Source organism: Brachyistius frenatus, unplaced genomic scaffold (genome assembly GCF_029030835.1).
Source record: "Brachyistius frenatus isolate BFR_SWC_R1_liver_20210118 unplaced genomic scaffold, ASM2903083v1 Contig_272, whole genome shotgun sequence".
Classification (NCBI taxonomy): Eukaryota; Metazoa; Chordata; class Actinopteri; family Embiotocidae; genus Brachyistius; species Brachyistius frenatus.
In genome coordinates, this window is record NW_027210871.1 from 232,959 (window position 1) to 305,047 (window position 72,089).

The window sequence follows — 72,089 nt, forward strand, 5'->3', positions numbered from 1 at the left end:
TTTAAATTTGGCCGTTCTATTTTGGGGCAGGAGTATATCTAATCACAGAGTTCATCATACCCCGGCCTTAAACTCAACCATCTCCACTTGTTGTATAGCTTTTAATAGCATTTTTCTCTTCTTCCATTCCTTCTTCTCATTTCCCTCGTTTTCCTCATCGGTCAGGTTGGAAAAGATGAGATCAATATGTACTTTGCCCTGAAAACAAATGACTGGTCTCCTCTCCTCTCCTCTCCTCCAGCCTATCTGTCTCTGAGAGAGCATCACAGCAAGACGTATAGCGTCATCAACCCCTGACTCTCCTCTCTTCCTTCTTCTCTGTCTGTATTCCACTTTACTTCCTCCTCCTTCCCTTCCTCTGCCATGCTCCGCGATGCATCCTCGCACATCTATAAATAGAGGGCATGCAGAGAGGGCATTCAGAATAGGAGCCCTGTTAACAGGAGGCAGAGACACGTGATTGGCTCCTTGATACTCCTGCTGGCAACCAATCAACTCAAGCAGGAGGCGGAGTCGCTGTGATGATTGACAGGAGACTGTCAGGATGGTCAAACCTATGACCATGTGACAAATCCGTGAATAGGTAAGTAGTACTCAATAAGTTGTACTGAGTAAAGTGTGAATTTATATATATATATTAAAAAAAAGAGTATGCACGTAAAGAAGATGCACAAAGATTTGAGCTCAGAGCTGCAACGTGATAACAATTATAGTCCAACAGCGCCGCCTGGTGGCTGCTGAACATTGTGACCTTCTCGCCAACAAATTGTATAATTGCATGAACCTCAAAGGTGACTGAAGCATGATATCACATTTTTGACGACACAACTAAAGTCTGTAACAATGCACAAACAACAGATAACAGACTTTGATTTGATAGTAACAACAGGCTAAGAAAAATTAAGTGAAAGAGCGGTGAACCCACAATGGAACTACTTTTAGTAAGTTTTCAACAGTTTTATTGAAATAAAGTCCAAAGATATTTTACTTGAGTAAAAGTAGCAACAGTTTAGAAACACTATTGCATTCAAAATAATACCCTGGAAGAGTATTATCATGAAAAATGAAAATAGTAAAGCTGTAGTGGCTTAGGTGCAGGTGTAATGCCATTAATGGCCACATGGGAGCGGTGTGGGACGTTTGTTAACACCGGAGTGGTGCAGACGGTCCGGTTTCTTTTAACAGGCTATAGTGTAAATACTGAGGGAACCAGCTGTGGATCTGTGGCATAAGTCTTTCAATCAAGGACAAAATGGACTGTAAAAACTCTGAGAGTCTCTTTTAAAGATACACCAACCAAAACTAAATTTAAAAAAAAATCTATCCACCTTGTGTAAAGCTGATCATTGCTGTGAGTCAGGAATAACCCAGAAAATGTAATATATTAAAATTCTTTATATTATTCAAGAAAGTGAACACAAAGGGTTATTTACTATTTCCTGATGACAGTGACTGATAATGGGTCGATTAATCTAAATTATAAAGAACAGCCTACAGTATTTTTTTATTTAGTTTCTTCAGGCCCTTAAAAAACATGATCAAATTTGGGCCCAATTATTGAAATATAATTGCTTGTTTATAGCATCACAACTGTGATTTGCTTTGTTTGATCAGATATAATTTTATTTATTTAATTAATCTCAATGCAGACAGTTTTGCTACTCTGGAGATTTTTTTGTATTCACCCCAAAACAATGGAAGTCAATGGAGTTTTGTTTGTTTTGCTCAGTGCAGGATTTAAAAGTTAAATAAATGAAATATCAGTAGAGAGATCCCTGAGTAGGAGCAATATACCTGTTACTATAGATGATGTAGAGAAGACATGCTCCTACCACCACTTTCTGCATAGTCCCACAAAAATCTTCTTAAACTGAGTTCTCTGGATTATCTTGAAAATTTGGGCCATTGTTTCCGGATAGAGACTTGCGTTAAATTCACCTTTAAAGGGCTGGGACAGAGGCACTTTCAAAACCTGAGCAAATTAAAATGAAAGAATCTGCATGTTGTAACACCTTTGAATTTCTATCAAGTCAAAATCCCCGCTGATAAAAAGCCCTACAGTATTTGTCATACATGACCGATTCATGCTTAGACTGATTCACTGTATCATAATGGTGCATTGCTTGTCTTTGTGCCTTGCTCATGGGTAGCTGATGCCGTAACCTTCCCTCTAGTCCCCTCCAGCCTCTCCATGAACTCTACTTCACACCCACAGTTTATGTCACACTCCCATTACCAAATTCATGGCAGCATTTCAGCCTGACTGCAGCGACCAAAGATCAGTCTGCCAATGACCTCAGATCAGTCCCGAGAACCATGTTTACCTCTCATAAGGATACATCCTGCGGTGTGACTTCAGAGGGGCAGCTGGTGCCAGATATGTGCTCTGTGGGAAAATGAGCCGGGCTCTGGTCAAGTGCTCGACTGAGTTAGCCAAGGTCACTTCCTGAAATCCATCCACACGTCGATACGCAGCCATCCAGGGGGTCGATATGTTCCCATTGCACAGCATCCCAGCCAGTCTAGCGCAGTCCGCCCTGCATGATGCCTAATCCGAGAGATAAAGTCAGTGAACGCAATGAAAACAACTGTACTCCATTTAACACGATCATCGTCAAGTTTGTTATGTTCAGTTAAGACTGACATAAACTGTTGTTTAACCTTGACCTTGTTTGTGGTGTATTATAAAGTGTTTAGGAGGGAGAGGGAAATATTGCATTTTACAATACACTTGCAATGAATTATAGGATCAAGGAGCCAGCATTCACCACTAACTCCACTACATCTGAACTGGAATTGAAACTGTTAATTACATGTATCCAAATATCAGCAACAACAAAGGTCTGTAATAGATAGATAAAAATGAGACATCACACGCCTCACAAAGTAGGTATTGTTTCATGTCTGCTGTAGCAGGCTGTATTGCACTGCACAGCTGTGGCCTTTCCTTCACTGTGTGCACCCGCTGCAGCTTCTTGAAGAGGGTGTCTGTTCAAAATACCTGTCTTGATCACAGCAGAGGAGATGATTTGATTTTTTTTGTTGTTGTTGTAATTATAACAGTCTTATATAATAGTAACTTTACTGACAGAACAGTAGGTGGTGAAATCACTCAGAAGAAGCACCAAAATCACATTTGTTTAAAAAAAAAAAAAAAAAAAAGACAAAAAGAAGACCTGAGGCCTTTTCTTTCTCTAAATCTTTTAAAGTATTTTTGGATCAGAAAAAGACTAGCCATAATGTGAAAACCAAACTCACCACATACCTATAGATCAGTTTAGTGCTGCAGGGTGAGTGAAGCGTTGGCTGCGCCATGACTGATATGATTTATTCATATCTGGCAGCGGTAACTCAAAAAGCCATTAGGAGGCATTAAAACGGAGACACCTCACATTACTCTTGCATGAATAATATATGTTTAATAGATGCAATGAGGAGTGTGTGCAGATGTGTGTGTTTACATAAATTACACAGACATTGTTTTTGTAGCTCAGGTAGAACATTGTTTTTCTCACATATGTTTTGATTAGAAATCATTGATTCTGAAACTTTATCAATATTATATTCAATATTAGGACACAAATACATGCAGTAAGTGTGTGTGTGTGTGTGTGTGTGTGTGTGTGTGTGTGTGTGTGTGTGTGTGTGTGTGTGTGTGTGTGTGTGTGTGTGTGTGTGTGTGTGTGTGTGTTTGTGTCAAAGACATGTTTACTGTCAGATGTCTGATCTCATCACCGATGGATTAATTTCCAGTTTCTCAATAGTGATCACATCATATAAGGTGATGATAATGGCCACTTGCACGACCGGGTTTCAGATGTTCGGCACCGCCAAGTCTGTCTGCCTGTGTGTCGACTCATTATATGATGTGTGTGTGTGTGTGTGTGTGTTTGTTTGTGTCATTGCTGGCTCCACACTGACGGCTGATGTCGTGGTGTGTGAGTCAGCCTGAGCCACATTACTCATGTCTGCAGACCTACCTGGCTCCACAGCTCCAACAGAAAGAAGGACAGACGTGGAGGAAAGCATGATGATGGAGATGAATCTAAACTGGTTGTTGTTGTGATTTGAAAACAAAGGGAGTGAAGTGAAAGCAGAAGGATTGCTTGACCAAAGACAATGAAAACCACCTGGGATTTTTATTAAAAAGGGAAGCTGGGAGACGAGGCGCAGCACTTGCACAGTCTTGCCTCCGGTATATCAAAACCCCAAACCAGCCAGTCTACAGAATATTCAACGCATGCTGTTTTAATGCAGTCAATTTTCCATGAACACTGTGATGCCCCACCCCCCCACCCCCCGCACACCCTTTCTGTTTCAAGCAAATCAGACATGAAGTCATTTTCAGCCAGAAGCAACTCCACAGAAATAGTTTGCATGTGGCTCTGAGGTCATGGGCAGAGAGAGGAGAAATGATAACAGAGCAGCAAGCCACAAACACTGTGTGTCAGCAGCAAGCAGTCTGCAGGGTGAGAGATTCAGCCTTTGTCTCAGCAGCATACAAGTCATAGTGTCTCTGTGACTGTGGAACCAGCCCGGCCCAAACAACAGGCACAATGATGGATGTAGTGTTAGGGTGGGAATGGATTTTTGTTTTCCAAATGTGTCTGCTTTTAGCCATATAAATTAAAATGACGCCTAAATACAGAGTGGACACATATTGTTGTCATCATTTTTTTCACGCTGTGCTAAGTAGTCAAAAAAAAGGATCTTTATCGTTAATAAAACTATCATTTTTCATATTAGAGTGAAACGTTGAAATTTGCGTGATTGCTATACACAGAATAAACATTACTTCAAAATTGTTTTGTAGATAAGGTTTCAAACTGAAACACGTTGCTGGTGTTTTACGACATCTAATTCAATCTTTTGTGGTCTGTTATTATGGGACTGTCTGTAAAAATAGATTTTTAGATCATCTAGAATTACTGGCTCTATGCCTACCAGTCAAGTTGCAGCTTCCATTCATGTTTGTCCTGATTCATATATACACTGAAGATTTTGAAAGGATCCTTTTGTTTTTCACATGCTGGGCTAAGACAGCTGATTCAGACAGTAGACAAAACTTCAAATAGGGATGTTGCTGCATAGAAGCTACAAATTCTTAAATGTGGAGGCTTCTCAGACACGGTCAGCTCAGAATATCTATACAATCACCAAGTTTCAAAGTGAACACCCAGGATTAGTGCCACTAATTCAGTAACTGAAAAATGCAAAATTTGGTCTCAATCTCTCCTTCTGTTTTCAGAGTTATGGCATCTTGTTCACACTGCAAGGAAAATCGAATAAATTATCAGTGAATATTTGTGAAAAAAAAAAAAAAAAAAATCCCTCAAGGTGTTCCTGGGATATCATATTCACGAGAATGGAATGATTTGTGGTCGCAGTGACCTTCACCTTTGACTCTCAAAATCAAATCCCTTTATGCTTGGGACCAAGTGAACGTTTGTGCCAAATTTAAAGAAATTGCCCGAATGGATTTTTCAGAGACCTCATTCACAAGAATCAGACAGTTAAACTGAAATGGTGGCAAAATTAAAAAGTCATAATATTAAGAAGCTGTTTCATTCTATTCACACCAGTTGTAAATAAAGTCCCTTTGACCTCAGGTCCTGTGTGTCTGTACATCTTCCGCCGCAAACTAAAAACACACCTCTTCCGACTTTACCTTGAACAGTAGAACTTTAGTAGCGCTTAAAATGGCACTTACTGATAGCACTTTGTAGTTTGGCTTTCTTGAAGAAATAGTATTTTCTTGATTCCTGTTGTTCTGGGTTTTGTACCCTCATGGTTGAAATGCACTTATTGTAAGTTGCTTTGGGTAAAAGCGTCAGCTAAATGAAATGTGTTGTCAGAAGCCAACCGTGATCAAAAATGAAGGCTGAGTTTTACCCCTGATCTATAAAACTGCATGTAAAAATCTACAGACAAAAAAATAGGTGTCATATGATATTTAAATTACATTCATTACGAGTGTGACCAGAGGAAGTTTTAAATAGTTCACAACTCCAGTGGATGACGTTCAGTTAAAGGCTTTAACACAAGAGAGCAGTAAGAGGAGCAAAACACAACAGTTATACATCAGTGGAAAGACTCTAAAAAGAAAATGATGATGCTCTTGATCTTTAAACAGCTGGTTCAAAAACCTCCTGAACTCTTTGTACCCAAGTTATCCCGGCTTTTCAGAGAGATGATGCCGTGTCTGAACTTGTGTCAGTGCTACCGCGTCCACCTGAAGCACAGTCTTCTTCTTCTTCGGTGGTGGTCCAGGATGTGGTTTCTGGAGGTGCAGATGCTGAGATATGGGATATGTGCTGCTGTGTGCTGCTGTGTTGCTGACTGCAGTAGCAGGAACAGTGTGTGTCTGTGTGTGTGTGTGTGTGTGTGTGTGTGTGTGTGTGTTGACATGCTGATGGGGTTTGGACCTGGACACAGAGTGCTGATGGGGCTGATGCGGTGAAAGAGAGAGAGAGAGTTGCAGTTTGTTCCACCATTAGAAAGACAGAGACAGATGTCAGCACCAGCAGCTGCTTTAGTCAGCACTTTGAACACACACACACACACACACACACACACACACACACACACACACACACACACACACACACACACACACACACACACACACACACACACACACACACACACACACACACACACACACAGTGACGAGGGGCTGCCGCGCTCTTCCATACAGGACACTGAGGGGAAATGAAGATACACTCTCGCTTTCTGTCTCATTGTCGTTTCGTTTCATTCCTGAAAAGAGAAGCTAAGCGAAACCTGAGGACTGCGCGCTGATGTACATTCAATCTGCTGCTGGTTTCACGGGTGGAACAAAAGTATTGATCGCCTCTCACCTTCCTGTCAGGGGACAAACTGGAGCTGCCGAGTTTGAGTGGGAGCCAGCAGTAGGTGGCAGCAGTCAGTCACACAACACCTGCCTGAGTAACCTGAATGAGTGTCTGTCTGCTTTCTGGTGCTGCTCTAAATCAAACCCTCATCATCCAAACACACTGCAGCTCCTCTATAGATGGAAATTGCATCAAACCTGTGTTTGTGATGTATGAAAATCAACCAGGTGGGCTGTTCTTACCACTTATTTCTCTGAGCGCTCTCGTTGCACGCTCCAGACAGCACAGCGTGACCCTCGCAGCTTTTCTTTGTTTTCCAATGATTTGGCAGTCTAGACACCCCCCTCTTGTCTTGCTGTAACTCTGCGGTGTGCAACACACAGGTGGCCATGACAACGCTAACTGCATTAAGGTGGATTACCTGAGGCCTGCTGAGCCCCAGAGCCAGCCAGGGATTCCTCCTCACCGCAGGCCTCACTTACACACACACACACACACACACACACACACACACACACACACACACACACACACACACACACACACACACACACACACACACACACACACACACACACACACACACACGCGCGCGCGCTTGTTGCTTCAGAAAATGCACTAATGATCTCCCCGTGTTCATTTATTTAGCTCATTTCCCTGTAATGAGTTGTAATTCATACAGAAAGTAAGATGGACTCATGAATGTGCTCATGAGTGCACGAGGGCAGCAGCAGGAAGAACATATTGGATGTTGGTACCAAGGCTCTCGCTGGCCTGGCAGAGAGCAGAGGATGAACTACCACAGTCGGCCGGGCCTCCCAGCCCACAGAACTCCATTTTTCGCCGGCTTGCGTGAGAGATGGATAGGGATGAGAGAGAGGTTAGAGAGAGGGAGGCAGACAGAGAGAAATACTAGGAGGAGCAGGCTGCCAGAATACAGGGTTATATAAGGGCAAGAGTTTTCCATGGGAAAAAAAGGGCAAGAAATGCTGTTTGGAGTTAGTCATCCTCAGTGACGCGTGGAAAAGTGTGGAATGCTGTGCTGACGCAACTTTCGAGCAGTGGACGCGTGTAATGAGACTAAAAGTGTGCAAAAAAGCGGCATCTCAAATGAAGACGGAGATGAAGAGGAAGCGGGCACGATCGGTGAAAATATCCACAATAAAAGCCCACTTTGGATGTGTGCCAGTGGAAAAGAGGAGAAAGAGCGCCGTAGCTTGCTGACGTAACGGTTCCTAACTGTTTCCATATAGAGGGCCTGGGACCAGGCGCCAGGCAGGAACCTCAGCATACGTCTGGTACCCATCAGTCACTGTGAGAGGGGGGGGATACTCGCACATACATGCATGCTTACACATTGATGCACATGTACAGACGTCCAGTTCAAGTTGCTCGAGCTTCATCGATATATAAATTTCGTCAATAATGTAGAACACAAGCATGCACATGCACGCGGTCTTAAAGACAAGAATACGCAAACAAATACAAATGCTTCCTTAAGGGCCACGAGGGGTCACTGGATGATTTTGTGTGTGAAAGTAGTGCGAATGTACATTATGACCTTCAAAGCCATCAGGTCTCAACCCAAAACGAACAAGTGATGGAGATTTTAGGAGAGTCGAGCAGTGCTCTCCTCTGTGAGGTCATCTTAAACTCAACACACACAAGAACAATGTGGGATATTGTCGGCAACCAAACAGAAGACCGTTTGCACCTCCTCAATCGACCAGAGCGTGGTTTTGCTGGGTGACATTCATCAAATAGTTCTGTGGATCAGTTTCTATTGTATTTAACAATGGCGAGTTTTTTCTGGATGTCTTGTAGCTCTTTCGCGATGATTCTCTCTGACCAATCAGTGGTCTGCAGCATTCTCACTTCACCTTTTAGTACTGCCTTGGCTCACTGGAACCTCGACGGAGCTGATACCTAAAATAGTACCAGGTACTTTCTACAACTCTTGCCCAATGGAAAACCTAAAAAAGCAAGTAAAGTCAAGTGGAGCCGAGCTGGCAGTGGAAAGGGACCTAAAACAATCAGTGTTCATGTGCACTAATATCCCAGTTACGTTTGGGTTGTGAGAACATTCCAGTTATGGTATCTGCTGCACACATCAACTTAATAACCTGATTTCAGAAACCTGGAGTTCCTCGTCAGAGAAATCTGATAGAAACCACACTACTGGATCACCTGATCCACATTTCTGATCATTCTCTGCTTTGTGGGAAGCATCTGACTGTGGTCATGCAGAGCATCAACTGCCAAGCACCTAATTTTTCACCAAACAGGCAGTATGAGTAACCGCATATAACTTGCAGAATCTAAGCCAAGACAGCCTGTCTGTTTTCCCTCATCATCTGTAGGCCATGGTAGATGCATCGCACGTAACACACTTAACCATCTCCTTTGTATGCATAAATAAATACACATGCAAACACTGTATGTCATCAATGAATGCATTGGCATGTATCCCACACACACACACACACACACACACACACACTCTTACTTTGTATCCACATGTACGTATTTGCATTCTTTCCTACTGGCTGTCTGACCTTGCCCCCCCCCTCCACCCCCCTCCCCCCCAATATTTGTCTTCCTAAACAAACAACACTTAAGCAGTTAAGATATGAATGCAAACTTGAATGGAAAAAAACCATCATCAGAGAGCTCTGTCAGGGCGCTGAACATTGGCAACAGGATACCTACGTAGAAGTGCAGACTGCAGCAGAACGATGGAAAGACTGTAGACGAGGCAGGTTACCCGAGATGCAGATCCATATAATACGAGCTGAGGGCACCTTGAAAAACAAAGGCACACATGCAGGGGAAGCATATTGTGAAAGGATTATCTGTTATGATCCAGGTGATAAATACACACAAACATCGCAGGCAGGATGGTAAGGGGAATGAAAGTGAGAAAGTGGGATTTAGTATGGATTTCATAGCCGTGGTGGTCCTGTCAAGGGGAATTCCCATGGTGGCCATAAAATAAGACACACACACACACACACACATGGAAATCAGAGGGACTCAGCTGGAGATGGTGGTAATGCCATTACATCTGCCTGTCTCCTATTGGACTCGGTGAAACGCTCATTAAGACAGCATTGAGCTCACTGAAAAAGGCTGAGGGCCATCTAGTTTTGCATGTTGTTTGTGTGTGTTGAAAGGATTTGCTTCATCTTCTCTGCTCCTCTTCACCTCACTCGTCGGCCCCAGAACAACACCCCGGTTGTTCGTGGCTGGATTGAACCAAACGGCGGGGCTTTTGGGAGTCGATGCTTTGTTCGCCGAGAGATGTTGTTTGATTGCACGAGGTGAAATTCCACCATGACATCATGAAACCAAAACTGCCTTTGTAGTCGAGCCCCCATTGAGGGGACGCTGTGAATTGGCCCCCCGCTGGATTTGGACGCCGTTTTTTTTTTTTTTTTTTTTTTTTTTTTTTTGCAACATTGGTGTACACTTTATCCTCTGGGGGCAAATACCTCTTTGTCTTTCTCTCACAAACACTCACACACACACACACACACACACACACACACACACACACACACACACACACACAACTACCTCATCTCATTCTCTCCTCCCCTGGAGGTAAGCACTGTTCAAACACATCACATCATTGGCAAACACCGCACCCTCACCAGCCGGCCTCCCTCTCCGGTGCCCACAGACGCAGTCGGATAAGGAAGGTGGAGCAGGACGAAGACCTAAAAAAAAAAAACCTGCGACGTGTGTGTACGTGTGTGTGTGTGTGTGTGTGTGTGTGTGTGTGCGTGTTGGTGGTGAGAAGAGGAAGCACATGGATAACACCAGACAATGAGTCAACCTGGGAGAAAACCGAGAACAACAAGGTGACGTTGTTTAGAGGTGTGGCTAACGGGCGCCTTCCCTTTTCTCTCAGACGCACACTCACCGGGCACTTTGTTAGGAACACCTGTGCAATCAAGTGCAATTCAACACATGCCATAAAGTCTACAAAGCTTATACAGCCTCAGTGTGCGGGGAGAATATTAGGAACACTTTCACGCTGTGCAGTTCAGCTGTAGTCACACGGGGGTCGCCTTTCCGACAATCACAACCAAAACTAAAACTAAGGTTTGTAAAAGTAAATTTACAGCGGAGCTTTTGTGTTATATTGTGCAGGTGTTTCCAATAAAAGCTGACTGAGTGTGTATGATAAAGGGAAGGAGCGCCATGGGTTTCTCTAACTTAGAAACAGGGAAACAGACTGGCTCCATTCAGCTCCCCTAAAATCTTAACTGTTCTTTTATTACACTACGTTTTTTTATTTTTTTTTACTGATCATTTTTTTTTATTTAAAAAAATGTTTAATTGGTGAGCTTTAGGTGTGCTGTGTAGTGGATTTGGTTTTCAGGCTGTTTTTGTTTTCTGTCTTTCAGCTAAGTTAAGCTTCTCCGGCCGTAGCGTCATGTAGCTGACGATACTTTTGTACTTTCTAATTAAGGATTTTGAATGGAAGGGACTGTATTGCCACTTTTACATTACTATAATAAATGACTTATTAGGGGCCGAGCACCAATGGTGCGAAAGCCCTAATATTCTTCAAGGAATTATTATTCTTCCACTTTTTTTCTTACTAAAGAGTTGCCTTTTTGGAGGCTTTATCGTACTCAAAAAGTTTGGGCACGCGTCACTTCAGGCGAAAAATTACGTATTTTACATGACATATTTCATAGTATATATACTATAGTATGACTTTTATGTCATATTTTGGACAACATTAAATATTTGAATTTAATAAAATAAAATAATTACATTGAATTAAATTAAATAATGACATTGAATTACATTAAATAAAATAATAAAATATTTAAATTATTAAATTGAATAAAATAAAAATAATTAAATTGAATTAAATTAAATAATTAAATTTAATTAAATAATTACATTAAATTTTAAAAAAATCTCTTGGCATCATGACCTCAACTCAACAGAAAGTCCGCCATTTTGAATTTAGTTGCCATTTTTAGCGTTTCGCATGTGTTGTACTTTAATGAACTCCTAGGGATTTTGTCAGATCGACTTGAAATTTTGTCAATGCAATCTTAACATGTTTGGGATTAAAAGTTATCAAAAGAATTTGTTTTCGTCTATCGGTGTGCCGGTGGCGTGGCGGCCATTTTGAGTGTCTCACCATGAAACTACAAATAGCTATAAATCTTATGTACATGGACTGACATTCTCCAAACTGATAACATCTGTATGGTAATAGTCATAGCGCCACCTGCTGGCAATTGAAAATGACCCTTTTCATACTTTCACATGCTACGTCGAGCTGGTTGATCACATGAATGTAAATTCGGATCAGAAAAGCCTAAACACATTGATGATAATATATTGAGAAGTTTGTTGGACTTCGTCAAAGGGCGTCACCATGGCGATGCGGCAAAGTTTGACGTTTCGCTGTGACACAGGAAGTTGATGTTTAAGGTCAAAGGATGCTTGAAACCTCATGAAACGTGGCACATACATCCGGCGTGGTGAGACAATACATCTGATACGTGTTTTGCGAGCGGGCATGGCCAAACGGCTCGCTAGCGCCCCTTAACTGCAGCCCCGGCACCTAGTTTCCCCTACACGCACGTCGGGGGAGCCCGCGGCCCCGACATGCTGGATCCCCGACGTGCACCGTGCGAGGGCCCGCATATCACTGCTTGCAGTTTTAATTTAATTTTCCTATTATATTTTTAACAGGGTAACTCGTAATCTTTAACCTATTACATTTCAAGAGTGACATTCTCAACACTGAAGATGGGCATGTTTTTATAGAAAGCAATTTTGAACGCATCTTCTCATAAATAATTCACCATCCCACCAGTATCTGGAACCATGTGGCTCTGCCTGAGAGAGACAGAGGAGGAAAAAAAAAAAAAAAAAAAAATCAATGAAGCCGTGTTTTGTGGTCAGAGCGGAGTTTGTTAAACACAAAATCAATAACACGACTCCAGGACTCTGGATGTCGTAATGTGTTGTCGGTCTATTTGGAGGAATCCCCTTCCCCGGCCGTCTTTGGACCCCATGCAAGCACACACGGAGGAAGAAGAAGATGAAGAAGAAGAAGAAATAGAAGAGGAAGCAGAGAGGAGTTTGTATTTTGTCATGTCTGTATTTTTGTGTCATTTTCACAAAACATGTACAGGGGAAGGAAAAGCCTTTCAATAGAACCTGAGGTATTTTTGCATCAAGCAGCCTAAGGTATCAGGATTTTCTTTTAAAAACTCATCTAAATTCATCAGTGTCCTTAGATGCGTTGCTATTTACACAACATAATAATAATAATAATAATAATAATTCAATAACAACAATTTTAGCAAATGGGACAGCCTGCATCATCCTTGTTACATGTCATAAATAATTCTAACAACATTTCTTAAAAATATAGGGAGCAGGGTGAGGGACAGGAGAGGTTGCTTGAGACTCGGTGGGGGGAACATAGTTATCTATCTGAACTTACTGTAGCTGCAGCAGCATAAGGTCAAAGGTCAGAAATCGCCAGAGAGTAAAGCTAATCAAGGGTCAAAGGAAAAATGAACACATTTTACATCATAAATAAATAACCATCTCGCACCAGGAGAGCAACGTTTTCATTTCTTTCACCTCAGGATATGAAGATCCTCTTTTTTTTCTTCCCATTTTGTTATGCTGTTTTTATCAAAGCTTTGGAAAATAAGAAATAAGAGAAAAAAAAAAAAAAAAAAAAAAGACAAAGAGAGCGAGGGAGCTTCATGGACATGCATTGTGCTGATGTACCAGCAGCTGTGTACCCTGTGTTGGGTTTGGCTCACTGAAAGATCCCCTGAGAATGAACAAAAGGGTATGTGTAGGGCCTATGCTTTCCATGTGTGAATATAAGTGTAAGTGCATACAGTATGTGTGTGTGTGTGTGTGTGTGTGTGTGTGTGTGTGTGTGTGTGTGTGTGTGTGTGTGTGTGTGTGTGTGTGTGTGTGTTGGTTTCAGCTTTGGTGGGACACGCTCTAATGATGACCGATGAACTGGCGCTGGCTCGGAGAGGACACTCGGTTAAATCTTGTGAAAGAGTGTGCGTCGGTTTGCATATAGTTGTTGTCATGCAAGCCCTCATGAAACTGGAGGAAAATGTGTGTGGCTACTCGGTCTTCCTCCGCACACAGTCAAACAAAACAGTCTTTTTAGTCAACGCGGGAGCCCTCAATTGTGATAAATCCATGAATTCACACTGCAGTTGAGGCAAAACAGAGATCCTGTTCTTGGAAATCTCGCTAGTGGGGCGTCTGTGCCATCTTCTAAATACAAAACAGAGGCAAAACTTGGCTTTCGAAGTATCATGTGATCGCTAATTGGACTTTTGTTTGTTACCAGAAAGCAGAAAAGTGCATTTCAAAGTCATACATCACTCTCTCCAAAGAAGGAACAGCACATATTGCTTGCTTGAATTTGTTGAATGTGTGTATTTTTGTATGAGTGTGTGTTCATAAATACCATACAGCAAATAATAATAATAATTCAACAAAAAGAAATAAATCCACAAAACATTATATTATTTCTCATTACCAGAATGAACCAATACAATAAATTAAAAACTATAACTGAACAGAAGTCCATTAAAATTGCTATATATATTCATATTGTATATATAGTATTTGTCTGTCTGTAGTCAGCCTTTCAGGTGCATGCTCAGTGGTGACCATAGGTGGGAAGAGTGGGAGGGGGCTTGGAGGGGGTCTACGAAGGGGGCTGAGGGGTCATTAAAGCGAACCCTCATCAGCGTCCTGCAACCTCAGTCCCATCACGCTGTTAACACTGGAAACAAGGGAGCCAAAGTCAGGAACGACACACTGTGCTTTAGGTGTGGGGGGATGGGGGAGGGGGGCACTGCCCTTCGCTCAGAGTCTCCAACTCAAAGTCTTTTCATCAACAAAATGCTGAGGATCCTTCATTATTTGGATGCATTACCGCCTTTATATGAAGTCTGTAGGCATCTCTCTGCCTTGTGCTGTGGTGATGTGAGGAGACGGTGCAGTAAAGGAGTCCATTACTGTTGTTGATGTTGTTATGCAGAGTCTGTAGCAGGCAGAGCCGCACCGGAAAGGGAGGGAGTGGGGGTGGGGGGTGGGGGGGTGAGGCAGACAGAGCCGTGCGAGGTTCTGATACTTTCTGACACCGGGGTGAAGCTTTGGGTAGGAAACATCGGGGCTTGGTTCAAATCACAAGCTATACACCCACTGAAGCACACTACATTTGACCACAGGCAAGCAGGTTGTGTCTGAACTCTTGTCAAAATAAGGGAATTCTATATATTAGGGATGCGACATGACATTTGCCCTGTGTGGTTTCTTTTTTTTTTTTTTTTTTTTTTTTTTTAATCGGTGACAGAGCTCATAAACATCAAAAGTTTCAGTACCTACAGTGGACCCCCCCTCCCCCTCCCCCAGACCTTTCTTCCAATTTGTGTAAGAGTTCAGGATGGTCTGCTCAGCACCACATCTGAGGCTCTGTCTGTCCAGGTGCGAATGCTCGTTCGCTCGCTAACCTTTTCACATTAACTCTCAGCTTGTATTTGTCCTTCTCTCAGTTGGAGTCTTTAACACTGTCTGTGAGGAGAGAACAATAAAACAACACATCTTCTGCTCCACCTCATATGTCCTCTTCTCGCATTCCCTCTAACCAGGTCCATTTATGTCCCCAGGGGACGGCTCTGGTCATGTCCATTATCTGTCAGGATACCTCGATGATCTCCATGCTCCCCGAGAAGCTTGACTGCTTGCCGATCTTCCCCAGTTCTTCTCGGGACCTCGTCTCGGCGATGCCCTCCTCAAACTCCATCTGACAGCTGCGCCGCTTGAACTGCTTCTCTGATGCAGGTCCGCTGTTGGTTGAGCCGGCGGACATGGTCACCGTTGATGACGACGTGGAGTCCCGGTGGTCTCTCTGTGTCTGTGGCGCCGAGGGCTTCTCCCTCTGGGATTTGTCTCGTAACCGCACGCCTTCGCTGCACCCAAACGCCACGTACGCCGAGCTGCTCCCGAACCTCACTGACGACTCCTCTCCCCGTCCATCCCCTCCTCCTCCCAGCTCCATCTCTCCCTTACCACCTTCCTCTGCCCCAAAGTGCCAAGGAACATCTGTGGTTGGGGTGACCGGAGTGACGGGAGTGGTGGCCTGGACAGTGTCTCTGTGTTTGGTCCACATGGCCCCAGACCCCACGGTGGGCAGGGAGGGTAGCGAGAGGAGCAGGGAGCCCTTTAGGTTTTCGTCCAGACTGGGGCTCTTGTGGTCCAGCGACAAGCTGAGGGACTGCGGAGGTTGCTGTGGTTGGGAGTGGACCGGGGAACTGCCGCAGCTGTGCTTGGTTTTTCTCCTGGGCCTGGATGAGGAAGAGCCAGGCCGATGGACTCCTTCACTTCCTCCGAGCCCCAAACCTCCTATGCTGCCCCCACTGCCGGGTGAGGGGAACGGGGAATCGGAGGAGCTGGGGCTGTCTAGGACGGGAGAGCAGACACCATTGGAGGTGCCTGTTCCTGGGCTGTCAAGCTTGCAGAGCTTGGGGACGTCTTCAGAGTGCGTGGGTGCCAGGCCGAGGCAGAGGGGACTGTTAGGGGAGTAGACAGACTTGATGTCCAGGGAGAAGGAGCGTTTGAGCCGGTTAGTGTCCATGATCCTCTCTGCCGAGAGGTGCAGGCCGTTGAAGCCTTGCTGGAGGGAGGTGGGTGACGGCAGCTTGGGTTCTGGTGCGATGTGTGGATCTGCCACAGACGAGTCAAAGTTGCTGTGATGACCATTCATCTCGAAACCTGTGGTGACCCCATTAACCTCCGAGCTTTGCTTAGTGTTGTTTTCGGAGATCTTGTCATCAGAGGTTAAAGCTTGGAGTAATCGCAGGCCCTTCTCAAACTCCAGCAACTGACCAAGGAAGTTAAAGTTGGGGGATATGGACGGTCTTCTGTCCTTTACGAACCTGTCGGGAGAAAAAAAGTGAAACACAAAAAAAATAAGACACAGGAAAGCCATTTAAAAACATGTCATGTAATGCTGGGAGTACTATCTAGGGACAAGGTATTACAGTAAATCCTGTCTGAACTCACGAGACATACTTTTTCAAGGTCAGGACTAACCTAAGTGGAAACAGTTTTACTGTCCCAATGTTGTCCTGACAGGGCAAAGCAAAGTAAAGCCTTTTGTACAAACTCTGCAACCTGGCAGCCGTCTAACAATTTCTTTTCACACAACCGGGGGAGGGGGTCGTCTAACATTTCTGAGTTGTCTTTTTACCGGGGCTGACACCTTAGCTCAGCTGGTGGTGGATGGGAGGAGCGAGCGTACCTGTAGGCATCATCTGATGACAAGCCCATTGTCTTCATGATGTATGCGATGGCGATGGTTGCTGAACGCGAGATTCCAGCCAGGCAGTGCACAATGACTCTGCAGTTTGACACCTTAGCTTTGTCTGTTAGGGGGGGGGGTGGAAATTAACAAGTATGAACACACAAACACTAAACACAACACTGCAGATCCCTGACGGGTCTCTTCTTTAGCAGAAAGTCTCTGGAGGCAATCAGTGCCCATTGTCAGCAAGCTGACATTCCCCGGAAGAGCACAGGGAATCACACCTGCCGCTATTGTAAGCTGCATATGATTAACTTTGATAATGTGCGGATATGTTGCCTTGAATATCACACATAACTTGAGATGTATTCACTTCCTTATAAAGACACTTCCCTCGGTGGCTATTGTGCTTTGCACTTCTAATCTTACACCTTCAATCCAAACACAGTATGGCTCGTTTTTAATGTTTATCCCCGCTTCTTACCTATGAATTCATTAGTTTTGTCCAGCCAGGGAAGCAGTTTCTCACAGTAGTTGTCGTTTACTGGGATGCGCATGAAATGGCTCTCGCTGATAAAGTCTGGCTTGGGGCAGGTGTTGCTGGCATTCAGCACATAGGTGATACCATTCTGGGCCATCAGATCCTACAGAGACAGAGATAAAAGGGGTTTAAGGTCATGTTTGGTTGCCAGGTAACCGTAACGAGTCTTTCATTTGTGGTGATAACATGAGCGCAAAGATAAATCATACCTTGTTGAGGACGTCTTTCTGTGATCCCAGGTAGAGGTGTGGCAGGATGCGAGTGGGCCCGACATTAGCCACAGGCAAACAGGGCTGGGACAAGCTCATAGGCAGAGCAGTGGCAGGCTTCCCTTCACACAGGCCGGGGAAACAGGAGGAGAAAGCTGCAAAGCCTCCTGCAGGGAAAATAAAGAAGGGAGAAAACCGGTTAGGTACACTAATGATTTTCCACATAACAGTCACACAACACACATGGGAACTCTGCAAAGACTGCCATGAACTCATCAAGAACATTCCAGCACCATTAGCAGGGCAGGCAGACACTCAATAGACTTTCAGAGGGGAATCTGGGCTACCATGTCTGGGTCCCGTTTAGGGCAACAGAAGCAAAAAAAAAAAAAAAAAAAAAAAGAGGCTCTCTGTGCTTCTGTGTGCCTGTTAGGTTAACTGCCGGGTGGCCAGGAATGTGTGTCTGGCCCTTTAAGAGGCAGGCGGCTCCACTTTTGGCATATGTGTCTGTGAGTGTGTGTGTGTGTGTGTGTGTGTGTGTGTGTGTGTGTGTGTGTGTGTGTGTGTGTGTGTGTGTGTGGCTCTGTTTCCTGCATGAGCTCATGTCCTGTAGCAGGGCATTGCGTCAGGCTGGGGGAATGAGAGAGGCCACAGGTGCAGGGCCAGGACAGAGGCCCAGTAACATCCCCCTGACAAACTCACTGCACACACACACACACACACACACACACACACACACACACACACACACACACACACACACACACACACACACGCGCGCGCGCGCGCGTGGACATGCACGGACATACACATGCACACACTCAAATTTTAACAAGATGAAGACATGATCACATAATCTTGCAGTCAACATATGCTTAATATTCACTCTCACTGTCTTTAGTTCTCTCCCCACCCAGTGCACAAACACAAATACCCACAGTCATCATTACTCTGCAGTGCCGCGATTGTATAACTACAGGGTGGCGGATGATGAGAGGAGCTGGGGGCGAGGTGTGTATGTGTTGAGGAGTGGGTAATGACCTTGCGGAGGAGTGTGGAGAAGGGTGGGGAGTACTTCAAGGAAACCCTGAGTACCAGAAAGGAGATTAGAACCTAATCTAGGTTCAGCCCTGCCTGACCCAATCTGGGTCGGAGCGCACGGGCGCGAGTGTGTTTAGGTGTGCCAGTGTGTGTCACTCACACACACACACACACACACACACACACACACACACACACACACACACACACACACACACACACACACACACACACACACACACACAGAACACACACACTCACATTCACAGAATACACACACACACATTCACAGAGTGAGAGTGAGTGAGACATGACATCACTGGTCTAAAGTAGCACACACAGCATAGTGCAGGCAGGACATTGCCTTCCGCTGTAACACACACCCAGCTGCACGACTCATGTAGCAACCACGGGCCAACACACACACGCACGCACACGCACACACACACACACACATACACACGCAGTGTCAGCAGTGAGTACTGTGTCCGCAACAGATAAAAAATAAAAAAAATAAAAAAAAAAAAAGTTTTGCAAATGCTCCTGCTCCTGAGGAGTGAGGAGGCCGGGTGCCTGCTCATGACCCAGTACTATTCTGGGTGCACTGTCCCTTTAAGAGCACAGTGAAGAAGGCCTGTCTGTTTCCAGCTATTAATGGCAACCCGGCGGAGCGATGACATCAGTGCTCCACATGGGGGGTGGAGTGAAGAGAAGGGTAGATGGATATATGCAGTAAGGAGCGATCAGATAACTTCGGCGATACGGGAGGGAAAGCTTAATGCAAAGAAGAAGAGGTCGAGGGAGTGCTGCTGGGCAAGCACCACTCTCTGAGCTCACCTTTTTGGCCTCTATAGCACAGACTAAGCCAACATCTGTAGTTCACACTCGGCTATAGCGTGCGCTGGCACTGTACAATTTCCACCGGAGCCTCTCTTGAGTGATCCTATGGGCAATGCTACAGCGTCACTAATTGATATAACAGAGGGAGGAAGGGTTCTTTGAAGGATTTCTTCCTGGTTTCTCTGTTCCCAGGCTGCTGGTGTTGGAGAACACACAAACACAAACACACACACACACAACACACACACACACACACACACACACACACACACACACACACACACACACACACACACACACACACACACACACACACACACACACACACACACACACAAGGGCAAAAAAATAAATAAAAAAAATAATGGTGCCACATATAGTGTATACTGTATCTGTGTGAGGAAGCGATTTGTTCCAGGAGACAGTTAAATCAACAGGAAAAGCCTCACGTCACATAGCAACCATTTCCCTTTCTATGTGAGGACATTGTTAGAGAGTTGTTAGAAGACAGGACGTTCCACAGTGTGTGTGTGTGTGTGTGTGTGTGTGTGTATAGCACTGAGGAGAAAGTGTGTTTGTATGAATGAAGGGAAGTGAACACATGGATGAAATCGCTCGTCTAAAAATAAACCCTTTTACACTTTGATCTTGTGCATATGCCTGGATGAATAATTAAATCCATGATGACTGTAGCTGACCTCATCTCTTGTTAAATAAACATTAAAGAGCAGGAAGACGGGCTGGCCAGTGTGTGATTGGGAGGGGGGGGTTAGTGGCATGACGGGAGACTGAAGTCAGAGATAAGAGAGCAGGTCTGAGTGTGTCTGCCTGCTTTCTTTTAAGAGCGATTACATTACAGTGACATTACGTCAACACAATCACAAACACCTTCCTTGTAGTCAAAAGCTTTACATGGTCGGCGCTAATGGACGTTAGTCACACACAGGAGATAGCACGTTATTGTCACTTCGTCACCTGATTCCACTCTACTTGAGGTTGCCGTGACAACGAGGAAGGGCATAGATGTTCATGACAGTTGGCTAAACGTGTGTTTCCCCCCCCCACCGCTCCCTTAGTGTTGTCAAGATGGAACAAGACACACACACACACACATAGACATAGAGGGCACACAAAGACACTGACACACACACACACACACACACACACACACACACACACACACACACACACACACACACACACACACACACACACACACACACACACACACACAGCCCATGGAGACATGGCCTCACATTCTCCACAAGAAAACCATGACACATCTGTCCATTCCAATCTAAGCACACGATGCGCACTCACAAGCACACTGTACACTCACCCTGAGGTCACCGAAAATACCCCGTGACACACACCAGCCCAGCTGTCCATGTAGATGACATCAGAAAGTCAAATGGGAGAGACGAGTTCACCTTTAGTGCAGCAGAAACCAAAACGCCGCTGCGTTAAACTCAAGAGATAAACGTGATTCAATATTTGTGTTGTCATTTTCAGTCACACACTGAAATCAGGAAATTGTACTTGGACACGATGCCACTAACCCAATTCTCAAAAACACACTCCTAAAAAAAAAAAAAAAAAAAGAGAAAAATGTTCCAGCAGAAGGAAAACACACAACCGGGAAAGAGGGCACTGTGTCGCCATCGGCAACGCTAGCCAGCGCTGACTTCCTTTTTCCGTTTTTCTCTGCCCACTTCATCATTTATGCAACTGCTTATTTTCCTCTCTTGCCCCGTCAGAGCCGAGCACTCAGGCCTTCTTTGTTCGCTGGTAGTGAGCGGAGGTCCCTTTCCTCATCAGTCATTTCCTACATCTAGCGCACTTCAATTTGAGGGTGAAGGTTATTCGCCCACAGGCATGAAAAATGTGTGTGTGTGTTTAGCAGAAGATATCGGAAACAAATTCAGAAGTTTTTTTTTTGGGGGGGGGTGTGCTGCTGCAGAGAGCTAAAAGATGAATGGTGGTGGAGTCCCGGAGATATCGACCGGATGAACAGACACACCAAACACCTGCTCGGCCAGTTATGGTTAATGGGCGCTCTGCTGTTACATCACTGCTGTTGGTACAATTGACTGCCTTGTCGATACAAGCCCCCCCCCCCCCCCTGCCTCCCCGTCCCCCATCTGTGTGTGTGTGTGTGTGTATGTGTGTGCGCTTCAGCCACTCTGTAGGGCAGCTTTTCAGTTGCCCTCTTTAACTCGTCTGTTAATGGAGAGGGACGCACATCACACACACACACACACACACACACACACACACACACACACACACACACACACACACACACACACACACACACACACACACACACACAGCCTGGGGGCATTGATTTGACTGAATGACTACCCCGCACCCCTCCATCGCTCTCCTCTCTGTGGTTCATATCAGGGGAGACATGACGCCATCCTCTGTGCCCCTCCAGCTGTCCCCCTCCACTATGAGGGGACATTAGCATCTCAATGTGACCCCCCTCCCCTCCACACATCCCTCCCAACATGACATCATTGCACACATGTCCCACTCAGCTCCACAAAGGCTGTGCTGGAGCCTGAAGAAGCAATGAGAGAGTGTGTGTGTGTGTGCGAGTGTGTGCGCGCGTGTGTGAGTGTGTGCGCTTTTTTTGTGGGTAGACTGGAGCCACGTCTGTTAGAAATGTGTAGATTGACAGAACCTGAATGAGACAGTGGGATGATGTCATCGCTTTTCATGCAGGGCATCAGCTTAATGACGGCCGGGTATGACGGCATCATCAACACGTCATCTTGGCTGATGGTTAAACTGTCTATTGTTCCTTTATCTTACTGGACAGATAGCTGGAGCGTGTCACTTTGATCAATTGCTGTTTCAGCAGTACTGTGCTACTGCAATATAGGACTATAAACCCTCCTGTAATTCAGTCTGCGTTCACAAGTCTATTTCCACAGAGACGTGTTAAAGTGCCTCTCAGTACCTGTGACATACTCTTCTATTTTCATCTGCTGAGGGAAAATGTCCTGTGATTTTCTTACCAGCTTTCTCTGAGCTCATAAATTTGTCGCTTCCAGCAGCAGAAACCTGGTAGTGTAGAGATAAAGTGTACATGTGCACGAACAGTGTGAAGAGTGGCAGGTGTGGAGAGCTACTGTGCTAACAGCGTTACAGTTTCAGACCAGCGCTTGGATGTGCTTCGAAGTGTCTGCATTTACAAACAAACTCCACATTAATATTCTCCTAAGTTTATACGCAAAATGTTCCAATCATGACACTAGAAAATGATTTGTAATTGTTGAATAGCTGAATGGATATTTTGTGCAACATGCATGAGGCTGTGCTGTTGTACGAAAAGGATTTTTCCACCGTGCCATTGCTCTGCATTGCCTCATCGCTCTGTGTGAAAAGGTGTTATGTTAAACACCTGCAGTGCACGCTGCACACATATTGATAACATAATCTCCACAAGACACCATTCTGCAGAGAGAAAGAGCGAGCAGGGGCGAGAGAGAAAAGCCAAGAGCAGAGGGGAAGAAAGAGAAAGAGAAAGAGCCTTTGTGATAGTTTTACATCTCAATGACCACAGGCTGAGGGAGCATGAGCACTATGTCATACCTCGGGTCACGGCTCTCACCCCCCCCCCTCGACCCCCCTCTCCCCCCAGCCCTTTTTCTCTCCTCTCTTTCCTCTTCATCGCTTCTTGTCTTCATGATGTCATCCTCTTAATCCCCCTTCTCTCCTATTCTGTCTCTGGAAACAAATTAACTGCATAAACAAAAAAGGTGGGAAAACAATTAGCAGGTTCGGCTCGGCCCCCGCGACGTATTCTTTTTAGCCTGTTGTGGTGGTAAATCGCGCTACAGAGCCTTAAAATTCACTTCACATCTATCTTTCATTTGCGGCAAGCCCGAACTGGAATACATCAATACCTGAGAGTCAATTGTGCCTTTGTACTCATCTGCAGGGTACAAACCCTTACCAGGGGCTTTCCCTTTGCACACCTGTATTCAATGATTTAATAACCATTCAACGTTTTACAGCCATGCCTCCAGCAAGTACACTTCGAAGTGTTTACATCCCCAACTTCCACACCGTAAACTACGCTCCATGCTCCATGTATTCAATGCATCTTATACACCATACACACAGGCCTTCATCCTCAACATGTTGCCCACCACAGAGGGATGTTCTAATCTCATTAACTTGCACACACACAAGCACACTCGTCCCTTCTCCTCCAGGTGGGTACACACCTCGAAGCTCTCTCCCCTCCTTCATCCGGCGGACCCTGATCTTCAGCCTCATGTCTGTGTCCTGCAGGTCCGGCCAAAAACAGTCCTCTGCTGGGGCAATCACCACATCCAGAGGCATCCCCCAGGACACACTCTGTCTCGCACACACACTCACACCCACGGATGGAAATGTTCTGCTGCTCCTTCTTCTTTCTGGGATGGAGCGACCCCTCTCCACACAAAACTGAGTCAGAACAAACAAACAGAAGGGTTCTCCTTAGACGGGTGGTCGGCGTGAGCCCAGTCTGTAGTGTGAAAATCCAAAGTCCACAAAACTCCACTCTGGTTTAAGTTCGCTGCTGCAGTGTCCAGGTGGCAACCCTCCGAAAATGGACCCTTTACAACAAATACAAGTCCAAAATGTCTGTGGACACGTTCCTCAAGTCAACATATGGCCAAAATCCAATTCAATGACCACAAAAATTCAGAAAATGCTCCTGCTTCAATATTTGGTAAATTCTGTGGTTTCCTGAAGAATGGTCGCCAGAGAGAGCGAGAGGGGAAAAACAAAAGTGAGTGGCCTGTAAACGCCTGTATGTAAAGGCCAGCTGTAATCTGCCTGCAGCTGGTTTACAGAGCGTCTGTGTGTGTTTCTCTGAGCGCTCTCTCTGTCTCTGAGTCCACAGCCAGAAGAGCAGCCCACTATTGTTGTGCTGCTCCACTCTCCCTGTCTCTCATTCGCCCAGTCATTGGCTTACACTCCTCCCTCTCCCTCCCTCCTCTCTGCCTCTCTCTCTGTCTCTCTCTCTCTCTGCAAAAAAAACGGATGACGGAGCTGCACTCTATCCTCAGGCTCTGGGGGTGAATGAGCTCACTTGCTGTGAGCTCAGACTCTACCCAACCTCCCTCCTTCCCTTCCTCCTCCTCCTCTGCTGCTGCTACCTCCCTCTCTTGTGGAGCCAGCTCTCCGTCATAGCTAATGTCTAAGGCATGTAACCACATTCCTTACTCACCCAACAAATATGTGGCCACCTCAGGGGCCTAGCTACGAAGCAGGGCTCTATCAGGGCAGGACAGAGGCAAAGACAGAGCTATCAAGCTCTTCACAAGTCCACACACACTGCTGCAAGACTGATTAGTGCCTCTGTTGTTAATTACAGAGAATCAGACTGATGCTTATGGCTTAAGCATAAAAAAAATGCTTCTGTTCTTGTGTGCTTCTTAATATGAAAGATAATGTTTGCATGTTAAACTTGACTGTTTAAAAGTCATAATTAATACATTAGAAGCAAAATTATGCTTTTTAAATGAACTGTTTTCTTCAAAACCATCTGTTACCAGTCCTCCAAATATACTGTAAATGTACTGTACATACCTGCATTATGTCGATTGCCTTAAATGTACTGTTGCTTTGAAGCACATTACACTTACTGCTGGGTGGATTAAGACCCTGCTGGCGTTTTGACAGCTGATTTATCTCTAAAGGTGATGGAATGTGTGTGACTTCACCACGTTTCCTGCCCTGGTTCATGTCGAATGTGTCTGTGTTTGGACACTCTGAGAATTGTTCAGGTGGTGGAGGAGAGAGGAGAGGAGAGAGGAGAGGAGAGGTGAGAGAAAAGGAAAGAAAATAAAGTCAGGGAAAAAAAATAAAGCAAAAAGCAGACAGAAGAGGAAGGGAAGGACTAGAGGTGATGAGAAGACCAAACAAGCTCATGGTCAGCAGCCATCATCCATTTTGACAGCCCACAGACTCCTAGTACTTTACTATGGAATGACAAACATGTAGGCCACAAGTCCAGCGATGGAAACGAAACCGCACAGGACTACTGCAGCAGACTGAATGTTCACTAATTATGGCTTTGATTTTGTATTTTGGTTTGTATAGTTCATCTAGTTTTGTGAACAATAAGTATATGCAAAAGGCCCCAATTGAAAATTTAACGATTTTTATGTCGTAGAAACAAAAAAAAAAATTCAAAAAATACCGCCTGCTATGAGCAGGCCAGTCAAATGTCCTGTCTGTGTGTTCGGTCTCATGTTGAGACATCACGGTACACTGCTTCCATTCAAACCAGGTCAGATGGACTTCAAATGCATTAAGTCACTGCACAGCTAAAAAAAAAAAAAAAAAAAAAAAAAAAAAAGGGGCAAATAAGCTTACACAAGATGTCTAGTTAGAGGGCCAGCTGCATGCTGACTGACCTCATCTCATCACTGTCGACCCCAGAGTGATCACACTGGTGAAAACAGCCTTACGTCACTCCCTGTTCAACTGTGGGAGGAAATGGGTCACTTTGCTGGTGATAAGCTTTGCGAAAAATTCTGACATTGATTTTGGGAGGATGTCAAACCATGAAAAAAAAACACGCGCGCACGTGCGCACACACACACACACACACACACACACACACACACACACACACACACACACACACACACACACACACACACACACACACACACACACACACACACACATTGTTCTCCCTCTGCAGCTGGTTGGAACAGGTGTGGCACTCCTCAGTGGTCAACTGGGGTCACTACACTTCAAACACACCGATCATCACCCCGGTTTGTATCCACACCTCGGCTCAGTTGTTCTGGCAGTGTGGCTTGAGGCCATAAAGCGGCCTTGAAACACACGACTTCCGACCACCTGCAGCAGTGGAGGCCAACCGCAACAAAACAAAGTAGCTGCTGGCTGATGTTTTAATGATCAAGACCCTTTTGAGTTCCCAAAGCAAACATCGTGCCCTTGCTCTCTTTATACCCCTCTCCTCCTCCTCCTCCTCCTCTCCTCCGAAGCAGGGAAACAAGGCTCAGAATAGTAGGTGTGTTAATTAGAGGATGACAGCCAAGATGCTATAAATGACAGCCAGGCCTTTTTTATTGACTGCACATGTGCGCCCTGCTGTGACAGGAATAGGTGGGACGGTCACTCCGGGCGTCCCCCTAATCTGAGACCCTCTCTTAGATTTAGAGCATGCTTTTATGGTCCAGGTCTTGTTACTGGGACAACGTACAGTTTACACACACATACACAAAAATAGAGACCAGCCAAAACAGACAGGGAGAGAGGTGGGAGATGAGCATGAGATAGTGGAGAGAAGGTGAGTAAAGGCCAAAGGGGCCTTGGAGACCAGAAGTAGTGGAGACAGCAAGTGCAAACCTGAAGCCCCGAGGGATGTGGATGTTGGGTTGATTAAGAAGGAGTAAGACTTTATAAAAAGTGTTAATCTCTGTATCAGACTATTTTAGAGAGCAGGGAATGACACCATTGCATGTTACCTGAAAGTCTCATTACAGATAATATTAATATTATATATATTTATATTAATAAACTGAGCCAATAATTCTGGAAAACTTTTACAGTACATTTGTTTTGAAAAAACTCTGACAGGTAAGTTTGGCACTGACATGCGGATATAAATAAAAACAAATTCTTTCATGTCATTGATTTTGTTAGAGCCCGTCTTCCCTCCCCGCTGAGACAGGCAGCAACAGGAGCGACATCCTACACCATGGATCATCTGTCAAGATGTCACAGGAAAGTGAGACGTCATCTTCTGGATAGGGCAGGTTAGGGTGATGAAGACTGTGACTTAATGTGCGAATTAGTTTAGCCTTATTTGTGTGTGTGTGTGTGTGTGTGTGTGTGTGTGTGTGTGTGTGTGTGTGTGTGTAATCCCATGTGCGAGGAGGTTGAATGATGCAAAGGTGAGAGGAAGACAGAGAGGACATTGCTGCAGGGGTTAGGGATGTGGTACAGTTATTTGCTCCAGTGTGCGTAAATACAAACATATGTGCCTGTGCACAAGTGTGTGTGTGTGTGTGTGTGTGTGTGTGTGTGTGTGTGTGTGTGTGTGTGTGTGTGTGTGTGTTGATAGTGCCGGTTGTCAGGGGATCAGTAACAAGGCTGCTCTTGCAGTGATGTAATGCCTACAGGAGAACACAGCTGCCATGCCTGGGGGGTGAGGTAGTCACCAAGGGAGGGAGAGGGGAGGATGGATGGAGGGATGGAGCAATCGAGGGTGGGGGAGGTGCAGGAGGAGAGAAGAGGAGGGGGAGATATGGTGGGGGTGTGCTGGGGGGGGGGGTACTGGAGAAGAGAGGGGGTGTTTGGATCAATAGGGATATAGCTAAAATGATGCGGTCATATCACCAGGGGACCTTTGAGGTGTCTTGGGAAACGTTGTGCCACCGCAAATGTGCACATAGCATTAAGTATCAAACAGTATGTACTGAAATTAGACTTCTATTGCAAATTATTAAGCTTGTTTATTTATTATCTGATCAGATACTTCCTGTTTTAAAATATAAAATCTTTCTGTATGCGTGTCAAAATTCTCCCCTAATCTTGGTGTCTTCTCACCCACCTTTAACGGAAACCTCAACATCTCCTCGCAGCCTTTTTTTTTCTTCTAACATGTAAAAGGAACTTTGATCAGAGAAGAAAACATTCAAAAGAAAGGTTCAGGAGGTGAAAACGAGGAAAAATGGAGGGAAGTGCTTCTTAGATGCAAAGATCAGGCGGGAGGAGGGCGCAGGGGATCAGGGGGAGCACTGACGCACTAGTTGGTCGTGTGTGTGCTCATGCATGAGGTAGTTTCATCTCTATCTGTGCAGCCTGGAGGGAGGCCTGCTCGCATCAGTCATGCAGCAGACCCCCTGCCCTCCAAACAACTTAACCCCCTGGAGGTGCTCTGCACCCGGGGCTACTGCACCAGTAAATCTGTCTCACTGGCAAGAAATTAGTTTACTCTTACACACACACACACACACACACCACACACACACACACACACACACACACACACACACACACACACACACACATACACATATATATATATATATATATAGATACACACACTCACTCAAGCACATATACAAAGGCACACACACACACACACACACACACACACACTGACACACAAAGCAGGGAAAGAGGGTAAGCTATCAAACACACCGAGGGGGGCTTTCAGGACCAGACGGGCCAGCATAAACCAGATGAACTACTTAAAAATCCCAGTTGGAGGTGTTCAGTGGTGTGTGTGGACGTGTGTGGAGACAAAGGGGGGCTGTTAAGCTTCGATATGAGACGTTGCTGGCCACCACAGGCATGTGCTTGCAGTATGTTTGCATGCATATAAAGCCTGTGCTTTTACTTTGTGCGCACGAATAAAGTGGATGTCAACTTTAGCAGAGTGTAAGACGGCTAACAGCTGTTTTCTGAGGTTCTACGTACACGAGTAATGCATGTGTGTTTCTGTGCAGTGAAGGCAAAACATGTGCAGAAACCATGCATATCAGTCTGCAGTTATGAAAACATGAAGAATGTGTGTGTGTGTGTGTGTGTGTGTGTGTGTGTGTGTGTGTGTGTGTGTGTGTGTGTGTGTGTGTGTGTGTGTAAAAAGAGCGCACACTTCTGCCTCCGCTGATTTCCCCAGAGGTAAGTTTGTCTACACAGGTTCAATTGAGCAGAATGGATGGTTATTTCATTCTAAATGCTAATGGCCTGAGCTCCGGGGTTTCCTTGGGGCACTTAGAAGAAATAACGCTCTGAAAACACACCTCAGCTCTCTCGCATGCATGTGGGACAGTCTTGACACGCGTGGTGGCAGCGGAATAACTGCATTGTGTTTCTGACAGAGGAGCTGACGGTGAATCAGTTTGGTTTAAAATAAGCTGGTGCCGCAGCGACATGCAGACGGACCGGCAGATCTCAGATCAGTTCATTGTTAATTAGCTTCTATCGGTGCAGCGTGTAGGCTGATAGACACACTGTCCAGACAACAGCGCTGGAAGCAACGCCATCTGCTCCTTTGTTACTTCACTTTACTCCCAGCATCGTGTCTACCTGCCTTACAATTAGCTCAGACAGCCTCAGACTGTGCCAGCGTGTCTGTCTGCACCTTCCACTGAGTGGTATGATCAGTGTCTAATATTCTTTAACACAGCGACTCCAATTATCTCATTGGCTTGACTGCGAGTCACAGCTTTGCTTTGACCTCAAATACATGTCATTGTTTGAGGAGGCAATCTTTTCAAGTCTTTTCAAAAAAGAAGTGGAAATATAATATTTCACCTGATGTTCCAGTGAGGAGTTTGTGCACGCACTTGTAAGGTATGTTTAATAAATACATTTCTAAGTTATATTTTTAAAGCTCATTGCTAGAGTTTTGTATTTCTCTGTAATCTAGCCAAGTGCTAGATCGTTACTTAATGCATCGTTTGTCTTCCTTGGAACTGAAACAAATTCTGACGCACCAGAAATATATATATGAAGATAAATAAATTAATATAAACATGCGACGACCTTCCGATCTTCCAAGTCAACTGGCACTCAACTAGGATAATCTCTCCCACACAGATGTGCTGCAGAAGTAAGGCGTTACACCCTGGAGACTGGATTTGGGCGTAGGGGACATGGTGACAGCGGCAATCGCAACACCCGCGGTCAAGTTCGGCTTTCCTACCATTACATGCCATGGAGACTCTCTCTCTCTCTCTGTGTGTGTGTGTGTGTGTGTGTGTGTGTGTGTGTGTGTGTGTGTGCGTGTGCGTGCGTGCGTGCGTGTGTCACATCCACAACGCGGCAGTGACATCACTCCGTCAGCCACAGAAGAACAATAGAGAAGGAATGACGCGATGCCATGAGAGGAACTGGGCAAGCTGTTCCTGTGTGCACCCCGCCAACGCCTACATCATGCTGTTAAATGTTGTTTTTTTTTTAAACTGGTGGTAGGACTTCTAAGTTTCCTTTTTTCGTGGTCTAAAAAAAACATTTAAAATACACAAACACATGCTCAACATACTTATTTGCGTACGTACATGCTGAGTTCCCTAGGCGTCTCCCTCTTTCACTCTGGGGAGCCCTGATGTCACTTTATCAGAAACAGGAAATAGTTTCAGAAAAGGGGAAATGGCCTCTCTGCGCTGACCTGCCTTCATCTGCGCACGTGTGTATTTGCTTGTGTGCGAGGGACTGTTAGTGTGTTTACGTATGTGCCTAGAGGGAGATATGAGGAGGACCGGTAATGATCACAAACTGCTGCATTCCTCAGTCTGAAGCCTTGAACTTGCCTGGAACTCCACAATTAGCCTGTTGCTGTGGCGATGGAAAATCGCCTTTATCAGGAAACAGCCGCTGAGGTTCAACCCAAATGTTTCTGTGTGGTCAGCATGTATTTACGGTAATAAGACCAGTGTTACATGCTTGTATACATACCAGGAAAAGTGTTAAACCACTGAGGATCTAAACTATCTGCTCTGCTACAGGCAACTAGTCGAAGCCTCTGCTAAAAAGCCTGGAAAAGAAAATCCCTTTGCCTTTTTTTTGGAAAATAATTAGCAGACTGCATGTTTAAAATAGATCTTCTCATACTGTAACACAATTCAAATGGCTGCTAAGAAATACAATCTCAACCACATGGCAAAGCTGCAGTGTAAATCTGATTAAAAAGCTGAAAAAACAACAACATGGCATCCAAATAGGTAAATAAGGAAGCAGCGCTGCGGCATGTCAGAGATAAAGTAAATCAAAGACGGCATGGTGATAAACAGGAATCCACCATTGTTCCAGGGAATGACGCTATGACAGGAGCAGCAGTGGGCAGTCCGAGCATGACTGGAATTTGGTGGATGCATGCCAGGGCTGAGTAGGATAAACTAGCATAATTGTAAGCTACTCCTTTTCCTTTTCTTCTGCCTTTGGAAATTTCCACTCCACATGTGTGTCAGAGCCATCAGCATAAAAGCTGCAGCAGTAAACTGATGGCACAGCAACCGAACTACATAGCGCTTGGCCCAAATTCATGATGAGGTTCGAGTTATGAGGTGCAGATGGCGGTGAACCGGGGGCCTGGGTTAGCGCGCTGTTCAGCCTCAGCTCCTGTTGACCTGATGTGTTGACACAGCCTAGGTAACAGTTTCAACAAACTATTTTTACACCATGCCGGATGAATGCACGACAGGGGCGGGTTGGGGCGTTCAAAAGGCCCCCAGATAGATTTCAAACGCAGCAGGAGCCAGAAGGTACGTGCTGTGAACGAACTGTATACACAAACCAGCTTAAACACTACGGTCGAAGTATTTAGGGCACTGTGGTACAACTAGTGTTGGGAAGGTTACTCTGGAAATGTAGCAGGTTACAGATTACTAGTTACCCTGTTAGAAATGTAATAAGTAATGCGAACATTTTAATTAGGTTACTTCATCAAAGGAATGTAACTAATTACATTTGAGTACTGTTCTAACTACTCAACAGTGACTACTGTCAAACTTTTATCAAAGGTTCTTCAATATAACTTGAATAAAATTGAAATATTTTCATTTTAAACCACAACCATCAAAACAAATCACAAGTATGTAGATCACAACTGACTGCAGGAGAGGAAAAATGTTCACATAACCTCAAAGTCTACACTCAAGTCATGCTGAGTGATGATGTAACTATCAACAAGGCTGATATTTAGACACTGGCTCCCGAATGACTAAATATCTCTTCATCTAATCAATCAACATAGCAAACCACCTCCCTGCGTTTGCTTCAAGTAAAGCACATTGATTTAATTGGCAGACGAGAGGCGGGGCAATAAATCCAAAACAAGGTTTAAAATGTGATCTCATCCTTCCAAATGAATGGAGCCTGTAGACGTAGACAGAAGGCAACAGAGTGAGTATAATATTTCACATATAACCTTTTCACCCAAAAAAACATACATTCAGATGTTACCCCTTTGTAATCACCAACATTTTGAATAGTAACTGCACTTTAATGAGTGTTTTTTTTTTCTTCTCAGTAACTGTAAGAGATTACATTTATTTTGTAATTTCATTATATAACAAGTCCACAACACTGGATACAAGCACAGTCACAGGATTTCTCAACAACCTCACTCATCATAATTCACCTTTTTATGAGTCACAGCAATCATCACCACAGTAAGAAATGAACATAAATGGCAGTCACTTTGCTTTCAAGTAGTTCTAAGCATAAATATCATGTGTGGGTCTGGTTCATGTGTCTCTGTGTGTGTGTGTGTGTGTGTGCTTATACTGACATCTTGAGCTCTTTATCTGCACTACTTGGAATTTATACACATCTTTCCTATAGTGTGGATGTGGGAGAAAATGTCATTCTCCTCCTTTGCATACTAAAGTGTATATGTATGAGTGTGTTTTTGTGTGTGTGTGTGTGTGTGTGTGTGTGTGTGTGTGTGTGTGTGTGTGTGTGTGTGTGTGTGTGTGTGTGTGTGTGTGTGTGTGTGTGTGTGTGTGTGGCCCCTCTGCGCCGGCAAAGGACTCTTGAGTGATGGAGGAGAACGGGAAGAAGAGCAGAAGGCAAGCAGAGCAGTGAGATCACGTCATCGTGGAAACATTTGGCAACGGCTCACATAAACACACACACACACACACACACACACACACACACACAGACGCCTAAACACCCACACGTACACAAACCATACTGTGCACACACATAAACACACACTCCCTGGCCTGTTTTTGTTCTCTGGTTTTGAGGGAAAGAAGGGGAAAATGACATCAAGCTCATCATGTGAGGCCAATGAGACGGACGAGGGAGGGGGGTGAGAACACTGGCAGAAACAGAACATTGTTACATAAAACTCAACTCGGTACAGACCTCCTCTGGGCCCTGTTACCATATGATGTGTGTGTGTGCGAGAGGGAGTCTGTCTATATGTGGGTGCATCTGCAGGCACGCTGGAGTGTGTGTGCAAGCTAAGAACGAAGGTGTGAGACTAAAAAAGGAGCTCAATATGAACCTGCAGAGTGACTGTTTGCAGAAAACAGAGCATTAAGTCACTGTGCAGCTCTGAGGCTTCTCAAAGTCTGTAACACTTTTCAGAGCAGGGAGGTGATGTCATAGATATTTTGTAGCCCATATTGTTTGACCTTTGTGCTCCCTTTGTTGTGTGTGTGTGTGTGTGTGTGTGTGTGTGTGTGTGTGTGTGTGTGTGTGTGTGTGTGTGTGTGTGTGTGTGTGCATTTGTGTATCTATAGGCCAGGGTGAGAGCACAGAGGCCACTGGCGCCAGATGTGACAACCGCAGGCGTCTGGGGCTAAAAATAGAGCTCTGTTCTCAGCACCGTGAAACAGAAGAGAGGAAAGGAGGAAGAGGTGGAGGGGATGGGTAAAGTAGGAGGGGGAAGAAGGGGGTAAAGGGGCTGAAGGAGAGATGGAAGGAGGGATGGTGAGGAAGGCGAGGTCATTGAGAATAATGTGTCAAATCTCCTTGGGGAAGGTGAGCTCACCTCCTAATGGCACCACTGGCTCCTTCTCAATGAAATGAGTGTGTGTTGATATGCTGGCGCTCCCCGTGGCGTAATGGAGAGGGGTCAGATGGAGGAAGAGGAGGCAGAGGGGAGAGAAAGGGGCAGGTTAGGAGGTTAAGAGACACAGGAGAGAGGGTAACAGAGGAGTCAGAAAGAGGAAAAGATGGAGGAAGGTAAAAAAATGGACCTCAGGCACACAACCGTGATTAGTCTGGAGCCCCCGACCTGCACTGTGGCCAGTGACAACACACCTGGAGGCACAGAGTCGTGAGCAGACAACACTGAAAGATTGTTTACACAGCGTGATTGATCTGATCAATCTTCTCTTCGTCACACAGGTAAATGCGGCAGTTTATGCTCCTGTCCAAGCCTAGAAGGACTTCAAGCTGTGGGCTTGAACACATTTGCACTTCACCACTGCAGGTGTGCATGTATGTATATGTGTGTGTGTATGTGTGTGTGTGTTTGAGATTCTTTCTGCTTCAGAAGATGGAGAGACCTCCTGCTGGGCTCCACAAGGAGAAGAAACTTTAAAAGAAAGACTTTCAGCTCTGCAGAGGCCAAAAAAAATCATGTTTCTCTGGCAACACACACTCTGACTGACACACACACACACACACACACACACACACACACACACACACACACACACACACACACACACACACACACACACACACACACACACACACACACACACACACACACACACACACGTATGCATTCAGGTTGAAATTAGGAGTATTACCTCATCTCTTCAATTGCTCTTGTCCCTCTGTTTTGTCTTTTTCTTCATGCACTCTCAAACATTGGCTCACGTACATGCACGCACTACTTCATATGCACATATTCATGCAGACAAGCACAGTGATACACAAAAACACGCGCACACACACACACACACACACACACACACACACACACACACACACACACACACACACACACACACACACACACACACACACAAACAGACCTCCTTATGTAGCTCATTGGAATGTCTCTGTGAATGGCTGCATTGTGAGATTTGGCCTCCCATGATTACCTCACCTCTTCAGCTTCTCTCTGATGCACATACACACACACACACACACACACGCACACACATGCACACACGCACACACACAGAAGCCACCACCACGTTGTATAACAAGCGCAGCAGAATGACACATAACTGAATTGACCTTTGTACCTCTAGCCTGTGCAGTCACACCCTAACCTGATCTCATCAAAGCCCCAGGGTTGCACAAGCAGCTCCTGTGTGTGTTTTTAGTGTGTGTGTGTGTGTGTGTGTGTGTGCGAAAAAGAGAGAGCGAAAGAAAAGTGAGAGACAGGCATCTTTCATCTGCTAATACCTCTCATCAGTATGTCACCACCATGTCTCATCTTGGGTGCTTTTGCATTGAGCTGGCAGGCTGACAGAATGGGAGTCAGTTGCTAACCTATAGAAACCAAAGCTGTGTCCCAGTTACATATGTCGTATATATCATTACAGTAAACAGTGTAAGAAATCAAACTGAGACTCAAATTGAAAGTGCTTTTTTTTTTTTTCAACCCTTTTCATAGACTTTGTATTCTTTCCAGCTTTGAACTTTAGACAAAAAAAAAATCTCCATCAACTGTACACTCTCAACGTCTCAACTTTTGTTATCTTTGTAGTGTGAATGCACAACATGTGGAAAACCTGGTTTTACTTGGTTGGTATGTGTTGTGAAATGTGAAGCGGTTCAAAACTCACCGAGCCTGTTTATCGTATGCACGGCAGGTTGGAGGTCATACAGTAGGTCAGACGCATACTGTAGCACATACCTGCCTATCTGGATTAAACCTCATGGATATATGATTTGACTGGTAGTTCTGCAACTAAAAATTATTTTCACCATCAATTATTGTGCAGATGATTAATCACACAATGTATGTATCAAAACATAATGGAAGTTGTTCTGGGCACTTTCTCAGGGCTCATGGTGACATCTTCATTTTAATCTGAGAAACAGTCCTAAACCCAAAGATCTTCCATTTACAATGACGTACAGGAGAGGAAACAGAAAATCCTCACATTTAAGCAACTAAACTAGCTAATCTTTCGAATTCATGCTCAATAAATTACTTAATTTCATTTTCTGTTGCTCAAGTAATTGTTTTGATCAGTGGTAATTATGGGCCGCATGCTCCTCAGATGTCAGGTACATGCTGCCCTCCAAGTCGCCCCGCTGTAGATAATCTCGACAAGCGCCTTGCTTCCTCATCTCTGTCTCATTTACTCCTGTGTCGCTTTTCTTTCCTTTATCTCTTTGACCTGGTGTGACGCTTTAGTAATCCTGCAAAAAACACTGGCAGATGGCGCTAGGAAAGATTAGGAGCAATCTTGCACATCTGCAAACTCCACACACACACACACACACACACACACACACACACACACACACACACACACACACACACACACACACACACACACACACTGTGCATGCACATCTGCATGTGCCTTCACCCTCACTTCCTCTCTCATGACCCAACAGTCTTGTCAAGCCCTTTTAGTGTTATTTTTTTGCATGTGATATTTAATTTCTAGTTGTCAGTTTTTCAGCGCTTCATCAAAATGTGCGCTCTGAATAAAATGCATTGTTATTTTTACTTCTACCTCTCTCCCTCTTGATATCCATTATCCAACTCTCTTTTCATCTGCAGAGTGCCTTTTCTTCTATTTTCTATTTTTTCCCCTCTCATTCCGTTTTTCTAAAATCCCTTTCTACTCCGTCTGTGCAGCTACTTCTGCTAAAACTAGAACAGGCGGTTCAGATGCCAACAGCAAAACGTTTCACACTGGCAGGCCTACATCAGAGCCGCTGTGACGCGGCTACGCAGCTGGCATCAGCTAGCACGCCACCTAGCTGCACGCTAGCAGGCATCGCTCAGTGTTGTCTTTGGTTTGGCCATGTGCTCGCAGATTGGTGGGAAACATGCAAACTTTAGACCCACTGGGGAGGCAGCTGGCTCCAAACAAGTGGTGTTCTCCTCCTCTCTACACGCACACGCGCACGCACACACACACACACACACACACACACACACACACACACACACACACACACACACACACACACACACAGAAAATCAAATCTCTGAAAAAGGCAAGATGCATCAGCCTGAGCTCCAACTGGATGAGATCACCACTGTGGTAAAAATATGGCTGTCCTGAGAGAGACATGTTTCTCACTAAGACTTTCACACAATCAATAAAGTATGCAACGGTACGCTTATTGCAACTCACATGGATTCACAAGCATTATGGGGAAACATTTTCTGACTGCCAAAGCCAGCACATCCTGTATGGATACTTATTTAAAACTAAATACAGGCTGAAAGTCAGGTGGTAGCTGGATTACTCGTCTCATTCACAAAAACAATAGATCTATTGGGACATGGCTCGCTCCATGACATCACCCACTTGTAGGAAGTGGCGTGGTTTCTGAATCCGAGTTATTGATTATTTAGCGAATGGACAGAAACCTAAGAGCCGTCAACGATTGTTTTTGGATCAATACGTTCCCAGTACATGCACTTGGGTTGTGCAACATGTCATTCAAGCAGTTTATCTGTCATCTCCCATCTTCCTGCAATTAATTTCACGAGTTTAGAAAAATATTTTGAAATATGACAAACATAAACCCACTTCAGAAATATGTGTCCCTGCAAGACTGTGTGCTAATCTTCCACTGGCAAGCTTCTGCATAAGTAACAGTTAAGGCAGAAAATCCTCTTCCCCTCAGACAGCAAGCTTAGCAGTAACTCTTTTATTCACCCTGTCCATCCCATTTATGGATTCTTTTCATTTCATCTCTCCATCTGACCCTCCCTCCTTTCCCCCTCCCACCCACATTACCCCCCACTTGATTTGCAGCAGTGTTACAGTGTGTACAGTGTGAGTTTGTGTGTGTGTGTGTGTGTGTGTGTGTGTGTGTGTGTGTGTGTGTGTGTGTGTGTGTGTGTGTGTGTGTGTGTGTGTGTGTGTGTGTGTGTGTGTGTGTGTGTGTGTGGTCGGCACATGTGAGGCTGAAAATAAGTCGTCAGTCAGATATGAAGTCATCGCAGGAATTATTAGTATCATAAATCAGAGGTTCAGTGGAGGGGATGTGGAAAAGTTGGCGATGGGGGGGATAAAGAGGGGAAACACAGTGAATGGGGGAGTAAAAAGAGAGAGAAGAGGTTTGTTGCTGGCAAGTTTTACCATGAATTTTTAAGAGAGTGAAAGGGCAGTAATGTCAATTAAAGGCAAGAATGAGGAGACAGAAAAAAGGTTATGTTAAGTTATGCAATTCATTAACTGTTTCCTATTTCAGTTTTTGATTATGACCGTAAAACTACCTTCTTTGGTTCATTTCAAAAGTACTATCCTTGCACTCTTGCTGTCTTTGCTGTGTGAAGAGCCTCAGATCCAAGATGGCACAACATGACCTCTGACCTGTATTCAGTTTGTACACATCACACTTTGTACCCCCGCAGGTTTACAAGTTGTAGCCAAAACAGAAAGACAGGCCTCCTTTAGAGCAGACTACTTGCTGCTGTTGATTGTATGAAATTACAAAGAAGGAAACACATGATTTAAGTAGTCTTAATAATTAAAGCAATTTAACAACCTCTTTTCAAAAGCCTGACAACCATTTCCTATTCACATCTTTCACGCCTTCTTTCTCACGAAATCTCTGCAGCTTACTTAGACACACAGGCAGATCCCATAGCTCTCTTTCCCGTGATGTCATAATGTAAAAATGCATGCATGCACACTCAACGGCCTCCATCCCCTCACCCACGCACATGCTATTGCCTACACATATAAACATTGCGTATGCACAGACACTGGCTGCTAGCTCCACTGACCCCAATAATACAACCACCCAAACAACTCAGCCGACGCCATTGGCTGAGTCCTTCTGGGGAATATTCTCTGCCACTGTTGTCGTGGAAACAGCAGAAAAGCGGGGACAGAAATGGAAGAGGTGTGATTCCTCTGTTTTTTTTTTTCCTCCTGAAGAGAGACAGCGAGAGTGAGCTGTGGAGAGTGATAAAGAGGAAGAGGAGGGAACTGCTGATAGGGGGTCTTTCATTAATAACAATATGATGTCTGATCAGAAAAGCTGAGGAGGAAAATCCTGGCTTGTAGAGACAATCAGAGAGTGTCTGTGTGTGTGTGTGTGTGTGTGTGTGTGTGTGTGTGTGTGTGTGTGTGTGTGTGTGTGTGTGTGTGTGTGTGTGTGTGTGTGACATCAAACATGTGTGTGCATACAGTATGTATGTGTGTGCCCATCCCAAGCATGTGTCCAGTACATCTCTGTAACTGTGACTAATTGTGGAGCCCGGGTGCTTTGAGGCAATCCTCAGCAACCATGAATGACTCATGAAAAAGCACTAATCTCCCTGCAGAGGCAGAGAACTGAGAGGAGCAGAAGATTGGGGAAGAGAGCAGAGATTTGCCCGAGCAGCATGCCTCTGCTGTCTCATTTCCAATCCTGACTGAGGCAGATTACGTTCTCCTTTCGGCACTGACACATTTGGGACGGATTCATAAGCCTCCGCGGGAGGGTGTGTGTGTGTAATGCCGTCCCTTAAAAAGCTGCAACCACCACAATCAATGTGTTATTAACTCAACGAGGCTATTAACGGTCTTGCCAGGGCTCAATTATAAGTCTTAGAGTGCTTAGTGGACACTATGACAGGATAATAACTGTGGTAAATAAGGCCAGAGGATTGGAAGTTAAGCTTCAGCATTACTGTATGATGCAGGGTAAGAAAATGACTCCTAAAGCTTAAACATCAAAGAGTCATCACAGGGACTTTGTATCCAGGGAACATGCTTCTTTACTTCCTCCTCTACCTCCTATCTTCACATATACCTTTGAACCTGACACAAAGTCAGAATACAACTATTAGTGTTAGGAAATGAGGAAGAACTGCTCGAATATGACTGAACACTTATGGTGCTCATCAGTGACATCTTCTGACCAAACTGTGCAATGACAACAGTGCACCTGCTGGCTGTCCAAATAAAGGGATGATGCATCTACAAAGTTTGAGCCTTCTACAAAGATTGAGGCTTTTAGATATAAAAAGTCCATTCTGTATCGAGGAGGGAGACTTTTGATCACACCACCATCATCACACACATGCTTATACATTTAGCACCCACTCATAAGGACACACACACACACACACACACACACACACACACACACACACACACACACACACACACACACACACACACACACACACACACACACACACACACACACACACACACACACGTACCAGTGAGCAGGGAGACTTTGTAGAAGGTGCCCTCTAACTTTCCCATGAGAATGTGCACAAAGCCATCTTTGGACAGATGCCCCGCCTCTTTGGAGCTCTGGTCGTAAACCACCACTTCCTGCTTCCTGCCCAGCTCCACCTGCACAAAAGATAAACAACAAGGAAGAGAGGAGAGTTAATTCGAAAACTGCTCTGAAAAATAAAAACAAGGATCCACCACCAACAAGGATGAGAGTGTCAGCTCATATGATTGGAATTCCAACCAGCACAACTGGCACAGTGGGAACTGTAATTGGGAATTAATTAATTTGGGGCACACACACATGCAGCACATGAACTTACTTGTAACTCCCCCCTGGCAGGTCTACCTGCTAATGCCATTCGTCCTCTGCAGCTCATCCAGAACGCAGCAGCTCGACTAGTCTTTAACCTCCCTAAATTCACTCGCACTACTCCGCTCCTCTGCTCCCTTCACTGGCTACCAGTAGCCGCCCACATCCGTTTCAAAACATTGGTGCTGCGAACAGATCGGGTCCAGTCTACATCCAGGACATGGTCCAACCTTACATCCCCGCCCGTTCACTCCGCTCTGCAGCTACCAATCGGCTTGTTGCTCCCTCACTGCGAGCTAAACACTCTACAAAATCACGTCTGTTTGCTGTCTTGGCTCCTAAATGGTGGAATGAGCTCCCCAACGACATCAGAACAGCAGAAAGTCTGTACATCTTCCGCCGCAAACTAAAAACACACCTTCCGACTTTACCTTGAATAGTAGCACTTAAAATGGCACTTACTTATAGCACTTTGAAGTTTGGCTATCTTGAAGAAAATTGTGCTTTCTTGATTGTTGTTGTTCTGAATTTGTACCCTCACGGTTGAAATGTACTTATTGTAAGTTGCTTTGGATAAAAGCGTCAGCGAAATGAAAATGATAAATGAGCTGCAGCATGTACCGAACCCGTGACTATCTGACCCTGAGATAATTTCCTCACACACTCGACCACTCTGCTGCTCTCATTTTGAGCAGGAAGCAGCGTCAAAGAAAATAAAATAAACTGACACACACACACACACACTGCTGGGAGCTGTGACAATAAACATGGGCCGGTAACCGCAACAGTAAGCAGGATGAACTCCAGGTGATTCAAGAGTAAGTTATGAAGCTGAAGCACAGGACAATAAATAATGCATGAGGGCCAAGTGTTGCATCGTGCAACTGTGACGGTAATATTTATTGCGCAGATACTGCTGAGAGGGTTGTTTGTTGTAATGGTGGGTAATATAAAGGCCACATAGTGAAGGGTACTGGCATCCAGTGCATCCAAGTGACGCTGTTTACGTCAGATTGGGAGAAAGACGAGAGGATGTGAGCATGCGCTGATGTGACAAAGTGTTTCTGTGTGTGCGTTTGCACGAGGGAGTGTGAGCATGTGCATGTGGCTGCGCACACACACTAGCCAGGCTGTGTTGTTCCCCATGTTGTCAGGCAGGGTTTGGTCATGTGACCATCAAGCGGCACCTACTGCAGCTATGAATCACTGCATCACTGAACAGCCACTGGACAGGAGAAGGGAGAGGGAGGGGGAAGGAGGGCTAGCTCAAGGGAGGAAGGGATGGAGAGGGTGGGAACGGTGGGGCAGCGAACGATGGAGGAGAGATGGAGAAAGATGCAAGCTGAAAATCAAGAGAAGGAAAGGGAAGGTGAGGAAAAAAGGAGGAGGTGTAGGAGGGGACACAGACGATGGAGGGGGACGAGGATGAGACGTTTCTTTGTTTACTTCAATAAACAAAAAGAACACCATCCTCATCTACAACGTGTCGTTGAATTAGCCGCTAGCTTCCAGGTAAATCCCACTTTTTCCAAGTGCGTCCCAGCCGCCTCTTCACTCTCCGGGCGTGCTAAAACGCACACTGGTGATCGCTGGTGGTATACACAGCTCCACGGTGCGCATGGAGTGTGCGCCTGATAATGTTTCTGCTTACAGAGCAGCTGTAGCAGAAAGGCTTGGAAGACAGCCAGGCAGGCAGGCGATTTAGACAGGACAAGGTCAGGCGGTGAAGTCTGGTGAGAAGTCACTCTGCCTGCCTGCATCCAACACCAATACTGACATTAAAGCAAACCTGAACTGTATAGCATCAGTCATGAGAAACTTGCTTTCTTATCATCAGGCTATTGAGACACCACAAAGAGGCTTACTCTTTAAATTATTGTTTATTGAAGCACCCGGGTGGCCAACGAATGTGAAGCGACGGTCCCTGGTTAAGAGTCTAGCAGCAGACCTTGGTTTCTGGTCATTCCCCTCATTTACTGTCATTCTTCTAATGTCAGCTTTATAATAAAGGCATAAAATACCCCCCATAATAATTTGGTTATTAACTGCATAAAACACAGATGACCTGCTCAGTATATTTTGACATAAAACATATCAAGCGATATGAAAAGATAAAATAGCACTAGTTAGTAGAGAGGGCCTGCGGGTAGTCAGGATGACGTTGTCAGAAACACATCACTGTAATGCTACAAATTGAAAATACACTGCATCTATGTTTTCTTACTTCTGCCTTTACCTGTCCATGGCACACAGTTATTTTTATTTTTTTCCCCCCGGATGCACATTCGTCTTCACGTTTCTTTTTCTTTGTTTTAAATCCCTTGCTCCCTCCATTTTTAGTAACCCTGGGTAATTATGGCTAATGATCCTAATGGGATCAGATCTAATTTGGGAGCCCGATCTCAATGCCTGGGGATTACAGGCCTTTAACTGCATGTACGTGCACAACACACTCCGTTTATCAGCTACACAGTGCAGTAAGTTTCTTTTTCAGGTTGTGCAGCAGTAAAAACTGTTTATCAGTCCGTTACGGTCGAAAAAGCATCCGTTCATATTTTATAAAACAAGTTATATCTGATTAGCAATTTTACTTACTGTACATGCAATAAACTGTATGTCTTCATGTGCAAAACTATTGGGGCTACTATTTGAAATCCTTCGTGCTCACCAGCTTAGGAAGTGTTCCCTGTGAGTTGAAAATATACAGCCTCTATATTAAATAGTATGTATGAATAGTGAGTGGATGAATGACAGTACAGATAGTAGAATATGGGCTATGCTTTACATTTTGCCTGAATGACTGAAACCACATGTCCTGCTAACACGGTGATATGCACAGAGTTTGCTGCAGTGTTAGAGGTCAATGACCCAGGACTCGGGTTGGCTGTTAAGACTGCAGCAACAGCACAGTTCCCACATCCCTCTGCAGTGCTACAGCATCACTACTATTACAGTGCTGGCACGGGCTCCCTGACGCATGCATACTGCAGGTAAACAAGGAATGCCACTGGAAGGGAAGGAAAACAGGGGAAGAAAGGAAGGAAGAGGAAGCGAGGAAAGGATCAGAGGGAGAGTTGAGGGAGGAGGGAGAGAAATAAGAGGGACAGAAGGTGGCACTGGCAGACCAAATGCTTAAATCCTGCTGCACCCACACTTTCTCTTAAGGATCTGGAGGCTGGCATCACAGCAGGACATGAACAAGGAGTGGTCACAGAGAAGAGTTATTTTTCTCCTGTCCTTTGCAGAGGAAGACGGCAAGAAGGCGATACATAAATAGAAGAGGAAGCAAGAGACAGAGAGAATCCTTTGTGTGAGATATGTGACTTTAGAAAAAAAGAGAAATGGAGACTGTGAAAGACAAGAAATGAAGGTGTTAAGCAAAAGGGACAGAAGTCTGTGCGTGTTTCTAACTGACCTTGTGTTATATGTATACGTAAGGAGTGGGAGAAAAACAAGGCCTGAGACAAGACTGAGAGTCAAGGCCTGGCCTTACTGTCAATGTTCCTCTGTAGGGACAGTCTGTGTACACACACACACACACACACACACACACACACACACACACACACACACACACACACACACACACACACACACACACACACACACACACACACACACACACACACACACACACACACAGGGCGCACCATGAAACATAGATGACAAGTAGTTTGCAACAAAAAGATATTGTGGAACGGTGGAAACACGGCCCTGGCGTACGGTAAGCTCTTGTGCAAGAAACACAACATGGAAACATGGTTTCCTCGTGACCTCAGTAGTGCTGCTGACCAGCGACAAGGTCAGTGCTGAGTGGGGCAGTGTGAGTGTTTGTGTGTGAACTGGTCTGTGACAAAACATCAGCATAAACAGTCTAAAAATGGACCCACATTCCTGAAGCGCAGTCTGGGTCCTCTCAGTGTGTCCACTGCACAGAAAACAAGATGACTGCAGTATGAACCCTCCTCAGTTAACAGTGGTTTCATCTTAAGTTGTAAATTCTGAGCTCTAAAGGAACTCAAGGGACACAGGAATTAAAACACAGTGTGCATTGCGATGCAAACCTTTTTTTTTTTTTTTTTTAAATGAGATCTGTGCACATGAGTCAGATCTTCTCCCCTCATATCAAATGCAGACAAATAAAATGATTAATGCATAATCCAATTCACTTCATATTTTGATAGATTTATAAGCACATTTCTCACATTTTTATAATGACTGAGCACTCTGCAAACATACAACACCTGACACAACACTACATACAGTACATTACATATGGATAGAGGACCTGCTGCGAGGCGGTGACCTCTCCTCACAGCGTACCTGTCAAGTTTAAGACTCCGCCACACAGAGTGCAACATGTATCGCTCTCCACTGTAAAGCTATCACCCAGGGGACAGATGATGTCATTGACTGGCACTGGCAGCTGCCACTTCCATGTACGCTTCAGCAGGTGTGATGTGTGTGTCATGGAGGTCTTGTGCTTCTATCCTTGTGAGGACCAAGTGTGCTCATAAAAAGCGAGAGAGGGATATAAAGTATTGTGAAGTTAACCCTGGGTTTATGGACATGAATTTGGATTATATTGAAAATGATGATAAAGTTTATGAGATGGGGAATTAATGTCATTGCTGGAAAGTCCTTGAAAGGACAGTATTGCACTGTATGTGTGTGTGTGTGTGTGTGTGTGTGTGTGTGTGTGTGTGTGTGTGTGTGTGTGTGTGTGTGTGTGTGTGTGTGTGTGTGTGTGTGTGTGTGTGTGTGTTTTAGACAAGGATGTGAATATGTGGCAGGGTGGTGAAAGTTCCTGATGCCTCTGTGCATGTGCAGTGTGAGGTCATTTCTGACCATTTCAGAGATCTGGTCACCTGATCTGGTCACACCTTCACACCCCTGAATGTCAGGGAACATTTAACACACACACACACACACACACACACACACACACACACACACACACACACACACACACACACACACACACACACACACACACACACACACACACACACACACACACACACACACACACAAACCAGGCCTGACACAGGTTACACGTTCAGATGCAAGTAATGCCTGCGTCCTTTTATATACAAGTATACAGTTTTTCTCTCTCTCTCTCTCTTTCTCTCACACTCAGACTGAACTGTTGTATATAAAGACAACATGCATGCTGCTGATCAGTTGTACCGTACCTTCTTCCTTATGTTTGATATAATGGAAACAACATTTCACATTCTCAAATCAACTCTGAAGCATTCCCTAACCTAGGAAATAAAAACAAAATGTATGTTACATAAATGTTAATTTTACTTTGGGATGCTGTTGTGCAAGTTTAAACCCATACAGAAGAATGTGAGTGTCTGTCTTTAAAGCAAACAGTGATTCATGACATGACCTCATCAAAGCCAACACATGACATATTCGTCTCTGTAGAAAAAACACCGCCGGCTGTGGCGTCTTTATTCCAGGAAAAATGTGAATGAAACGTACTGAAAACTTCCAGATTTGCCCTCGTGGTCATCTGGGAAACAATCGGCGCGGTGAGTCATCAACTAAGTTCTCAGTTCTGCTGCTACTGTCAAGGCTGATGACACACAAAACACTCGTGTGTTCTCCTTCGTTTTGAAATACTGTACTGTGGCTCCTGGAAACTTCTGTATCCGTGGTTATTTCCAGAGATCAATGTCTTTGCCCTGCGTCTAACATTGAAATAACAGTCTCATTTCCTTTGTTTATTTTATCATAAAATCTCAGGAATACTCGTCCCTTGAATCTCCAAATCATCCTTGGACTTCCCATCATGTGCCATTACGGCCCCTCCCCTTAGCGGGGAGGATAAACACGGCATATGGTGCGTCATCAGTGGAATTGATGGAGATCTTATTCATTGCATAAATGCATTAGTTGGTCACGTGCAGTCTCTCCCTGTGCAGCTGGGCACTCAGCCAATCCTACCAATTAAGATCACAGACATGATCACAGACCCACTGCTTGGCTTGCTTTATTCCTACGTGGCCATTACACCAAACAATAATAATTGGGCTACTGTTCATTATCATGTCTAATATTTTGGGTATCACAACAGTTGAAGAAATACTAGAATGAAATTGCAAGTGTTGGACTGACCTTCGAATGACATACTCGCATGGCTGCAACCAGGGATTATTTAAATTATTGATTGATCTGATGAATCCAGAAATCTGTTAAAAATGCATGAGTTTATGAATTCCCTGAGTGTTAACATTTTCAAAATGCTTGTTTAATCTGATTAATAGTGCAGAAATCACACACAGAAAAACACCATTCTTCAATTATTTTTTTTTTTTTTTTTTATCAATTATCTTAATGATTATTTGCCTTTTCAAACTTGCTAATTCATTTTCTGTCAATTGTCTTATTGATGCACTGACCAAATGTTTCAAAGCTACATCAGTGAAATTGATTTACAATGTTAGTTAATTTCTTTAGCCATAAATATCCAACCCAAATCCCCTGCAAAGAAACTGGCCTGCAACAATCCAATTTTTCCTTTTCCAGTGCTGATTCCAGCATTTGTCTGATTCTGGACTCTCTTTTTTTCTCTTCTATTTAAAATCTGCGTGGAGATCAATGTGTTCAGATTTTGTTAGCGGAAACTTCTACGTATTACAAGGACACTGAGAAAAAATGTTTTGAATGTGGATCGGTCACATCTGGCTGATACCTGATCCACTCATCGAGGTCAGTGTGCCGATCCACCCAATTTCCGCGTTCCATCAAAAATGGAAAATCGCAGAATTTCTGGCTCTATTTGTGTCCTCTGACACAAAAACCTAACACTGGAAACACTTGTGGTTATAAATATTTAAAGTTCCACCACATTCCAGCATGTGACAACTTGTAAGAGAGGTGTGTGTCTCTATGAGTGGCTGCTGTGTTCTCCCAGCTACTCTGGGTCCCATTCATAAGAGTTGTGGCTCCGCTGCCTACATACAGGAGCATGGGTGCTTCCCCAGGCTGGTTGCTGGTAGTGAAAACCTCTGGTCCATCTGTCAGGCCTGCCTGGCCGGCTGTCCCTGTCACAGCAGCAGGGATTAGCCAGGCTTAAGCCAAGAAACCAGCCGCCTGCCCTCCAGCCTGTCAGAAAAGGCACGAGGAAGCACCATTCCCAACTAAGCCTGTGCCATCACTCTCCCAGCAGAGGTCCTCCACCACGTAACCTACTGTATCCAGCTCTCTCTGACCTACATCAATAGAGAGCATTAATAAAGAGGTTATGAAGAGATGGGATGTGAAAGGCGGAAGAAAGAAGACACCATTTTGATTGCTGCTGTGCTGGTCAGAGTTGTTCATTCAGCTCAGTTAACCAAAGCTTTGGGAGCTCCTATGAAAGACGGTGAGTGCAGCGCCTTGGGGGATGCAGGCTATTAGTTCTCAATGGGATGTGAGGCGGGAGGCAGCCGGGGAGGAGGCGGAGGCAGCAGCCCATCCATGAATACCCTCAATGCTGCTCTCCCGCTTCCTGCATTCACTTCCCCAACAAAGAGCCACAATGGTGTCCTTTGCTGTCTTGGCTGGCTGAGGCAGCTCCTGGCGATGCTCAGAGCCATGTGGGGGGTATAAGGATGGTGTGTGTGTGTGTGTGTGTGTGTGTGTGTGTGTGTGTGTGTGTGTGTGTGTGTGTGTGTGTGTGTGTGTGTGTGTGTGTGTGTGTGTGTGAAGGGTTAGTTAGGAGCTGGCTTTAACACCACACAACCAGTCTGCACGTGCCCAGCCCGCGGCCTGCCAGTGGCCACACAAAAGGGATGATGTCATGCTTAGCCAATAACAAAAGAGTCTGGGTCTGTCAGGCCCTCCTCTCTCACCCGGCTAGTTCCAGCTTTATCCAGCCTAGCATTAATCACCAGCCTTATCCTCTTTACTGGGGGTGGGGAATGGATAATAACAAACCAGCCATGGGGCAACACTAGACAGGGAGAAGAAAATTGAATAAACGATGAAGGAACAGGCTGGTGGTAAGAGGCTGCAGGCTATGGTTACGCCAGACAGACAGACAGACAGACAGGCAGGGCTGTCATGAGACTGAAAGTGAGAGAAATCAGGGAGGAAGCATGGCTCTGTGGGGTGCCACAGTGTGAGATCTGCAAGGCACAGGGCCCCACGCAGAGAGAACCCAATAGACCCAGCATAGAAACACATTCGAGTTTGCTGCACTGACAAAAGTAATGAAACTCAAACTGACTCAATCCAATTCTTCAACGCCCTCAGCTCCTCTTGTTGTTTTCTCTTTGTTGTTGCTTTTCTGTCTAAATCTGTAGTTTGTAAGAGTAGGTCATACATCATCGCAACCCAAAATAACACCATTATTGAGCTGAGCAAAATCGGGTCTTTCAGTCGGGATGAGTCAAACACTCCGAGATGCAGGATCTTCCGTGAGGACTTCAGGCCACAGGCTAACCCTAACTCAGTCTGGCAGAGTGCACGAACACAAGAGGTGTTATACAAGATCCTTGTTCAGTTAATAATGGTAAATTTTGGGTGAGAAGAAAGGCATATGGTTGTGACTGCCTGAAGCCTTTCCAATAAAGAGTGGCTGTGAAACACCTGGCACACAGGCCAAAGTACCAGATGCTATTAGCTGAACTGTAGGTCATTTTACTTGAGAAAGTAACAATAATTCACCGTTCTCCATTTTACCATGTAACTAGAAAGGAAGTGTCAGTCACCTACAAGTGTTAAAGTGTAATCTACAGCAATAATGTGTAATTATTTGCCATTTTGTTGGCAGGGTGTGTTTTTGGTGATTTAAGTTTTTCGTCATCTGACTGAAATAGAGAGTCAGTTACAACTCCAGGACAGACGCGGTGTCTACACAGCATAAAATGGGAGCAGGTCATAAATTACTCTCATAAACAGGTCTCAGGATGAGATAGCCAACAGGTCCAACACTCTGACCTGTTCCAGGCAACCAGGAAAAAAAACAACAAAAAAACAACAATAACCCTTTAAGAAGTGCCATTCTGTGTCACACCTCACAAAAAAATCTCTATCACCTGATAAGTGCCATCGGCAATGAGAGTGAATCATTGTTATATTGCGTTGGGTGTAACGTGGTTAAAAGTGAAATGCCTAAAAATAACATTTGGAGCCAGGAAGAGAAACGTCGCCCGTCATTTCCTCCACGGCCTTGTTGTTGCCTTTATTCAATCATGTAAAACTGTTGGGTGATGCATGCACACACCAACTACCTGTACATGAGGACACAAAACACATCCCACATATAAAACACACCAACTTCACCCTGCTTAGGTTTCCCCTCTCAGAGTTCCTTCAGTTTCACACAGAGACTAAAAATATAGGAGTCAGCATGCCACGGGTGGACAGGCCATGGAAAATAGGTTGTCATATTCGGAGGAGAAGTCATGGAAAGCTGGAGGATCCGATTTCATGGCCACTGATAAGCAACAAATCTACAGTACGCCCGCATGCCCGCCAAATATAGCACCCACTGATGCGGTGCAGGCCTGGGCTAGCACAGAAGATGCCAATCCAGAACCACAGCGGTCCATGGGTCAGGTTGTTGGTGGTAATCGGACAAACCTACAGAGTCAGTATTTTGCTCAAGGACACTTCAACAGAGTGACGACTTGCTGACATGGGAACTTGAATCTGACGCCACTGGTTCAAGGAAAGTGTTAATACTCCCACTTAGTGCACCGGGCTGCACAATGCATGCATGATACAAGCAGCTGCAAACTACTGAAGTAAGGAATACCTCCTAAATGTGACCCTTGACCTTTGAGCAACAGACCCAAAGCAACATATTTTATGTGGGTCTATTTTCATTTAAAACTGACATTTCCTCAACAATGTATATATTGTCACAGCAGTCACAGTTCTATTCATGTTTTGCATTCCTGCGCTACCGCTGCAGAAACGAGCACGATTATGTCGACTCGTCCGGACACACTCAGTTATAAATGTACCAGTTTTTCTTTGCATGTCAGAGGTATTTCCCTGAAGTCTACTTGGCACTGGCACTTTGTTTTATTAGTCTGTCGAGGGGCAAATCACGAAACACATAGGGCCAGATTTAGTAAGATCTCAAATAACGGGTACTAAATTGCATGTTCCTTCCAAAAGTTAGCACTTTTTTTTTTTGAACCCGTTCTGCAGGTGATTTACTATGAGTAATTGCATCATTGAAATCAGGTGTAAATCGCTGTATTTAAATGAGGGGTTTGCGTGTGTTAAAGTGATTCCAGCAATGGAAAACAGCGTCTGCAAAAGGAAAAGGAAATCTGATCCCATTGAAATTAAGAAATATAAACATAACAAGAGCAAACCACTATGTAGCAGATTATCAGGCAGGAAGTCAATACTGTGGGAAAAACCTTTGGGGGAAAAAAAAATGGCGAAAAAAAGGATTAATAATAAAAATGTCGGCAAATGAAAGAGGAGAGACAGTGGATGAGATCCTCTAAGAAACACCGATCAGCAGGTCCACATCTTTCTGCGATGAGCAGGTGAATTCGTCTCATTCAGGAGCTCGCGAGTGCTCGTGAACCTTATGAAGTCACCTGTGAATTCTGCAGAACACATTCAGCACCTCTGACAGAGCACCTGAATAACAGGACTGGGCGGGATATCCAAGCAGCGATACGCTGGAACGACGCAGAGGCAGGACAATGCTGAGTCGTAAGAAGTTTTTTTTTAAATTTCACGGCTCCTCCTTGTTGTTGGCTGTCAATCACCATTCAGTTCATTCAATAACTCAGAAATGTCATCGCTGGGCAAACCATATGTCTGAATAATTTTGCCCTCTGACATCTCAAAAATGTTTCCACGGGTGTAAAACCACGTTCTTCTCACCACAATAAGTGTCGTCTCTCCAGATTTGCACATGTGATTAATATGTTCCTTTCAGTCGTACTAAAATACACGCAATCACTTCTCCTATTTCTACTTTCAGGTTTAGTAAATATCGTTGCGGGTGCTAAATTGTTCTATTTGCATGCCCCCTTCCGGTATTTTGCACCTTCAAGCAGAAACACCGAATATTACATATGCATGCAGGCAAACACGCGAAATGGACAACTTGTGTTAAATTGCACATTTGAAAGACGCGATCCTCACTGCACGTCATCAGTAGATCTGCTTGGACATTTTTTTGCGGGTGGTGTGGAGTTTGCCCGTGATTTTATACACGCAAACCTTTAGTAAATCAGGCCCATAAAGTACTGCGTTAAAGAAATGGCAAACATCAAATCATGCCTTTAGTGATGAAATCCTTGACTGCTTGAGAATATTAATCCAGTGCTGTATAGTAAACATGTAGCAGCCAGTTAGCTTAGCACAAAGACTAGAAGGAGGGGATACAGCCAGTCCGGCTCTGCCCAGAGGTAACAAAAGCGACCTACCAGCTCCTCTGAAGCCCATTAAATAAAATGTTATATCTCGTTTTATGTAAGAAGTGTATGCGAGACTATAATTCACCATTTTACAGGGGTTATGTTTCAGATTATTAACATGGTGGGACTGACGTGTCTCATTCTTATCAGCAAGGTGGAAGCTTGCCACTCAAACAGTCTGCACTTAAGAGGAAAGGCTCTCTAATCAGTGGCATCACATCCTACCACCAGAAAGGAATCAACTGTCAGGTATCTTTAACTGAGCTTTAACTCACCTTCACCTTGCCGTTGAGCTGCAGCAGCTCGGTGACAGAAACCTTGTCCTGCTGCAGTCGCCTCTTCACCAACTTTGAGCAGCAAACATTGACTGCACCTTGCACGTGTGACGCGTTGTACTCAGAAAACGTCCTGCTGTCAATCACCAGCAAGCGGCCCGTCCCTCTCTGGATCAGGCTGGCCAGGCGCTTGATGTCCATGGCGCTTCGCTTATTGGGCCCTTTCTCCCCTGCCATGATGTAGGAAGGGCTGAGAGGTAACCCGAGGTCACAGACGTGGGGGTAATAAGGGATGGGGTTTGAAGAAAGAGGGGTAGATGAGAGAGGGAAAGGTGGAGGAAGAGATGGGGAGGAAGAGGAGGCGAGGTCAGCGGAGGAGGGCTACCACTGGAGCAGGCGCTAAGAGATCCATGGTGCCTAAAGAAAGAGAAGAAAATGTTACAGTTAGAAAAGAATCAGAGAGGTGTCAGTAAGCGTGGCATTCAATGATTTATCTCAACGCTATTATTGGCTAACAGTTGACATTGAAGACTGCCACTTTCACTTCTGAGATGCTGATGACGAGACAGCTGATGATCAGAAAAGGCACGTTGCCAGGGCAACAAATAAAAACCTTCAGACCCAACTGCTGCAAAGTGACAATGACAGATCCATTACTTATAAATTTCCAAAGCCGAGTCTGATACTTGAAATATTGTTATGTTTTTGTATTGTCTTTGAGCACCTCGCATATTAAAATAACCACAATGCTAAACATGAATATGAAAGTTATTTACAGACTTAAAAGCCAACTGGATGATCCAGATTTATCAGTCCTGAGATCTGAAGGAATATCACACTCCCATACACAAAGCCAAAGACTTAAATTAGACACGAACAACAATAAAGCACAGGTGTGTGTGCGTGTCAGTGTAAATGTGTGTGAAGGTTGGTGGCTGCTGATCGAGGGTCTCTTGTGTAATAGCTCATGAAACAGGAAACTGAGGGCGTGAGATAAATTAAGCCCGGGGAATTCAGAGAGCAGGTCTGGACACAGGCGAAGGGCCTGTGTGACATCCTGTGTGTGTGTGAGTGTGTGAGTGTGTGTGTGTGCGTGCGTGTGTGCGCGTGCTACAGAAAATTGTCCATAAACGTGAACTGCCTCCTCCTATCTATCACTTCTAATCGCTTCCATCTCCTCCGTGCTCACATTCACAGCACTTGTACATTTAACATGAAATGCACACACACACGCACACACACACACACACACACACACACACACACACACACACACACACACACACACACACACACACACACACACACACACACGCACACGTGCGATCATTTATCAGCGCTGAAAGACCAATGACTGCAAGTGTGTGTGAGAAGTGAACCGGTGCCTGTGTTTGTGCGTGCACGCAAGACTGCACATAACCATGATAAAACCGCAGAACCCTTTGTATGAGATAACATACCAATAGAAAACCTATGCAGGTTGAGGACCGCTTCTTTGGTCAACCAGGTGTCATGCGACAAGTGAGAAGGTCAGAATGTGAATGCCGCCATGTTGTTTTATTCATCCACAGGCACGCGGTGTCATGAAAAATGAATGGGCCCCCTCTCATTTACCCCAATGCCTAAATGGAGGTTTAAACCACGGCTGAAAAGGGAGAGTATGAGCGATAGAGGTGTAGAAATAGATAGCGGAGGGAGGAAAAGTAGACAAAGATAAACACTTTTGCATAATTTAACAGCAGAAACATGCTATCAAATCAATCAACATGTCCACTTAAATTAAAGAGGGGGAATTACAAACAGAAAAAAATGTGTCGTGAGGATAAGAAGACTTTATGTTCTTTTGCGATATGACAAATAAGCAGAGACGCATTCGAAGTGAGGCCGAAAAATAAAAACTTTCAACAACAGCGGTGAGAAGGTGGGCGAGACTGAGCGACAGGAGATGTGGAGAAACGCTGTCTTCTGATCAGTAGTGTCTTGGGAAGACATCCAGGCAGCTCTGCTCTGAAACTTTTCACCTGTGTTCTGACACATGCACCGTGGAGAGAGGGAGGGAGGGAGGGAGGGATGGAGGAGAGCTGAGGGGAGGTAGCAAAGGATGTTATTCAGCAAGGATCTCTCCAGCCTAGCAACTGAGCCAGCTCAAGGTGAGGAAGGAGACAGCTGTGGAGATGAAGCAGCGAGGAAAGAGATGTAGAAAAAGAGGGAGAGTCATTAAGAGAGACGCTTGAGTGACGGAGAAATAGGGGGAAAGAAAAACATTCTCCTAAACTAACTAGCACCGAACTCATGACATGAATGTGGAGAAGATAATGTCATCAGATAAGATAAGACAATCAGACCTTGCATCATTCCTCTAGACCCTGATTTCCTGTCACAAAGGCCTATGTTTCCTACATGCTGCTGACCAAGGCTGAACATAGATGTACACATGCTGTTACTGCCTGGCAACCTGCCTGATGCAAGAGCAGCAGCACAAGAACATGGAAAAAAAAAAAGAAGCTAAATAGACAGCAGCAACTACCCACACTGTAAACACAGCCAAACTGCTGCTGTATCACAAAGTAGGTACAGAAAAAAAAGCACAAGATACGAGCAAGCTGTAACACAAATCCAGACAGTCAATGAAGGTTGGAGGTAAAACACCCACTTCTGCGCACAAGTATAACATAGCTTATACCGTAGTTTAAAAAAAAAAAAAAAAAAAAAAAAAACTGTGTGTGATTCAGTAATAACAGTGCCGGCTTCTGCAGCAATGCTAAAGCACAATTGTGTGACCTGCAGCGACACAAAAATACTGACATAGTGACATGTTCCAATAATGTGCAGCCGAACATCCATCCTGCAGAAATACTAAGCCTTGCTGCAATGCCAACGCTCCCTTACCAGAAACGGCCCCTGCCACGTTGCGACCTGCCCCATCACCTGTCATACCGTACCTTATATGGCAGGGAGCCCTTCAGTCAAGCAGCTACAACAACACGGCATCCAGGGGTGTGAATCTTTCTCTATCCGCTTCTGTGTTCCTGCTGCTGAACACAGCATCTGACACTGCATATGTCTAATGGCGACTGCTCTCCCACCCACCCAGAGTCTCACACTTTTTCTCTCTGAATCCCTCCTTCCTCCTCTATCACTCTCTTTCTTGCTCTTGTGCAGTGAGCGGAGATGGGGAGGGGAGGACCGTGCAGGTTTACATGTGTGGCAGTGAGCGAGTGGTGCTCTGCACCTTTCTACACCACTAGAAAATCATCCTACGGTACCTTTGTTCTCAGGGGAACCTGACTGTGACCATAAGAAGGGGACTGGAGAGAATGTGCAGAGAAGAATACAAAGAGAAGAATATAGACACACGAAAATATCTGAATACGGAGAGGGAGAGAAATGAGAGGATGGGATGATGTAGGAAGGGGGGGCCCAAACCTCAGCAAGCTTACTCAGCATAACAACCACAACACATCCACTACATGCAAAAGTGTCTTCCAGGCAGGAAAGATCAGGAAACATAGAAAAAAAAAACCAAATAAGCTCAAGCAGCAGCCAGGATCTTGCTGCGAGGCTCCGGCTGAATGCAGGAAAACAAGCAAAGAGGAGAGAAAGCAGAGAGACAGACACAGCGCGTTTGTGTGTGTGTGTGTGTGTGTGTGTGTGTGTCCAGGCCCGGAGCAGATTCTGTTGTTGCCATAGAAACAGCCCGGCTGGGGTGATCAGGGGGCACGGGGAGGGTGATGGTGATGGGATGCTACTGGTGCTGATGCTGGATGAGGATACAAGAGGGAAGGAAAGCTAAAAGTGACAGTGGAGCGCACACTTAAAATAGATTCTCTCAACTTCAGCTGTGCGGCTGCAGCGAAGACATCACGGTCCCTTAACTGACGAATGAAGGGATTATACAGCGAGTTAGCCTACAACATGTAGATTAGAAATATTTCTGCTTTATTCGCCGCCTGATGTGTTCTCTGACCCGTTCTAGTCTCGTCTCAGACGTCACATCACTTTTTTTTTTTTTTTACATTTGTCTCACCACTTTTTTGAAGTGCAAACAAGCTCACGTGGTCAAAAGATCTGTACAGATGAGGTTGTGCACCTCCTCAATGTTAAAACAATGCAGTTACACCTTGATGATTGACTGAAGGCAGAAGAACCAGATCAACTGGTCCATTTTGAGGAGTTTTTCTAACCTCTATGGGGAAGTTTATATGGCTGAATGTAACAAGAAATCCTCCTCAGTACTGGGAATTTCAGCTGCTTGTCATAGGAAACAAGAGAGCCATACTCTATATTACAGAAATATCACATAGAAAAGCATAAATCAAGCACAACCTCACATCAACTCTGTCGTCTGTTACAAGTATCAAAATATGCTATATTAACACTGATTTGATTTTTTTTAATCAAAAAACATTCAACAGATGAATAATAATAAAACAAATCTAAATAATTATTGTTTACAGATCTAGAGGTAAAATGATTGCAACCCCTTGTTTTCTGACAACAAAACAGAGATGAAATCTCATAGCTGCATGCATTTTCCCTTCCTGTCAAATAAAACACAGTCACACAAATCATTGACAGACTTTATCGTCACTCTCTTTACAGCGGACAATAAATGACTGATAACAAAAGGGCTTCTTTGTAATACATAATAAAATAAACTCGAGGAAGTAACTTTATCTCCATAAAATGGGACAATCCACGCAGGCAAATTCATGGGCCTTTCATACAGAACCATGAGCTAAGCATGATGGGCCAGCTCCATAAAGCCATATCAGACATCAGGCACACACAAAGAGAGCAACTGGAGGGCAACCAGCGGTGATGTAATACCATCCAGGTTATTCATTAACTCCCTGCATAACGTCACCTGTGGCCACAGCCTTGAGTAGGCTGATAGAAAGGCGGCTCTTAGTCCCATACAATGAGAGACATGACTTGTTTGTTTAGACCACAAACAGTTACATCATCGTAGAATCTGCTGCTCTTTACTCAGAGCGACGGGCTCTCTCACAAACTCAAAGTTGGCTTTTAACTGTGTAGCTACACTATTAAAAAAAACAGCGACCACAACAAAGCTCAGTGCAGCTCATCAGGCCAGCACCATCAGCGCTGAGCTGCTGGCGGGCTATTGGGACACCAGTAAGAATTTAATGATGAGACTTAGCAATCACGTTTGGTTAGGCTGATATTATTAGATGTGTTCTTATATTCACAGATGATACAATTTTCTAGCCAAAAATAAATAAACTGTTAAATAATTATCAAACTAGTCCATGACTAACTTTCTGTCTCAGCTCTTCCTGAGTGTTTTGATTCTCTGACTAAAAAGTTGACAACATATCAACCACAACATCCTGCTGTCGCTGCTCTTACAGGCATAAATACCCAAAACCAGACTGTAACCCATCTCAAATTTATCCATGCCATTTGTGGTTCATCCTGAGCAGCTGGATTTAAATAATTCTTCACAAACAAAAAAAAAAAGATAAATATAATGACAAGTCAAGGGTGTTTATCCCTAGAAATAACCAGGGCAACAGGAGTGGTGTTGTTACCGTGATCAATTCGATTGCTGGTTTGGCCCTGGTGGAGCAGATCAGCACCATCACACTGTAAACAACATATCCAGGTATAAAGCCTTCTGCTGTCCTCTAATCAATATTCTCCCAGCGCGCTTGCTGCAAATTGCAGGGTTGTATAACAAAACCAGACTTCACCATAACAACAATTACGACATGAATACCGATGCAAATTATGCCGAGAACTCCTGTCGCAAAATACAGTGTCTCGATATATTGCGTAAATACAAAATTCTGTTTGCCAAACGCTGCAGCTTCAGATATGGGGCATAGCAACAGAAAGATGGGGGCGCACAAAGAAACGGATGGGACATTTCATAGCGTTAAAAAAAAACAATGGTGGAGGGTGAGATGTCGTAGCGCACTTATAATAAACCGACCTATATTAGAAATAAGAATAGACTCCACTGCAGACAGCGGCTGTATCATTTACAAAAAACCTTGCATACACTTAATATCAACTCGTGTAAAACTACACTTATTTTAGGTTCAGCAGCCGTTGTTTGAGTGGGGGAAACCTGCCCTGTGTTGTTATGACGCGTGGATATGTCCGCATGCGAAAACGAACCGCTCCATTGATCAGGCAGGCTGCGATGACAATAAACAAGCGCGCACATTTTAACAATAAATGGAAGAAAAATACAAACGTATTCCACCTACCTGCAAATGGTGGGACGGCAAACAGCCAGATTATCGCAATAAATGCACCGATAGCTTCAACCTGGACGGGTTTAATTCCCATTATAAAACGGGCGCGCACTTAAACTGTGGTGGAGAGAGGGGGGGGGGGGGGGGGTGCGCGCTGACAGACTCGCTGCTGCAGGGGGGGTGGTGGTGGGGGGGGGGGCACGAGCACAGACGTGCTAACGTGAGCTAGCTCCGTGTGTAGCAACGCACTTGATAAAAAAAAAAAAAAAAAAAAAAAAGTACTAATCGATAAACATCCTCGCGCATATTACTCACCTCGGGCTCCACGCAGCTGCTGTGTGTTATTCAACCGGCCTCCACGTGTGAGGGGACAGCGGCGGTGTCTTCATGGGGCTGGCCGGTGTTTACCTGGTGGCGGCGGCGGTGTAGCGGGGGGACGGCAGCCCACAGCTGACCGAGGCTGACAGCGCCAGCAACAAACGAGGCATGAAAGCGCAGTGACAGGCTACACACGAGCTCCTTCAGCCGCTCAGGAGACGATGTCGGCTCGCGGAGGGGTAGATTATTTGAGCTAGGCTAGGTAAAGGCTAAAACTGTTAGTGTGTATGTAGAGGAGGAGGAGGAGGAGGAGGGAGGTGGGGGGGGGGGGGGGTTAGGTACAGGAGGTGCACTTTAGCACTTTCATGAACTAAAGCGATGAGGTCATGGCTCAGGAGGGGGAGGAGGAGGAGGAGGGGGGGGGCAGAGAAACGGTGAGGTTGACGTCACCTTCAGCCAATCAGCGCAGGCGGTTTAGGGGTTGGGTGACGTCAGCACTCTGATCCACAGATTAAAGGGACAGTCCGGCCTTTTTTTTTTTTTTTTTAAAGGAGAAGCGCTCATGAGGACTGTGAAGACTGCAGTAAACCAAGATAAAAAAAAAAATTCATAATAATAATGACATAAAATCAAACGATTGAATTTTTTTAATTTCATTTATAATATTTTGTGCTACTGAATATACAGCACCTTTCAAAATTGTGTTAAGAGTCGAGTGAAAGTAATGCGTGCTATTTCAGCCTATTAAAATTTTAGATCAAAAGTGGAGATTAGCTGAAACTTCACACATATGCAAATAGTTTTGATACCTGTAACTTTTGGAGATCAAAAACTTGTAGACTATGCTATTTGCATCTACATGGTATACCTGCAGTTTGAGAGTAACATACAGGCAAAACAAAACCATTTGCAGGACTGTTATGTTGACTTAAATTGACTTATATGGTTTTGTGTGACAAACTATTGACAGATGAGTGTTTCTCTTTTCCCGCAGCAGGGACTGATTTAGGGTTTTCTCTATTCAATTCACATTTATGTATTTATCTTAACCAGATGCACAACACATTTTTTATGAATTGTACTTGTAAACCACTGAGTTGACCTTCTCTGATCGTACAGTCTGATTTAGATAATATTATTTACATTTTACATATGTTCCTGGAGACAGTGTTTGAATCATGTTTTTTTTTTCTCCATCCAAATGAAAACAACCAAACTACATCAAAAGATCATTCAAAAATCACTGTTCATATTAAAAGTATATATCTGCAAAAGTTTGCAACACAAACTATAAAATACATTTTAGCAATGTAACGCCAGTATTCAGATTTTAAAAGTGGTTGCTTGTCTCAGACTTTGAATTTACTAGCTGAGGTCCTTATGCCGACTCTGATAAACAATTCCAAAGTTAAAGTCCCTGAGAATTTCATGAAGTGTAATTATTAAGAACAATAATGCTTTCCTCAACAAAGCATCAAAACTGTCTGTCTGCATAACTCACAGAAATACTCGAATGTATGGCGATATATGTAGAGGCTACAAGAATAGATAAAGAATATTTCAAAAAATATAGCCAATATATTAGATATTCACACTGATTTATCTACGGTGTCTCATTCAACCATTGAATCAAACAGTTGTAATAAGTGGGTGTTTGAATTCAGCATCATCAATTCTCTTTTGTTACACTGAAAGCCTTTGTTCTGTTGCTCTCAGTCGCCATCAACGTGCGAGTAAACGGTTGAATGCCAGTGGCAGTCAGATTGTATATTCTGACACCTAGCGGTGCAAATATGTGACTGCACTATGTGTTTCACCTCGAGCAGTGTTAATGGGAATGGTTGGCACATTTTTTTTTTTTTTATTTATTTATTTTTTATTTTATACACTTTATTAATCCCCGAGGGGAAATTTCTTCACTACAGCAGGGGGCTCTCGTATGTAACATGTAACATGTAACCAGAAATAAGACTCATCAGTGTGTTTGTGTGCATTTGGACTTCTGGGGTTTCATATGACTGGAATTACTTGGATTTAGGCAAAGTATATTCTTTAAATAAGCTTCTCTGCTAGATTACTATTGTATCTGCTGTTTTAGGTCAACTAGATTTCTAGGTTGTACTGGGTTTTTTTCTTACCTTGAATTGTATGAGCTAGGATTTTGTTTCACGTATATCTTCTTGTAGATACTATTGGCCTCACACCCGTTCACACCATTACCGTAACCTCTCCTCTGTTATCTATCCCACCCGTTCCACACATACCCAACACCTTGTCACAGGGGCCTCTGGAACGGCCAGTCAGCTACCCGCAAGACAGACTTCACCCCTGCTGCTCTCTCCTCTGCACACCCAGACCCTCCGGTAGGGGTGGTGGTACAGGTTTACTCATCTCCCCAAATGGAGTTTTTCTCTCTACCTGCTTCCACTTTTTTTACCCCACTGCCTTTTGAATTTCATGCCGTGACAGGAGAGTTCTTGGAAGAATTAGACGTCCTCCTATCATACTTTCCAGAAAATGGCCCTCCACTTGTCCTTCTGGGTGACTTTAACATCCAGACCGAGAAGTCATCTGACCTGTTACTTTTACTGTCTTCCTTTGCTCTCTCACTCAGTCCTTCCCTTCCTACTCACAAAGCCGGTAACCACCATGACTATATTTTCACCAGACCCTGCTCCACATCTAACCTCACTGTAACTCCACTTCATGTCTCCGACCACTTCTTTATCTCTTAATCTCTCCCACTCTCTCAAACTGACGACCCTACCACATCAACAGACTCTGTACCTGTCCGTCGCAACATTCGCTCCCTCTCTCCTTCCTCTCTGGCCTCCTCTGTTTTATCTGCCCTCCCTTCAACTGACTCTTTCTCACTCATGCATCCTAACTGTGCCACAGACACTCTCCTTTCTACTCTGTCTTCCTCTCTTGATGTCCTCTTACGTCACGGCAGGTCCGCAAGTCCTCCCCAGCTCCGTGGTTGTCTGACTCGGTGACGAAAAATTCTATACATCTTCAGCCGCAAACTAAAAACACACCTCTTCCGACTATACCATGAATAGAAGAAAAAAAAAAAAAAGTAGCACTTTAGTAGCACTTAAATGGCACTTACCTATAGCACTTTGTAGTTTGGCTTTCTTGAAGAAAATTGTACTTTCTTGATTCTTGTTCTGGGTTTGTACCCTCATGATTGAATGCACTTATTGTAAGTCGCTTTGGATAAAAGCGTCAGCTAAATGTAATGTAATTGTGAGAGGTCGAGTCAGAAAGGCAGCAGCACAGACTCATGAAAATCTACCTTTATTTTGGATGCAAAAACTCACAACTTAAAGCGATACTGTAGCAGAGGAGAGGAATACTGATTGCTGGTTGGTTGTTCGTCTGACTGTTTGGCTATTTTGTCATCCCCGTATTGATCATCAGGAGAGGACCAGGTAAGCACTGACAACAAGCACTCAAAATAAAAGCTCTTCAGTCAAGTACACTGGGCATTATCAGAGGATTGTGTCAGAAGGCTGACGATAGATTGTAACTTTTCTTGTCAATCTCTCTCCTGTGTTCTGTTAAAAGGTAATTTTGGCAGTTTTATTTTCCGAGTTGATTTGATGTTGATAAATTGGTCCGAGGCCACACAGTTAAATCAATCCTCTGGTAATGTTCATGGCCGTTGAGCTGATGCATTAAGTCAAGATAAAAGTTGTTTGATTTTTGTTACATAGAAAACCGTCATCACTGTTTTAGCTGCCTTACACATAGTCATTATTTCTCGTGTTTTCAACTGAGGGTGGCCAAGGGTCACAGATGGAATAGAGTGGGGACTGTGTAAAAACTCAGTCTGAGGTAAAATTCTCCAAGAAAACAATAAAAACATACGTAGAAAGCAAAGCATATTAAAGCAAAGCCTAAAGGCCAAAAGTAATAATGCTGAAGACTGAGCATAAACTATATATTTTCTGTACTGTAAGGTAACTTAGGTAGTTGTCACATTTTGTTCCGTTAAATCTTGCAATATAAACTGATGGTTTGATCCACAGTATGAGCTACATTCCATCATGGTGTAAACGGAAATATACACAAGGCATCTACTCGAAAGGATTGTATCAAAATGTTCTAAAAATATCTCTGGTTGGTTTCACAAAAGCAAACTGTATCAAAAGCATTGGCCGAGAGCAAGCAATAATAATAGGCTTTTAAACCCTTTTACACAACAAAAAGCAGGACAACCAATCACGTCGCTTTGATTGTGGACCTATGGAGTCCCATACAGCACATGCAATCCATTAAACTCAACACAATCAAAACACAATACGGGAAAAAAAAGAACTTTTACAGCTGAACATCAGAGACAACCGTAGTTGGTCTATTGTGCTTCATACAGATTAGGCCTGGCCTGTCTATACAACTATCATGGGCTTCTTACTTCACAGATGTGTTCAAGCTACTGTTGAAAGCAGAAGCATCGCAGAGCATGAAACTCTGAGGGCATGTGATTATCCTTTACTTTAAGGTCCAACACGTTGCTTTTACACCCTCCCTGTGTGTGTCACTGGAAACGTTGACTGTGTACATGTCAGATTCTCCAGAGCTCTGCATTGATTTTTCTGATGGCGTGATTCTATTTCTGGCCTCCGTCCCCTCAGCATCCCCGCGGCTCTGTGACGCCTCTGAGTGAACGTCTATGTGGCCTTTATGCAGAAGTTGTTTACTGTAAACATCATGGGCCATGATGACTGCACAGGCAGCATGGTAAAACTGTAATACTGCAGATTGCACAGAAATCCTAATTAGTTAATTAATAACCTAATTGTTATACATTCCTATGTTCCATAACATTGCACATGCCTTTAATGAACACTTAGCACCATGCAACCTGAAGATGAGGTGACTCCTGAATGCATCAAAAGTTGAAACAGACCTTCTGTAATGATTTTTTCTTCTTTTTTTCTTTTACATTAAAAGTGAGAGTCAGCGAGAAAAGGCTAGATGTTATTTAAACTTATATTTCATGAGAACTTTTATATCAATATAGACTTAAATATTAGGCTGGCATTTGATTATCTCTGTAGACTTAAATTATGCTGGCACTTATACTGTAAAGGGCCCTTATTAGCAACACTAACTTTCTTAGACTGAAATTGACAGTGAAGTCATACCACTGCAGGCGATCTGATTATACTTCAGTTCCAGTGTAACGTTTCCGTAACTGTACAATCAGTATGTGAGGGAGCTTTTGCAGACCAAGTACAAAACAAGGCATCGATGACTGACTCATGATAGAAACCTCAGCAGTGGAGATGAAATGAAAGTGGGCTTGGATTATTTCGGGCCTGACTTCTGCAACTCTCCAGGAATTGGTGGATCAGTGACTTTTAGGGGTCGATTTTAGATCCCACCTTCCCGTGTTTGTTCTGTTCAAAGACACACGATAAGCACAGATTTCATGTCAGCCTTTCAGTCCTGTCTGAGCAAGCCTGCAGAGGATGAGGAGAATAACATGGTTTGAACGTTGTTAAAGGGTGAGACTGAAATGACGCTAGGTACAGTGGTGCATACCACCAGAGGCGGTACAGTGTACAGTGGTGTGTCTCGGTCTGGGTGTGGCTGTAGCGCTCACTCTACTCCTCAGCAGTGTGAGGCAGCTGCTTCTCGTACAGGCTGAGGACGTGATGCACGAACTGGTACTGCTCACACGTCTGGATCATCCCACCCCTGATAAACACACGAAATGACAAGCACAAGAAATTTTTGAAAATAAATAACTGTTTGAATTTATATATTTAAAATGTGCCATACATTCAGTATGCCACTCACTAGTTCACTTCTACATGTTAGATTGTCAGGTAAATACTAAAAGTGTCTTCCTAAGGCAGTATGTCTCGTCCTTAAAGGAATAGTTCACCCAAATATAAAGATTACGTTTATAATATCAGAATTAAAAAATAATCTTCACACAGTGGAGGAAGCTACTGGTGGCACAAGAAGAGAAGTCAGAAGTTCACCAGGGTCAACAGAATTCCTCTTCTGGAACCCTTGAATGTTTGTACACAATGTCAGAAAATGTCTAAACCCCACAGCGACGTAGCTCATGATTTGGAACGGAACCAAATCAAACAACGTCAGCTGGGCTTTCATGCCAGAGCTAAAGATAGACAGGAGCGTTGGTAAGTGCTAAGCATATCTCACCTGTCCAGACGGAGCTGGCAGGTGGTTCTCAAGATGTCAACCACACCCTCAGTCCTCAGCTGCTTGCACAGGATGGAGGTGGCGATGAAGCAGCCAGTTCGACCAATTCCGGCACTGCGGAGGAGAAGTTGCATTGGTGAAGAAGAAATTAGATGGATTGGTGTATTGATCCAAACTGATCTAACCAATTTGATGAAAATCAAACCCTCCTTGGGGAAATAAGACACCAGGGAATTGGAAATGAGCAAATACTAAAGTGAGCTAAGTGGATTTACGGTTGTTAATTGTAAAAAATAGCAACAAAAAGAGTTGTTACCTGCAGTGGACAATTATAGGACCACTGGAGGGCGGGGCTTCATCTCGGGCCCTCTCCACTTCCTGTACCAGCTCCAGCAGCGGTGGAGCCTTGTCTGGAGTCTTCTGATCAGGCCAGGATGTGTACCAGTACTGCCTCAGGCTGCGCTCCTCTTCCCCACACTGGTGTGCACACACGCGCACACACGCACATGCAGTCATGAAATACGGATGTGATTATGTTGTGCACGTGTGTACGTGAGACAGACGCATTAAAAATGATTTTTGATCAGCCTGTTGCTCTGCATGTATAGCCAAATTGTTACCTTGGTGTTAGTTGCTACGACAACAATGAACGCAGAGTAAGACAGCAAAAAAAAAAAAAAAAGAGTGAGGCCTGTACAAAAAGAGCTTTCATAGTCTAGTCCTCTCTTACACGGACTATGCATAATCAAATTAAATAATAATTATTAATCGTATAGATAAAGAACATGGTCAGAGGTAACAAATAAACAACAAGCTTTTGACTCAGCCTTTAAACACCACCCAACAAACACACACGATGATACACGATGATGTAAACACTTACTTTGACGAAATAAAAACTTGGATCACATCTTCTTGGTATGTTGAGAAGACAAGATTTTAATCTTGTGCGGTGTTTTTCAGTATATGGTGTAATGTTAATTGTGAGATCATCTAAACAAAGTATTTCAACACATTCAGTCAGCTGTCAACACAAGCTGGTAGGAGCAGCTAATCCAGCGTGTGTTCGGTTCCAGAAACAACACTATTTCCTGACATTGCTCTTATGGTATGTAGTCGGTTCTGTTTTTGTGAGATTAGTACTGGCACCCGAATACAAGCGAGGCGATGGAATTTCATCGGTGTCTCTGACTGTGTTTACACGAAAAAAATTAACAGTTGCGTGACTTTCAGGAAATGATTGTCACTCTGGATATTACACAGAGCACACCGTCAGCAGTTCATATGCTGAATGTGGGATGAAAAAAGGATAGACAACCCTTTGAAATTATCCACATTTATGTGTAAATTTGTCCTTAAATATGGTTAGATCACCATCAAAGTTTCAATTTTAAACAAATGCAATCCATTTGAACAAATATTATTGATTTGCATTCAGCTTTTCAGCACTGAGGGAAAAAACGAATTCCCAAGTTTATCACGGCATCTTTCAGGATAATGTTGGGGAGGCTGGAGCTCAGTAGAAGGTGGGTAATGCATCAGGACAACAACCTTAAACATGGAAATAAATCTACTGCAGAATAAATGGAAAGGTTCACTTACTTTTTCTAGCAGCACAGGGAATTTTTAATGGGTAAGTTCAATTAAGACTCGTTATCAATTAGGTTTTAAGCACATTGTTGTCTGTCTATATTTGGGACTTTTTTTTATGTATTCATTTTTGACACATTAATGTAGAAAACCTGATAATTCACTTTCAAGTGAATAATCAAGTGCTGATTATCATAGGTTATTATGCAACTCACTATGCTGAGGATGAACATTACCTGCTAAACATGAGTATTTTCATTTTAACTATAATAGCAAACAGATGTTAGGATTTAACTTAAAGCACATCTGTACCAAAGAACAACGTCACACAGATACTAGCATTGCTGTGAACTCTTACTTTTGTTTTAATACAAATTCTGAATGCTGCCAGCACCAGAAATGAAGTTCAATTTACCTCAACTGCGTTTATAAACAAAACTGAAGTTACAGCTCGACACCACTAGAGGCAAAGGAGAACTGGTTGAACCGACCCTTTAACTTATTGATTTAAGTAGTGTTGTGCCTGTCTTATGTGGCAGACAGACATTTTGTGGGTTACCTTCAGAGTAAACACCCTCAGACTGTAGTCATCCTCCTGGGTTACTGTGACGACAGTGATCTCGATGCCCTCGTGGGTCACAGTCTCCTCAGGCCAGTACTCAGCACATTTCTACAAGACGCAGGGGGACACGAGTTACTATTTTGACCTCCATTTATCCATCAATATATCCGTCATCATGTGTGTCTCCACAATGACCTCGTTCTTCTCCTCCAGGTTGGTGATCATCACTATGATTGGGCTTCTCTCCTGCCACACCATCCTCCAGAAGTCCCCCACCGTGTTCACAGTGGGACCCTGGGTGGCAATGTATGCACGCTCCTCCTCTCCATAACCCTGCATTCAGACACACACAAACAAGCCTGGGTTCATCATGTGCACAGCTACTTGTTAACAGTGAATAGCAAGGTCAGATCCACTGAGAATAAATAAACAAACAGTATATGTGTCACAGAGCAGTACTGGGGTAAGATTTTGTTCATAAACACACGTATTTTCACTCACTTTGAGATAATTAGCATTGATATAGGTGGTGAGAAAATCCTCTTCATCCTGAGACTTCAAGATGACTCTGCTGTGTGTATCTGCAGATGGACAGTGTGAGATTATCATGAGAAACAGAGACATAAGGATTTTAATTTAAAGAGATAACAGCGGAAGAAGATGGGGAAAATAGTCAGTGTGAGTACAGATACTGTAAAAAAAAAAAAAAAAAAGCCTTTTTATAATACATGCCAGCGATATAGTTGATGAGGATGTGAAACTATTAAAGAGAAACACCATAAAAAAGAGTTTTTACATCATGCCTAACGCCACAATCTGTTTTTAGTGGCTGCTGTCACTGACTTGTGCTGCAGCTGTACTCACTGGGTAAAATGGTTTTGTAGCGGTTCTTTCTCACCAGCCCTGGGTAATTGTACTCCTTAGGGTCCACAAAGTTCATGGGAGTTTCCTGCCAATGGACACAGAACAATGAGTGCAACAAAAATCAGTCCTTATAGAAATGGGGAAAGTCGAAACCTTGCCTTCTACATGACAACATAACATAGGAAAATCATTTTAAAAGATATTAAGTCATCCAGTGACCTTCACTCTAAACTGTTGCTCTTTAATTGCCTCTAACCAAAAGTCTATGTATAATGGATGTCTGATCTTGAACGCACATCTTTCTGCCTAGCAGACACTGGAATCCTCTGCGGGTTTTTGTATGCAAAAATGCTCGCCCACCAACAGGCGGTGGAAAAGCTTACGGGTGTGTGCAGCGCTCTGAAGGGGGTTTGCATGTGTGGGTGTGTGCATTTGTGCCTGCGTCTTTGTGTGTGTGTCAGTATGTGTCGGTGTACGTCTTTTCCGGTGAGTCTCTGTTCATCTGTGTTAATCTACAGAGTGTAGGTGGGTGAGCTGCTGCTGCTGCTGCTGCTGCTGCTGCTGCTGCTAGACTCACATAAAACTCAGCCTGCAGGTTCTGGTCATCCATGGCCCTTGTGTGTAGCATGGCAGGGGTGAGGGTGTGCGTTCCCTGCCGGAGGTACTCCTGGGCCGACTGGTCTCTGGGAGAGAGCTGGGCTCCGTAGCCGTAGGGCTCAGTGCAGCCCGGAGTGCACATGTCCAAGGTCAGGGAAACGTTGGAGCCTCTCCTGTGTGATTCAAACAGAGTCAGACAACAGTATTTGTACACCTATTTGTTGTGTGAACATAAAAAAATAATAAAAAAATAGAATGGATATAGTACATGTCTTCCTGCAGCATTTTCTCTTACATCCCAAAATACCCTCAACCCTGCTGCTCCTCTGCAGCTCGCTCTACTCTAACCTCTCCTGAAGCCCCACTGGTGTGACGGTGAGGGTGGCGGCGTCTCCCTCCGTTCTGGTGTCGGTGCCCAATTCAAAGACTGGGGTCTGGGGCAAAGGGTCCAGGCCTAGAAGGTCCTCCTGGGCATCCGTCCACTCTGACAGGGTGAAGGAGGGCTGTCGGCTCACGGACTGACGACGGTCGCCAATGTCCCTCGACACCGGTCCCGATGACCACAAGCCAGTGCCGTAACGCCACTTACACACCATGTGGACGACCTGAGGAAAGATGAACAGGAAAGGAAGCAGTCAATGGCATTTATTTCTCCATATGAAGAAACAAATGATCCAGTCAATATATTTCCTTTTCATGATTGTTGTTTTCACTCATGGTAAATTACAATAAATCAGCACCCACCATAATCTCACATTAATTTGAAAAGTTTGACATTTTAAAAACAAGAAAAGGATCTGCCCAGTGTTTTACCATGATAACGCAGATGGCCACACCGATGCCTGCAGTGCTGTGGACGATCCAGTTGTGCTGTTTGGTGTTTACCACCTCCATCAACACCATTGACTGGACAGTACAGAGAAACAGAGAGGACGAGTTAGTTGGACATAGCCAACACTAAACGCTTCACATTCTTTTTTCTTTGTGGTATCCGTCCAGAATAAATACAGCTATTGGTCACATCCAGAAACAACACTTACGTCCTTTCCGAAAATCGGATGGCAGGGTAAAATGAAGCCAAGGTAGAAGTCAATGACCTGCAGGGCTTTGTAGATGGAAGAGAGTGGTCCGTTTCCTTCCACCACAAAAAACACCCAGTACCCCTGGGAGGAGAGAGACAGGGAGGGGAGACTGTCACAGCTCCAGTCATTCATGCAGTGGTAATGAGACGGCCGCTCTCAGGTGAAAATATGTAAATGGGACACATACAGTCTGGTGTCATAATCATGGCTGCATTTACAAGACAATTTTTTTTATTTTTTTACTTATGGTAATGTTGCACCTGTCCTTTTTTTCTCGAATGAATCAAACATGAAGTCAACAAACATACAGATGGGAAGAATAAATACTAATGGGGTGTCCGGTTTGATCCCCAGCACCCCAAAAAATGTTTTTCCAACCCTGAAAAAGGCACTTGAAGAGAATATGAAAACGCCAGTGGTGGAAAGTAAACCAGTGCATTTACCCAAGTACTGCAGTTAAGTACAATTTAGAGGTATTTGTTCTTTACTTGAGTATTTCCATTTGATGCTACTTTATACTTACACACTCCACATTTCAGAGGGAAACATTGTACTTTTTCCTCCACTACATCTATCTGAAAGCTTTAATTACTTTCCAGATCAATATTTCATACCTAAAATATGATCAGTTGCAATATGTAAGCATCTAATCCAATAGACATAGATTAAATGCCTCATGTGCTGAAATTAGCTCTACCATGACAACATTAAAATGCTGATCAGATGTACATGTCAGTAAAGTGTATTCCAGTCATTCATATATGATAAATGTACAGTACATTTTGCTGACAGTACCTGTGCACTTTTACTTCAGTGCGATTTTGAATACAGGACTTCTACTAGTATCTGAATATGTTTTATCTGTGGAATTGCTACTTTACCTTAAGTGAAATAGCTGAGTACTTCTTCCAACACTTGAACATTTAATAATGCATATAAAAAGAAAATCTTTGTGGAAAAATAGAAGTCAAGTTGAGAGAAATCCTTGTGTTAAGGAATCATTTGCATTGCTACTAATACAATTACACTGTGGGATCTTCATATATAACACTAAAGCTTGTGCTGAAAGATCATTTCAAACTTCCTCTGATCTAAAGCAAACATCTGAGAAATAAAATCCACTTTTTGCATATCTGGTCCACATACCGTGACTTGGGAGATGATAAACAGAGCTGCCCAGCAGTGGATCTCAATCACCAGTGCGTAGACCTTATGTATAAACACTTCCTCTCCCTGTGGGCTCTGGCCCTCTTTGGGTCCGTCTTTACATTCTGGGAGACCGTCTCTTTTAGGGACTCCATCGCTTATCTTTTCAGTCTTCGTCGGCTCATCAAGCCAGACGGAATCGTCATCGGGTCTCAGGAAGATGGAGTCCTCGGTGTGGGAACGAGTGGAGCTACTCAGCCGGCAGGTCATGATCCCCCTGTTAAATGAGATTCCTTTGTGTTAAATGTATTTGATTGGTCTTCCTAATGTAATTATATCATACTCGTGTATTTATTTTTATTTTTAGGTATTATGGGTGCAAGGCCATGTAAACTATTTGAAAATCCAACAAAACATAAAAATATTAAGAACGTGTGATTTTCTAGAATATTCAAAAAAATCTGTTTCAATTAGATAAATACAGTTTCTGCTTTGCCCACTATAAACAGAAAAAAGGCCAATGTGGCTGCTGTTTGCTGTTTCATAGTTTAATGTGTTTTGAGTGGGGCAAAGTATTGTTTTAAAATGTTTGATTCCAGTACCGATACCTTGACTGGGACACTGGTTACTGAACGATACCTTTGTGAATACCAAATTCATGAAACCAATTTCAACCAAATTAAAACTTTACAGTACAAATGTATAGTTTTCATGCAGTTGAGAGGGGGAGAGTGTAACCCAGGTTTTCTTTTTAGCAAAATTTTACAAATGTCCCCAAAACGTTTCATGCAGGCTGTTGGTATGTTCGCTGTGCACAGACAAGACTCCAGTTACTGGAGTACAACTCAGACAGGTGTGCGGCCAAA

At 44.2% G+C, this 72,089-nt stretch overlaps 2 protein-coding genes across 9 annotated transcripts in view; both read right to left on the reverse strand.

Annotated features, from left to right (window-relative positions):
* Positions 1-15,197: 15,197 nt before the first annotated feature.
* dusp8a (dual specificity phosphatase 8a) lies at positions 15,198-59,502 on the reverse strand. 7 transcript variants are annotated; one of them, XM_069721758.1, is made up of 8 exons: positions 54,554-54,820; positions 54,115-54,299; positions 52,655-53,071; positions 40,655-40,793; positions 17,941-18,107; positions 17,675-17,834; positions 17,188-17,311; positions 15,198-16,822 (listed from the first exon to the last, which is right to left on the reverse strand). In XM_069721758.1, exons 3-8 carry the CDS (start codon positions 52,889-52,891, stop codon positions 15,583-15,585), a joined length of 2,067 nt encoding a protein of 688 aa, XP_069577859.1. In that variant the 5' UTR covers positions 52,892-53,071; positions 54,115-54,299; positions 54,554-54,820; the 3' UTR covers positions 15,198-15,582. The 7 variants fall into 7 exon arrangements, with proteins under 7 accessions (XP_069577859.1, XP_069577857.1, XP_069577856.1 ...); XM_069721756.1 differs by lacking the exons at positions 54,115-54,299; positions 54,554-54,820 and adding an exon at positions 59,197-59,502; XM_069721755.1 differs by lacking the exons at positions 54,115-54,299; positions 54,554-54,820 and adding an exon at positions 58,894-59,012.
* Positions 59,503-62,468: 2,966 nt separating this feature from the next.
* The window catches only part of LOC138634679 (tyrosine-protein phosphatase non-receptor type 5-like), a 15,452-nt gene continuing 5,831 nt past the window's right edge, over positions 62,469-72,089 (reverse strand). The window contains exons 3-15 of one of the 2 annotated variants that reach the window (XM_069721744.1): positions 71,224-71,500; positions 70,036-70,158; positions 69,809-69,901; positions 69,344-69,600; positions 68,976-69,168; positions 68,399-68,483; positions 68,036-68,115; positions 67,730-67,867; positions 67,532-67,642; positions 65,699-65,859; positions 65,383-65,496; positions 64,814-64,908; positions 62,469-64,670 (exon numbers count right to left, since the gene is read on the reverse strand). In XM_069721744.1, the coding sequence (XP_069577845.1) occupies positions 64,815-64,908; positions 65,383-65,496; positions 65,699-65,859; positions 67,532-67,642; positions 67,730-67,867; positions 68,036-68,115; positions 68,399-68,483; positions 68,976-69,168; positions 69,344-69,600; positions 69,809-69,901; positions 70,036-70,158; positions 71,224-71,493 (1,719 nt within the window). In that variant the 5' untranslated portion in view covers positions 71,494-71,500 and the 3' untranslated portion in view covers positions 62,469-64,670; position 64,814. Of the gene's footprint in view, positions 64,909-65,382; positions 65,497-65,698; positions 65,860-67,531; positions 67,643-67,729; positions 67,868-68,035; positions 68,116-68,398; positions 68,484-68,975; positions 69,169-69,343; positions 69,601-69,808; positions 69,902-70,035; positions 70,159-71,223; positions 71,501-72,089 lie in introns of both variants that reach the window. The other variant, XM_069721743.1, reaches the window with a different exon arrangement.

Excerpts from the sequence above, each read along its gene's own strand:
- dusp8a (XM_069721756.1), bottom strand. The coding sequence starts at position 52,891 with ATGGCAGGGGAGAAAGGGCCCAATAAGCGAAGCGCCATGGACATCAAG. Across the intron at positions 18,108-40,654 it reads CAAAGTCTCCCTGCTCACTG|GAGGCTTTGCAGCTTTCTCC; the intron begins GTACGTGTGTGT and ends TTTTCCCTGCAG. Across the intron at positions 16,823-17,187 it reads TCATCAGATGATGCCTACAG|GTTCGTAAAGGACAGAAGAC; the intron begins GTACGCTCGCTC and ends TTCTCCCGACAG.